Raw genomic sequence first — 72,089 nt, forward strand, 5'->3', positions numbered from 1 at the left:
TCACACTCTTTGAGCCATCATCCAATGCTTAAGTCTCGCAGAAATTAATCAGATTATCCAGCACCAGCGTAGCTTGTGATGCAAATTTTACGTTACGTTCACCCTTAGATCTTGAGATTGACATTCGAGCTAAGCTCAGAGGTGATATAGTTCACAACCAGCACTGGCGTAGCAAGTCAATTTTACTGGATGGTGCCTGGCCTGTGGCATATTTTTGATTTGTTAAACTACGGTTAAATAGAAACTCTGGAGTTGCCATTCAACACAATCCTACGATTACTTCTGGAAAGACAACCATCATCTAAACATATTCTTTAACATCTGGTAAGTTCCTTGAAATTTAACGAAGTTCCCAAAACTTCCAAGAAGTTCATTGAGCTTTTTTGAATCATGATCTCTGACAAACTGCAAAGAAGTTGCCTAAACTGAAGAGAGGATCCCGGAAAATCCCAGAAGTTAGCTGAACTATTTTTTAAATCTTCTTCAAAATTCTCTGCACTTAATTGAAGTTTTATGCAGCTTCTCAAAATGCTACACAATTCCTAAAACTTGTACAAAGTTTGCTATATGTTCCACGTTTGGAATTTTTGAGCTTGTAAATAATTCCCTAAACTATGCCTGTGGGATGCACCCTAACGCATTGCAGATATAATCTGTTCTCCTACGCCTTGTTGTTATGTCAAACATATTAATGAACAGAAGGATGCACACGCTATTTCAAAACCGCCCAAATTTGGTTAGAATCCAACCAGATTGGTTAGAACTGAACCTACCCAAAAATGAGTAAACTATCTTGGGAGTAAAGCTTCCATCCTGGGTTGAAAATCCCGGGATTGTGACATTTTCCGGGATTAGCTAATCCCGGGAAATAAATTTATAAACCCGGGATCGCGTGAATCCCGGGAATTTTTTTATCACTCTTTTACCCCATTAAATCTATCTTGGAATATCTGTAGCAGAATCCAGAACATTCACATCTTATGAAATATATCTCTTCCTTTCGTTTGTCATTCATTCTGATTTATCGAGAGTATGACACACAAACATCACTTTTTGTATATGATCGTTGTACAATAAGCACTCATGAAAAATACGATCTAGCAGTGAAACAAACCGTGAACAGTTTTATTAAATTTTATAATCGCGTATCTAGATGGTACAAAGACGAAAATCAGGTTGAGCGTTGTGAAATCTCCATCATTCATAGGTGATCGAAAAATCATTGAAATGCATTGTTAAGATGGTTGGAAGTACGTAGTACTAGTCTCAACTGATGAAAAAACTCAGTATTTGCAGTTTTTAGAGTCCTTCCTTAGATCAGCGAGCAGAGTCTTGTAAAATGCTTACTCCTTCTGGAGGAACTTTTGTATGTCACCGTTTTCTATCCTGGCTTCCATAGCTCTCCATCGCTGTCATTTGTTACGCACAAACTTTTACCCGTTAGTATGTAATATATGTAACCCTAAAGCACGGCAAAATAGTTTTTACAAATACATTCATGAGAGTAATCAATCATCCACCATAATCATCATGATCTGTACGGTCTATTGTGAAATTTGGCTGACAAACATAAAATCACGTCACATTAGGGAACTTCTTAGATGTCAAGAGACATTCATTTGTTTTCAGAGAACTTCATAGAAGTTCGTGGAACTTCGTAAAACTTCAGGGACCATCATAGATCTTCAGGATACTTCGTAGAATGGAACATCGCATGAATTATTTGAAAGTTCAGCAAGCTGGGCAGAAATTAAGTTGTACTTATCGAAAAATTGAAAGATGTAAGCTATGGAAAACTCTTTGAAGTACTGGGAACTTCGAAGAAGTTGACGGAATATCCCAGGATTTCGTCGAGTATTCTACATACTCAGAGAACTTTATATATGTTTTGAGTTCATGGAACTGAGTTTATGTTGAAGAACTTTTGAAAGTACAAGAATCTTCGTATAACTGATATTGAAGGATTTGCGATGATATCTCTCGATACTATTCAAGACTTTTCAACTTAATCAAGTAATGTTCTGAAGATCTGCAACTGTTCAAAAATTCAAACGACATCTTTTAGACTCTTACAGAGTTTTTAAAAGATATGCAGTTGGTCCAAGATTTAAAGACCTCTGGATATTTTCAAGGCTTCAGGTTGATCAATTACACTAGTTTACAGCATTTTTGAACTCGGTAAGGTGATGATCATTTCCAATGCAAAATCCTACGCTGAATTCAATGCCGTGGTCAGAAAAAATTAAAGTAGAGCCATTTTTGAGATATACAAAAATTTTGATTTTTTGAATTTTGGACAAAAGTACGATTACTAAAATGTCAATATCTTTGGAACTAGCGCACCAATTTTAAATCTTTTTTATGAAAATGAAGCTAAATAAATTTGCTATCGTTCACTAGAATATTATGTCTTAATTAAAAATTTAATTTTGAAGTCATTTAAAAATTAACAGCATTTTTTTTTTTATTTTTCCTGCGAATTTTCCATAAAAATCTTGTTTTAATCAACATTTTTAATGGGATAAAAAGATTCAAAAAATCATTCCATAATTTATTCTTAAAGTCCATTCAAAACTGGAGAAAATGAGCCTTTAATGGATGAAATCGGTTGGAAACTGTCGAAGTTATGAGCATTTTTGAAAAAACACTTAAAAATGTTGCTGAAACACAACAGCTTTAGAGTTTCTTCTCTAGGTGTCGTTGTAAGCATCCAAATCGCATATAAAGTTTTCATGGGAGATTCTTTTCTCTACATATCAATTTGATTAAGGCATATCAGGATTTAAAACCGAATTGATACAAAAGAAATTTATTTAGGTTCTATTAAAAATGATTGAGAATCGAATGACTTTGTCTTCGATGTTTTGAACTTGTTTCTCGAATCAGAAACCAACAATAGTCACCCATCATTGCTTCATCCCAAAACCCTTGGTAACGACGTTCCATCATCTTCATTTGTTGGTGACGTTTGCCGTGCTCATCACTCTCGTCACCAAGATTTTCCGGGAAAAAATCCATGTGAGAATGTAGGAAATGTATCTTCAAAGACATATTCACACCTGTGTTCAGTGAAATAAAAGGATTTGAAATTAATTATATGTAACAAACATAATATTTTTGATTTATACCTATTTTCTCATAATTTTTGAGCAATTCATCGACGGCTTCCTCATAATCTGGGCTTCTGAAATTTCCTAAAAAGGTTGTGACAACACGCTGGAACGATTTCCACGCTTCTTCCTCATCTGGTGTCAAAACTGTATTGAATGCGGAATCATTGAGCAGTTTTTCGATCTGTGGGCCAATAAATACACCTTCCTTTATCTTTGCGTCAGATAAATTTGGAAATACTGATTTCAAGTACTGGAATGCCGGCCCTTCTTTTTGCAACGCTTTGACGAAATTTTTGAATAGCCTAAGTTTTATATGTAGTGGTGGAAGTATTATGCGTTCTTTTACCACAAGAGGATCATTTTTAACGTTGTCTTTACCAATTATGAAATTATCCCGTTTTGGCCAATCTTTTCGGACGTAGTGTTCCTTACGAGCTCGACTGTCCCATTTAAACAAAAAAAAAAACATATATTTTGTGTATCCCTGTTGCAATCCAGTCAACATGGCAACCACTTTAAGATCGGAACAAATTTTCCAATTGTGTTGATTGTAATTTATCAAATTGAGCAATAGAGCCATTGATTCATACGTTTCCTTCATATTAATGGCATGAGCTAATGGAATAGAAGGTTTCTCATTCCCTTGATGCAGTAAAACGGCTTTCAAGCTCAACTTGCTGCTATCGATGAATAAACGCCATTCAGCTGGATCATATGGCTTACCAAACTCTTCAAACAAGCCGTTTACGTCATGGCAAAAACATGCCTTGTCCTTTGTAGAATAATATTTGTCAAATTTCTTGTGACGATTCCTGTGACAAGAAATTTTGACCTCCTTGCCCAGCATGTTGTGTTCTTTCAAGCGTGATGCCAGCAATTCGGATTTCTCCTTCGATAAGTCGAGATCTCGCACCAAATCATTAAATTCGGATTGTGTAAACAGTTTTGGGTTTCTTTCCAATTCCACCTCGAATGTGGAACAGGTTTTGTCATAGAAGCCACTTGTGGATACTCAACTGTTTTGTGACGTCCTTGTTGCTTAACTTTTGTCAAGCAGAAATAACAATCCGTTGCATGACAAAACGGTCGACGCCATATGGTGGGCATGTCAAAGGACAAATAGCGACTGACAGATAACAAATAAGTGAGTTAGTAAGTAAGACATTAACACTTATCAAAAATAGATGAAGTAAGATAATGTCGATCAGGAAAGAACAAAGCACTACCATGCTGTACATAAATTGTTTATATGAAAGTTATTCAAAAGATCAATTTACCTTGCGCCTGACATCCACCTAGCCAAGCACGTTTTGCTAGAATTACATAATACTTTTGGAATCCACGGTTCGTCAAAGTCTCCAGGATCAATTTTAAAATAAAGCCTGTATGCAGTTTGCAACGAAGCAGTGAAATTGACCGATTTTGTAAATATATAGTTGCCACACGCGTAACAAAACTTTTGAGGATCATTTTTACACTTGAATTCCCGTTTTGTCGTATACATCGTTAAGCAATGTTAAAGAATGAAAGCTGTCAAATTGAGTTGGTTGCGTTAGGTTCTCGCCGAGCGGTCTCACAAACACTAGCGTAAATTATATTGTTGAAAATATCCCATTTAATTTTGCGTGACAGCTGGTAGTGTTAGTGAAATGCACCGTATGCGTACACGTCCGCAGAAAGGCTTACTGGAAGTGGTGCATGAACCTAGGAGCGGGACAACGGCCAATCTTGGAACATTCAATTTCCATGATTTTACAAAAAAATTCATAACTTCGACAATTTCCAACCGATTTCATCCATTAAAGGCTCATTTTCTCCAGTTTATAATGGACTTTAAGAATAAATTATGGGTTGATTTTTCGAATCTTTTTATCCCATTAAAAATGTTGATTAAAACAAGATTTTTATGGAAAATTCGCAGGAAAAATTAAAAAAAAATGCTGTAAATTTTTAAATGACTTCAAAATTAAATTTTTAATTATGACATAATATTCAAGTGAACGATATCAAATTTATTTAGCTTCACTTTCATAAAAAAAGATTTAAAATTGGTGCACTAGTCCCAAAGATATTGACATTTTAGTAATCGTACTTTTGTCCAAAATTCAAAAAATCAAAATTTTTATATATCTCAAAAATGACTCTACTTTAATTTTTTCTGACCACGGCATTGAATTCAGCGTAGGATTTTGCATTAGAAACGTTGGTCAACCACTAAAGTTCACACTTTTTATGTTGTTTTGTAAACTAGTGTTATTATTCTTAAGATATTCAACTGTTCATAAAATTCAAATGTCGTCTCTAGATAGTCTTTAAAGATTGCTGGTTGATCAGATATTAGTGAACTCAGGTTGATCAGGAAATCTGAAGATATTAAACTAGTCAAACATTCCATTGGCTCTCTCAAGATGATAGATCGGTTAGGAAGTACATAAAGATCTCCAGCTGATCGAAGATCACAATAAAGTCATCTGGATATTTTTCAAGCCTTCAGGTTGATCAAGTATTGTGAAGATATTCTCCCAAAACTGTAGGTTGATCAGGAACTATTCAAAAGATCTCCAGCTTATCGAATATTTCAGTGAAGTCCTGTGAATATTCAATTGGATCAAGTTAAAATTAAAAAAAAAACATCCATCGGAAGCCTACTTCAGCTTTCGCATGCCTTGAAACAGCTTCACAAATCATGAGTTGTCTTCAAAATGTCTGCATGAAAAAAATACCTTCACAAAATTTTAAATGTCTTCAAAATGAAGATATGTCTTTAAATCTGGTGTCCCTAGTATTGAATGAATCTCCATTTTTTAATCTTTCTTCGAAGGAGATGAAACATACAAATATTAAAACAATTTACTATCTTTGTTCACTTCCCCGGGATACCAAATATATATTTCCCGAATCCCGGGATGGTGGAAACCACCGGAAAATGGAAGCTTTAGTTGGGAGGGACAAGTTGACAAATGGATAACACCGACATGAATTCGATCGACTTTGTCCATTTGTCTCACTTCTCACTCCTAACATAGTTTACACATTTTTGGGTGGGTTCAGCTTTGACCGATCTAGGTGGATGCTACCCAAATTTGGGCAGTTTTGAAATAGCGTGCACTCATCGGCGGGGAAAATGCACGACTGGCATCAATCGGCTCTTTTTCGAAGCTAGCCATTGTTCGTGTAGGTTGTGCCTCCTGCGCGGGGTAATTCTCGTGGAGACTGAAACTCCTCAATTCCACAATGCCAAGCTCATGAGGCTCCAAAAAAGTATCCTGCAATGATCCCGAAACAATAAAGAGGTTCCCTGAAATTAAATATTGTTTGACTTCTACGAAGATGCCAAAACTTAAATAATGTTCCCACTTCTACGTAGTTGTCAGAACTTCTCCAAAGCTCCCTGTGCTTCTACGATTTTTTTCTGAAGCTCTATGAAGTTCCCAGAATTTCTACTGAGTTTCGTTATGTTCTATGATTTTCTCAGAACTTCTTATAAATCCTTGAAGTTTTTGGAAGTTCCCTGAGGTTAAAGAAACATCCTTGAACTCTTGCCAATTGGTAGAGCCTGAAGACGTATTATTATGCTATCGATTTAATGGCGATATAAAGTCTAGAATTTTAAGAAAAGTAGAATAAAAATCAATAAACATTAAAGATAACCTCTAAACTGAAAAAAAAACATCTAAAATTCCTGAAGGGGGCCCAGATAATTCTGGAGGGGGCCTGGCCCCCTTGGCACCCCCGTTGGCTACGCCAATGACAACCAGTCTTCTTCGTTTCAACGGATTGACAGGGTTGAAAATTAAGCTATTAAATTAATTAGATAAATCAGGCGGATAAATTTAATTTACTAGACATCGTTTCAAGTTCCAGATTTCAACTAACACTTGTCTTGCCTTGAGTGATAGTGGATTCCCTTTTTTGGAGTTGATGGATGAACTATCAGTTTACGGGTGTTGAATGTCCAAAGCAACCGTATTTGAATTAAAACCCTTCCTCACGTTTCTCGCATAACTTATCACCAAGCAGTCTTCAACTCATCCGTTCAAATAAAAAGCCTTTTTACGCAGAAAAACATCCATAAACTTGAACCGTGAAAGGCCAAAAGAACACAGACATAATTAGGGTTTTTTTCCCATGTCTTCTGCCCCAGTCCCCTACATTTGTTTCGCCTTTTCTCCATCTTCAACCAACCAGTGAAAGGCGGTGTCATCCGCAATGATAAAAGTCGCTACACGCTCAAGTCTGGTATTACACAATGATTACACATTATTCACTTCGTTTCGACCCTGTTGGGACCACTAACCCCTCTCGTGCCCGGTTTATGTATGGCATACTCTTTGTAGTGGACTGGATAACATTTTGGTGGTTTTGCGAATTGCATTGTTTATTTCCATTGGGAATGGGGCTGCGACGTGACGCGTGCGGTGGGATTTTCATTAATCATTCCTCACAATCAACCCACCGCCTGGCACTCCGAACCGGTAGACCAGAGCGGCAGCGGCGTGGTTCGGTTGGCATAACATCGGGCTCGGGAAAAGTGTGTAGGGCAGCGTGACGCATCGACCGTAATTCGGTTTACGTCGACCATCCGGCAACGTTTGGTGGGTGGTGGCTTAGGCTGATGGGTTAGTGAGGCAGGTGTTATGTAAATTTCTGCAAATTTCACGAAAATTTGCGGAAATTTCGATTCGGTGCTGGGGTTCGGTGAAGTGTTGCCAGTTTCATAGACCATAGCAACGAGAGAGATATAGACAGTATATTAGTATTTTGAGTTTTGCTTTGGTGGGATATGGAAATCAACATCTTTTGATTCCAGGAAGGTTCTGGTAGTCGTTTTACTTTTCCTGGGGATTGAACCATTAATTGAAATCAAGCTGCATCAACATTCACTTGCGTAAGCATGGTCCGCTTAGAATCTGAACGTAAGAAATCAGCTGTATCTCGGAATGGGTTTGACGTAATAATCGACTATCATTGCAGAGTGGTCCAGAATGAGAATTTATATAGCAGGAGAGATGCATTTAGAGCCTGAAATTGAAACATTTGAAAAAAGTTTCTTGTACAAAGTTGTTCCTAACAGTGAAGTCCTCATGTTGATGTTAGTTAATACTGGGGTAGTTCTTAATATGATTTAACTAACACAAATTAACTTTTTTGTTTGCAAAAATAAAGGTATACATTTATTGGCAAAGTTGTTGCTCAGCTGATGGCAAGCATTTTCTACCTTCATAAGAAATTTTTGTTAAAAAGCTTAAAGGCAAAAAATGGTTTTTAGAAGGCATAGGGTAAATTATGGCTTCGGCACCCATTGACTGTTTTCGGCAACCGAAATTGAAACGTTTACTTCACTGTATTATTCCATCAAAACTCTTCGCTCAATGTATCAAGCCGATTCCCTACCTTTTCAGCTTCAATCTGATTACATTTTCACGACTGTGAATTCCTGTTATACCATATTTTTCTTTAAATGAAACATACATACTACAAAATACGGTTGATTTCGAGTTGCCGATAATAGAACAACAGCTGGTTAACACGCAGTTCAAATGGAAAGGGTGCCGAAGAAAAAGAGACTGCCGACAATAGTCACTCTCACCTGAGAAGTTTGGAGCGTTGTAAAAACATGTTCAACCCGTTTTGATCAATTCTGTCGATTGGAATTGGTAGAACAGCAAGCAGCAGATAAATGTCAACAAACAAACCTGTCATGTATGTGTGTGACACTGAGAAATCGCTAATATAAGTTCGGACGCTGCTTAGATTGACGAGAATACGTAAATTCCCCTATTTAAACAAAATGTGCAAATACTTTTGCTTTAATATTTAGACAATTGGTGTCCCCTTTAAAGTTTATGTTCTTAAAATCTCCCCTCTATTGGTGGTTGTGAATATTAGGATGGTCCTCAAAAAAAATCGATGTATTAAACTTACTTTGTAATTTTTTTTTTTGAAAATAAACGCAAATGTTTTCGAGCAAACTTAAAGAAGAGTTAATTCCTCAGTTCGCGTTTGGCTTTCAACGTTAGCAGTTCAGCTCGTGCCGTGATCTGTGTGTGCATTTTGTCTTCCCTTTGTTTGTGCATGCTGGCGTTCCGCCTCCCGGACGAATGTTGTCATTGTCGTGTTTGCGTGTTGAGGTTGTGTATCAGAAATGCAATCGAAGTGTGCCGTGGCTGCTATTAGAGGCGTGGGTTTTCGGTCGCTGGAGTTATTGGTTCTGATTTCGGCGTTGGTCGCGAGTTGATTCGGCCGGTGAGGAGCTGGTGTCACGAGTGATTGGTGATGGAGATTCTCTAGAGTGTAATTCGTGGTTGATGGGGTTTGCTCTGCTGTTGAAGAAGTAGCGGCAGCATATCTATTGGAGCTCTTCGAAATCATCGTGGTGTCATGGATTCCTTTGCAACATATCGGGTGAGATCTATCCTTTATTTTCCTCGTTATCCCATTTTATTGTTAGGCATATTAGGCATCACACTTTACATCCTTACATTATTAGTAGTAAGAGATAAAATATATAGATTAGCTTAATATAACCTTGAAATTTCAGCGTTACATCCACTTGATATTGTGAGTTAAAGAAACATAGAGTTGTATCTTATTATATGTAAAATAATTATTATTTTCATTGCAGAATATCAAATATTTTATCAATAATAAATTTATATTCATTATTTCATATTTAATGTTCTGATATATTTCATTTCCCCATTACATATATTTTCATTATATAAATAAATACTGGGTTGGGTGGGAGCATCAGGGTATCATTTGACCTGGAACTGGACGATGGAGTGGTTTGACAACCGTAGTCTAGGAGGGAATGAACACTATCATTTTCTTTATCCTACCGATTCGATTGTGGTGGTGTGAATTCTACTTCAACAGTTTCAGTGAAATTGATGCGCCCCTCTTTACAAACCACCCTGTAGGAAGCTTAATAAGTATTGCGAATTGTGTTATTCGATTTGTTGGATCGTATCGTTGGAAGGAGATTCTTAAATTCCCGTGGATTTCGTGTAAGTGTCTCTGCTTACGGGTCCGCACCTTTTTGGCCCTTCATACAGCGATATTGTGAATTCAGATCGGTAGCTCAAATTGATCTTGCTATTAAGTGGAGCTGCATACAAGACAAGATCTTTGAAGGAATGGTGGCTACCTTACATACATACATACAACTTGAAGTTCTTCTAAGAGTTAATTTGTAGCAACTTTGTAGACAATATCCAGATTTAGAGTTGACTTGGGTTTGCAGCACTAACTTTCATATATCCAATTTCTCTTGAAAGTCATCTTCTAGAGACTTTTAAAGGTCCTTAAAACACATTTATTGCAAAAACCAACCCCCCAAAAAGTTTAGCATCACCAAAATCTTGAAATCCTGCGAAGTTGTTCAGAGGGCCAAGGGCATCGGAAAAAGTGGACAGTTTGGTTGGGAATTCTGTCACTACTTGGCGCTAGGTGCTAGTGTGCATGAAAATTGAGAATTTTTGGTTTTATTTTATCCCGTATCGCGACGACCTAGAAAGTTCGAGTGTTCAATAATTGTTAAGAAAAATAAGGGCGTCTGGATGTTGGTCAGTGTAATTTGGAATTCTCTCACTACTTGTCGCTAGTGTGTATGAAAAATCTAGAATTTTTAAATTAGTTTATCTCGTAATCCCGACCACCTAGGAAGTTTGAGTCTTCAACAAAGTTGATCAGAAAACTAAAGACGTCTGGAAAGATGGGTATGGGTTGTAATTCTCACACTACGTGTCACTAGTGTGCATAACAAGTTGAGCATTATTATATTGTTTTATCTCGTTATCCCGACAAGCTAGAAAGTTAGAGTCTGCAGCTTAGTTGTTCAAAAAGCCAAGGGCTTTCATAAAGTGGAACATTTGGTTTGGAATTCTATCACTACGTGGCACTAGTGTGCATTTTAAATTTAGAATTTTTGATATTATTGTATCTCGTCATTCCGACCTGATAGGAGGTTCAAGTCTTCAGCAAAGTTGTTTAGATGACCAAGAGCCAGAAAATGGTAAGCATTGTTCAGAATTCTGTCACTACGTGTCGCTAGTGTGTATATAGAATTGAGCATTTTGTAATTGTTTTATCTTGTGATCCCAACCACCTAAAAAGTCTGCGTCTTCAACAGGTTGTCCAGAAGGCCATGACCGAGCGGATAGTGCTTTGTTCGGAAAGAAATTATATCACTAAGTGGCGCTAGTATGCATGCTTAAATAAGACATGTACCGGATCTGAGAAATTTGAAATCACTTGAATATGAAGTGAATCATTCCTGTTAATTTTGGAATCACTTTAAAATAAAGTGGAACTGAAAATTTTGGAACCACTTGAAACCACTTTCCAGTATGCAATCACTTAGAAAACCATAACAAAAATTAGACATTATCGAATATAGGATTCAAAGTCAAGTAGTCGGCTTGCTAGGTTTGTAACTTCTCCAGTAGACAAAAACCGGTTGTTGATAATCCACTGTTTACTCAACATCAAGTTCTCACACATGATAGAAAACCAAGGAAGAGGAGATATGTCTAAAATTATATTTTGGCCTTTTAGCATGTTTTGGAAAACATCATAAACCAATAAATTTCATTGGCAAAAACATAATCTAAAAAACGGTAGAGCATGGGATTCGAACACTAGTCCTTGGCGTGAAAGATTTGTTACTGCCTAACTAGATTAATTCCGAAAGATGACTTGCTTAGGCTTACTACCCAAGTAATAATTTTGGTTTTATGAGGGTTCTGTAGATCAGGATGTAGACTTGTAACATGCTTTAAAACCACTATAAAACTTGCAATGTTACTTAGGTATCTATAATGGCTGGAAAATCATATATTGCGAAAATGCGTTTGGTTCATCATAAAGATGTTTTTAAAAATACTCGAAGCGTCATCTGAATTATGAATTTTACTCCTTTATGACAACCTACAATTTTTCAGTTGAATAAATGTATAGAAATAATGTAGAACATTTCAATAATTGTAAAGCCAAGTTGGAATCTTTTCATGTTTCGATGTAAAACATCACAAGTAAGATGCACATTTATATAACTTTTAAAGATCAAACGCAAAAATTATCATCTTGTATGTGATGAAAAAAATCTGGGAAGTAATTAAAGCATGCGATGTATTTTGTATTTTTGTAGTTAAAACACGCGATGTATTGTGCATCACTTATAATACGTTTAAAAAACATGCTTCTATAATTCTTATTTGAAAATATGTTTTGTGTGTTCGGGTTCGGAAAGTGTTAAATCGGTACTGAAAAGATAAGAATCTCTTCTGAAACTACTGAATCTCTTTATAAATGTTCGGAGTCACTTTGTCAAGTTTTGAACCACTTCGGAAATTATCGAAATAATTTCAAAATTTGCTGAAGAGTTTGAAATCACCTCTGCAAGTACTGGTTCACTTCAAATTGAAATGAATCACTTAAGAAATGTTTGGAATCACTTCAGAAAAGCTCAGAATATCTTCGGAAATTACTGAATTACTTTAGAAATTAAGGAATCACTTTGTAAAATATTTAATCATTCACAAAAAGTTTACTGTTACTTCCGCAAGTAGGTACTGCATCATTATTTTGAAAAGAAATTAATCACTTAAGAAGAGTTAGCGGCGCCGGTGGTGTAGTGGTAAGCGTGATTACCTCCCACCCCAGCAGGCCTGGGTTCAATCCCAGTCGGCGTCGCCGGGATGTTCTGAGGCATAACATCCCTGATCACGCCTTCCTTCGGGGAAGTAAACCCGTTGGTCCCCGGTTCATAAGTTGATGGGTCGATAGGTAGGGTCCAGGTGTGGGAGCTGCCTCCCTGGCGTCGGTAGCATTGGTGCTCAGCACGGAAAACAAGATCGACGGAAAACAAATCAAGGAAAAAAAAAACTTAAGAAGAGTTTGGAATTATTTATCAAAACGGCAGCTCAGATGAAAAATTGATGGGATAAAATCGCCAAAACAGTGTACGCCGCTTGATGGGTCGTATTAAGTGAAAAGCTTGAGAATTCCTTGCGAACCGTTACCAATAACTCGTATTGTGTTTTGTTCTAAAATATAAGGAATAGTTTGCACTTGAGTGAAAACCGTTTTCAAAGCCGTTAATTCAAATCCATCAAATTTTTGTCGAGAGCGACCCAATTCAACTTCTTCGCAACTACATGCTATTAAATGTTGGTTTCGGATTCTGAATGAAAATTGTAATGAGCTAGGTATTTTATTTTGCTGGGTCTCAGTAAAAAACATTCCGAGATTCAGCTAATAAACGAAAGTTTAGCGTACGATTTTAGAAATTTATCCATAAGAATGCATAAAAGGAACTCACTGAGTAACATTAGTTTTTAGCTTACCTAGCTAGACCGCGATGCCAATCTCGGCAATACAAAATAAGTGTGTAGGGCGTTTAATTTTGTAAGATGTTAATTGATTCAACGGAAAATGGTATGTTATGAGCTGTGGCAATATTGCATGAAACCGAATGACGAATCATACAGGGTGTTTGGTTCCGGGTTTTACATATTTTCAGGGTAGATAGGGCTCCTAAAGGAATGAAAAAATCCCCATGAAACATACGGTCGGAAATGACTGATAAGTGAGTTATTCAACATTCGAAGTGGCGGTGAAAGTGCCTGTGGACGCTGAATAGTATCACCTTAAGAACTCAGTATGTTCCATTCCCAGGCTGGAAAGTCAGTAATCCAAAAATCCAGTAAAAATACTAACTCCTGTAAAAAAATCTAAATGTGTATATAGAAGCAGCGGAGCTCCACACTCCTCCAACGAAACAGCACCGCAGCTGAGCTGCGAGTGCTATGAAATAAAAAGGACATCGACTTATTACCACTACCTACTTCTCTCCCTTCCGCTCTCAGAATTCGCTGATTCGGTGTCTCTCGTTGTGTTTTCTGCTGAGACTGAGCAATATTCGATACCGCGAAACATCTTCGCAGTTATGTTTTCTTTCGGCGCAGGAGATGTGCGGTAATCAAAAGTTAAGAATGTAGCTAAACATCTACAATAACATTCTACCAAATTTTCATGTGCGTAGTCCACTGCAACAGCCGAACGTACGAACGAATAGGGTGACTATAGCGCATTTTAAGAAAACGTCACAAGTTTTAATGGCTGTTTTAAATCGAAGAAACCATAAAGCCTACAAGGATACTACCAAAGGCACAAATCTAGGGAACTGCATGGAAAATGTTTTGTAGAACAACTAAATAAACAGAAATGAAAATTTTCAACTTAAAAACACTAAAATGTATGAAATTTCACCAGTTTTTTGGTACTTTCAACATACTTTTCAATTTTAATGTATGATAATTAACTTTAATCGAGTTCTTTTTCAAAGAGCATTGATAGCTAAGACTTTGATCTTTCATTTGGTATGTTGAAATCAGAAAACCACATTAAGATCAAAAAAATATAGCTAACCAAAGTTGGCAATACAAAAAAAACATAAAATGTTGAATAACTCACTTAGCAGTCATTTCCGACCCTATCTTTCATGGGGATTTTTTTATAACTTTAGGAGCCCTATCTACCCTGAAAATATGTAATCTGCGCGAATTTGCCAAAATCCAAAATCTTTAATCTAATGCAGATTTTAATTTAAAGCCAACAGTTAGCCAAATGGTACTCTTGTGTCGCTCAACTGAACTAACCATCTTTGCTGGAATTCTTCCATTTGGTGCCAATTTCGATATTGGAACGAGTCATTCAAGTCGACATTTGATAGCGTCTAACGGTATACCCCGTCACATCTGCAGACGAACTGACGCAATCCATACTGGTACATTGTTTTATAACCTCGCGCAACTGGCTCGTCTATCTGTTCTCTCGATAGTCATAGCGAGCGAGCACGTAATTGGTTGATAGAATAAAACTTTGATAATTTTTCAATACCTAACCATTCATTAACAACTATCTTATTTAAATCAAACAAATCTTACATTCAATCTGAATAAAATGGTGTAATTAAAATTCAATGTCATTCACAAATGACCATGCATTTGAAAACCTGACACACTGAGCACCAATGCTACCAACGTGCCAGGAAGGCAGCTCCCAAACCTGGACCCTACCTATCGACTCATCAACTCATGAACAGGGGACCAACGGCTTTACTTCCCATCCGAAGGAAGGCGTGATCAGAGATGTTATGCCTCAGAACATCCCGGCGGCGCCGACTGGGATTGAACCCAGGCCTTCTGGAGTGAGAGGTAATCACGCTTACCACTACACCACCGGCGCCGTTGCCCTGACACTATTTCGTCACACAGTTTTTGGACGGTTACATTTTATCATAACGCAACAGACAGTTGTGTTTTCCTTATCAGAAGACGATACTTTCCATGTTGAACACAATGTTGATTCATATGTCAGCGAAGAACGGGTTTAACGATCATACGAGGTTTAAGTATCTCTTTGTTTTCCAATTTGAAGGACAACCCTAATATAATATTATCATGCATCATCATTAAGTACTTTACAGCGATTTTGTACAATCATGCAAAATAAAATACTGTGACTTTTCTCAAATCAACCGTTTGGTTTCCAATAAGTAGGTGCTTAGTATAACATTAATTGAAAATTAGAGGGATTCAGTTATTGAATTTCAAAGTCAGAGCAAAACCTCGTATACAGGATCTCCACCTGTTCAGTGTTTTGATAGTAATCACCGTATGTGGTTCCAAAGGTTGTTAAAAATTAATTTGGATTTCCTACATCGAGTTGAATGACCTTCTCCAGCGTTCCAAACAATAGATGGTGGCGCATTACCTCTGACTGCTTTCATGTTGGCCCAATAACACTGAAATCTCTTTGCAGCGGTTTTGAGTCGTTTCGGAGAACCATCTGCCTGACGATCCTTCAGGTGCTTCCGGGAATTACGCATGTATTTTTGAGCCATATGTCGAGGCATAGCACTGATTTTCACTGTTGCAAAATTCCTCAATAATCGCTTATTTTACTTCCAAGAAGTATTTGTTGAACGCGGGTTTGTAATCACACAAGCATTCCTGAGTAATATTGCGCTTATTAGAAATAGTAGGGCGAGTTTCTATCTCTATTATGCACCATAAATGCATTTATATAAACATCCACAGGAATTACTGACTTCACTTAAGCGCCAGGTAGACGTGTCTACCGTGGAGAAAGCACGATTCTCATATGGACCTGTCCCGGCTTAGAGATCTCAGAGTGAGTTCAAAGTGAAATCAAAAGGCAGCAAAGTGGTTTCCAAACTCTGAAAAGTTAAACTTACTAACAGGGGAAAAGCCTCATCACATCGGCAAAAGAGTTTTCCGATGTTGGTTTGCCTCTACTTGCCTACAGGGATACGTACACAAAACGCGAATATTAAAATTAGATGCTTAAAACAAACAACTGTGAAGTAACCTTAGTAGCTACCGCAGAGTAACCCTAGGGTCGATAGCCTTGAAATAAATTGTCGTTGTGTCCGTTTTATAGGTTTTTGTTTAATTAATATAGGGCTAGTAGGGTTGTGAACAATGGTGGGGTTTGTTTGCTAGTCTAACCTGTTTTTTTTATTCCTATGTGGTTTGGCGGTTTGGTGATACGCTAGGTGACGCCGGTGGGTGGTACTTCCCTCTGGTTGCGTACGTCTTCGTCACATGACAACGTCGTGGCATCGATGCGATCACACCACGTGGAGTGCGTCCTAGGTGTATCAGATCGTCGAGCTTAACGTTTGGTGTATGGTGTAGCGAGATACACCACGCTGCTGAGGACGCGCTTCCATTTCCAACCACGCGAGGCTTAGCCCTATAGTTCACCTCAATAGGTGTCCATCGGCCTTCAGGTGGCGTTCGGGTGACGTATGCCTTGAGCAAAATGAGAACAACTAAATATCAATGTTCCGCATTCCAAAAACTTTCTGTGGCGGATCGGGATTCTTTGCTGATCGGGGCATCAGGCGAAGGATTACCAAACCAAATTTTCCTGTCGAATCTGCAAGAACCATCACCACATCTTGGTTTGCTTCAAGTCAGAAAATAATAACACTGTAACGGTCACATCGGTTGCTGGGGCAACCATCCTACAATAGCGGCGCTGGTGGTGTAGTGGTAAGCGTGATTACTTCTCATCCCAGCAGATTTGAGTTCAATCCCAATCGGCGCCGCCGGAATGTTCTGAGGCGTAACATCTCTGATCACGCCTTCCTTCGGAAAGTAAAGCCGTTGGTCCCCGGTTGATGGGTCGATAGGTAGAGTCCAGATGTGGGAGCGCCTCCCTGGCGTCGGTAGCATAGGTGCTCAGCACAGGAATCAAGATCGACGGAAAATATATCAAGGAAAAAAACATTATAAAAACATTATTTATAAGGCAAGCAACATGCTAGGGTTTATTAAAAGGTACACGGCGAATGAGAACAACCCAAATTTGAGTTTAGTTCACTCATAATCGCCAAAAGTGCAGGAACTCAGCGATGAGTAAATTTGTCTCATGGTTTCCTGTGGAAAATCTAAAAATCTGCCAGAAAATGAGGAAGTTGACGAAAATCAGTCTCGGAGTAGTACCACTGAGTGAATCCAATATTTACTTTTCTCAAACTCGGGAATATTTCCCTGGAAAATCCTGGAAAAACATGAGGCAAATTAACTCATCGCTGAGTTCCTGCACTTTTGGCGATTATGAGTGAACTAAACTCAAATTTGAGTTGTTCTCATTCGCCGTGTATAGTTTTCAGTTAAATTACCAATTACACGTAGTGACAGGCTAAGGCTTATCTTTCCTCACATATTATTTTTTCATGGTGAGCATTTTATTATTGCATGCTGCTGAGTGAGTTAAATGTGAATTTTGCAGAAAGAATTACTTTTTATTTTCTAGCTTTAAACAAACATTGACACCGTGATCTGCACACTACGAAAAAGTAGTGTAAATTTCGGTTCCTGAGACCGACACATGTAAACGGCCCTTTTGACATAAGAATCAGCAGAAAGAAACGTTCTCTTCGTCTCGTTGCTAATCTTTCGGTTTGAGAACACATAATTTTACATAAAATGTTTGTTTACGTTCCATGATTTAAGTCCAATATGGATTACGTCTCGTGTAAAAGATGTTATTTCTAAGTGTGTGGAGTTTATAAAAATCATATATGTTTACTTTAAGAATATTAACCTTCGATTGTAAGTTAGACTAAACTTGTGTTTAGTTTGTATTTTGTACGTGTGGGTTCTTTTATATTTTTTTTTTCAAGATGAATAGAAATAAGTTCATGTTTTAGGATCAATTAAATATTTGTATCTTAAATCACATTTCAAACCTTCTTCTCCCTTTTCCCACACACTTAGAAATAACTACTTTTACACGAAACGTAATCCATATTGGACGTTAATTATGGAACGTAAACAAACATTTCATGTAAAATTAAGTGTTCTGAAACTGAAACATAAGCAACTCGACGAAGAGAACGTTTGATTGAATTGATTTTCTCGGTTTCTTTCAACTGATTCTTATGTCAAAAGGGCCGCTTATAGGGTCAATCTCAAGGCACCGAAATTTTCACAATTTTTCGTTGTGTGCATCCAAAATATTTTAATCTCCACTAACCGCGAGACAACCGTGAGTATTCGGTCCAGTTCCTTTAACTTTAACATCACATTAATAATGTATAACGAAAATCAAAACTAGGCTCTGTAAAGTTTATTCGATTGAGCCTGTACAAACAAAGTAATTATTTTAAAAAAAACTTACATTTACATATTCAAATTGCCATTAATATGGAGAAAACTGTTATACTGTAACGCAAAAACAAAAGCGTCACGCAAATACCGTTAAACTGCTGTGGCCAATGGATCATTGAAAATGCTGAGGTTTTGACAGCACCGTACTGTGGCTACCACAGTATTTTACATTGGATCGTCCGTATACAGTAGCGCCAAATGCAAGCCGTGGTGGGTTCAAAACTCAGCCATCTAAAATGATCCATTCAACTGATTTAAATCAGTGAGGCAAAAACTATCTGACTCGGCTATTTAAATCGTTACCATTCGGATTTTACGCATTCAATGTGGATCTCCCTCGGTAGCGAAAATTGTTCGGCTGCCTTTCAGTTTATCCTTCTTTCCTTCTACTGCTGTCAGTTCTGAGTTGACCGGCAGAGTCACTTGGTAGGAAGAATTTACACTCGTTGGGAAATCTGTTTTTTAGGTGAGGATGGCTATCTTGATTCTGTAGTGCTCGCACGAGTGAATGAAATCCCTTGCTTGCTAACAGCTTCAATTAACACGGAAGGGTGCTTCCATCTATTAACGTCCTTTTAAACAAACCACCTTGAGAAGGTGGATATAGTTCATTCAGGACGGTAACACGGAAGGGTGGTTCCTACCGAACGGTATGGAGTTAGCAGATCCTGTATTTTTTACAATGGAGGGACATTGCCGACTACAATCGGCAAACATCTACCAAGCCTTACAGACTCGGTGTTCGGCTAGGTAGTATGTGGTGGTTGTTCAACTCCTAACAATTCCCTACCAATCAAATGCCAAGACAAGATGGGGGGCGGTTTTTAAAATGGCGTTCACTGGACAGAGAGTTCGCATCTTAATCCATGCAATAAGTGTATCTACGAAATGAGCTCAACCAGTAAAAGTTGAAAGTCAATGTTTGTCACTATTTTTAAATCCAATATGGCAGACCGACAATGAAGATGGCGCCCACCTGATCTAAACCAATGTAATATACAGTGGTGGCCTTTAAATTAGCACAATAGGCCGATTTTCATACAAACTAGCCAACTTTGGCATGTTGAAACTATGTTTTGTTATGATCAATTGAGCTGAAATTTTGACAAAGAACTACAGATATGCTGAATTTTGCGTGTACGTAATATCACATTATTGGAAGCGCTTGCTGGAAATTGACGGGCTGGTTAAAAATGGCTAACTACCCGAGTAAAGAATTATACCAGATTGATAACAAGTTCTGATACCCGGTTATCAAATTTCATAACCGAACATGTTATCATTGTGGTTGAATAAACAGCCAACAAAACTTGTTTACAGGATGATATCAGGTTGTTATTTTAGTTTGATTGGGTAATTAACATAATTATAATTCGACATTTTCGAAGTGTAATAGTTTTGACATTTTCAACCATATTGCCAATAAACGATGGCGTGCTTAAAAAAGTTATTTACAATATGGTAAAAAATTTCCGAAATAGTGGACTTTCGAATTATAAATGTGCTAATAAGTTAGCCATTTTCAACCAGCCCGTCAATTTCCGGTAAGCGCTTCCAATAATTTGATATTACGTACACACAAAATTCAGCACATTTGTAGTTCTGTGTCAAAACTTCAGCTAAATTGATCATAACAAAACATAGTTGCAACATGCCAAAGTGGGCTAGTTTGTATGAAAATCGGTCTATCATGCTAATTCAAAGACCCCCACTATATATTTATATAAAAGGGGACCTTTACGGACTGGGCTTGCCGGGAAGAAGCTGAAAATCAATGGCTGCTATTTTGAATTATAAGATGGTGGACCTAGTCTCAACTGTATACTGCAATTGAGCACCCCAAGTAGCATTGTAAGTTTTATCGAGTTTTTAAAAGCATTCTACAAGTCCAAATCATGGTCTACAGAACCTTCATAAAACCCAAATTGTTACTTGGGATGCTTTCAAATTATTTATATTTTACAGATGCTGGTCATATGCTCATGCAATTTATGTTAAATCTAGCATGAGTTTTCCACTTGATTTTTGGAAGTGAAATTACGATTTCACACAAGTTAGTCATGGACTGAATACTTCAGGATTTTTGTGCATCTAATTAAGATCAACTATGTGAATTATTGTTTTATAATTTTTAATAAAAAAAAAATCCTGCCATCACTGACTGCCCACAATCGGTACTACTCAAACTCACTTACCAAGTTCCTGGTGACGGCGTGAGACCGCCTGCATCTTCAACCACTGCAGAGTGTCATTGTTCCGAATAAGCGCGGTTACCGTAACAGACTGGTGATGATGTGATTCCCAAATCGGTTCACCTCGTTTTGCTTTGCGGTGGCATTAATGGCCCGTGGGCTCACCACCAGACTGTAAACCACGACCACCACCGCGTTCCGGTTGACAGCCATTTTCCCACATCCAACCAACAACAGCTACTGCAGTCGAGAAAAGTCCATTGTTTTCGTTCTTTGCGATTTTTGAGTTTAAAGCTTGAGGAAAATGCCACCATCCATCTGATGGTTATGGTTATATATACAAGACGGGGTCGTGACAGGATTTTCAGTTCCGAAGCAAAATCTTACCCGAGAGCAAGTAAATCCCGCATTTCAAAAGTGACTCCGCTGATGGTTTAAGCTAACCACTTCAAGAGGATTGTGTTGTTGTTTGTCCTGTGCAGAAATAGCCTTGAAGTGATTACGTTTCAAAAGAAGAAAAGTGGAACGCATATTTGAGAGCAAAAGCATCCGCGCGGTTGGTGTTTGTTCTGGCGCTGTGAAAAAGGACTTTTTTCTGTGGGTGTGCGATGTGAAAGGAATAAAAAAACACGCTTTGAAGATAGCGATAGACAGCGAAGAAAAAACAGTGATTTAATATTAATAGGGTGTCCTCAAGCAAACAAAAAAAAAACACAGCTGCCCGTGGGAAGATGATTCTATCGCATATAAATGTACTTGGGTTTGCCAGCTCCTGGCTGGTGATGATGCACTGCGTTCTTTACGAAAGGGCGTCCGGTGCCGAGTTGGAAACATTTGATTACTGCATCCGGGCGACTCCGTCCGCAGGATTGCTGCAATGTGCCGGACAGCAGGCACTGGCGTCGTTGCAGTTTCTGGAGGAAGCCAACAATCTGACCCTGGCCAGTGGGGTGCTGATGATCAAGGATGATAGCAATCCAGCAGCAAGGATTTTGCCCAACTTTCTGGACCAGGATCCAATGGATTTTCGGTAGGTTCACGGGAATTGGATTTTTCTTTTGTGTCAATATAGTAACACGGGCAATTTTATCCTTTTCTAGTTCATTTTTTACGATCATTTCTTTTCGGGATTAGGGTTAGTTGAGTCTTCAGTGGAATATCGTGGATGTATAAAGATACAGGATTACTATCAACGGTGTGTATAGGTTAAGTGAAAGTTTAGAATCAGCCTAATGCTAGTGCTAGTGCTGCAAAATCTCGACTATACATGGTGATATTCAAAATTTTGCTTTGGTCACTCATTTGAGCTAACAGTTATTGTCAAGGCAAACCATGTAAATTGTCAGTGACAATGCTGTCAGTGACGAACATGTGCAGATTCTTTAATTAGCTAAACTTGTAACGAAATTGAATGACTTGAGCAAAAAACTTACATGGAGCCGTTAAAGTGAACGTGGATGCACTTGTATGACAAACTATGAGCATGAGCCAAGTACAACTGTAATCTGGGGGATACTGGAATTCTGCCGTATCGTGCTGGAGTCACTACCGGAAGACTTCGAGATCGGAGAACCTCCACTCAAGACGATCAAACTGTGATGCAAAATTTGAAATTTTCGCTCCACAATACTTAAACGATTCCCAATCGGATCCTGACTAACCTCTCAAAATTTGAACCCATTTGGTGAGAAACTGAGATGGCACAAACCATTTGAAGTTTGTATGGGAATTTCTATGGTAAAAACAAGATTTTTGTTCATGTCTATCTAATAATTCACCACATAGGTCTGCTTCAAAAACTTTCATTTGTACTTGTAGGAAATTTTCCCAGCTACAACTCTGCTCAAGACCACTTTTTGATTAAATACAAGGATCGAAAGTTATCAATGGTTCAATGCGCTGATGTCTTATGATCATGCTCAATCAACTGCTCAGCAGCCAACATTGATGTTTCTGAGGCGTTGAATAGGACACACAAATCATGGCTACTATGTCACACTGCAAAATACAGCGTAACCTACAGAGCAGCTGCTTGATCATGTCATTAATGATTAATAATTTTTTCCTGACTCGTTTTACATAGAAACGATCTTCAGCAAAGTTGTAGCTGAGAAAATTTTCTATAAGAATGGCTATTGAACTGTTTCGCAACTCAATATGGAAAAAGACTAGAAGGCAATGAACAAAAAGTTGAGATTTCCCATAGTAATTTACATGTAAACTTCAAATGGCTTGTGCGAAGTCTATTTCTAACCAAATGAGTCGTAGCTTTGGGAGGCTAATCAGGACCCGATTTGAAAACCATTTAAGTACTGTGGAGTGAAAAGTCAAATTTTGCATCAGTCTACTGTTCAAGGATCTGGGGCGAAAGGTTTTGGTGTTTCAGAACAGTTTTATCGAAGTTGGGAAGGGGGTGGCATCGTTCCGGAAGCTAATTGAAAAAATGACCATGAAGGGACTGCTACTGGTGATAATGCCAATTCAGAATGTGATTAGGGAGATTCGTGACCGAGCTGAAATCACAGTCGAAGGAGGTTAAGTGGAATTGTAAGATGTTGATTGGTCAGCTGTTGGGCTTGAAGGTGAGCTCCTGAAAGTCGACATCGGTGAGTTGGTTGAGGGATAGGTTGAGCTCTCGGACACGACCCTGGTAACCCACACAGATAAAAATTCTGAATGTTAATTGTGATGTAAACATTCATTCACGTAAACTTAAATTTAATTTCACACAACCGAGCAACTTGTAAACAATATTGTTTACAAAGATGGGCTTTTGTATACAATATTTGCTACATTGCATGAATTGTGCTAGAACTTTACATGATATATAATGTAAACTTATATGAAATATGACGCTCCATTTGTGTGCATCATATTGAACAGAAATTTACACTACTTTTCGAACTGTGCAGTACTTGAAATAGAATATTAATAGGCTTGGCGGAGAAGAAGTCCCGGCGAAGTGTAAAGGAACCGGTGTTTTCCATGGTGCCCAGCGATTTGAGCAGTTCGGTAAGCATAATCCTCGTAGAACTGATTCAATCGCAGTTCTTCAAACTCTATAAGGTACGAATTTATTATGGAATCCGAGCCGTATAAAAGGTCGTAAGGGGATCGGTGTCCATACAAAGGCCACCATCTGGCCGTAGTAGTTTTATCAGTGATCGTTTACCATGTTTGATTCCGTAACGCTTCACCACTTCGTTGATCAGCCAATCGACATTCAGTTCCATGATTCGTTCCTCGTCGTAACTGACATCGATGAATTCGCCTTCGAAGATCACTCGGACCATGTTCGGAGTTGAAATCTTCACCGGTGTTTGGTTTCCTATCATCGACAGCGCCTCAGCTTTACAGGTGTTCTCTGGCCAGCATTGCTTTTCACCAGACACATCATACTTCTCTCCATTTGTCCGATCATTGAACTTGCTAACCGAGTGGACATATTAAACCTGGAAGGTTCCGGTTGAAACTCCCTTCTAGAAAGCTGGCGATGCATCTTTGACTGAGTCGATGGCTTTTGGGAGCAGTCTTGTAACCGGTCAAGGTAGTCGACACATTTTCTGTGATAATCGACTGCCTTTGCTTCCGACACTTGCAAAACAAACTATCAAATTACAGTACCAAAGTAAAATGTCATATGACAGGCTCTATCATACGACACTGTCACCAAAGACTGTCACGAATGTATGTATTTTAGGTTTTGCTTATAATAAGAGCTGCTGATGTTGTGCTTGTAGGAGTTCTGAAAATAACAAGCAACGATGTCCTAGTAATAACATTTCTGATCAGCAATGGTTTAATTTACACCAAATCAAGAAATTAGAACGAAATAATTACACATGTCATACGATAGTTATTTGATAATTTTCTTTTCGATCGAAAATTGTACTACCGTTTGAGTTGTGTAAGAGAGACGACGGTAGAGAATGAGAGTACAAATACACTGGAGTCGCTTTTTACGCGAGTGATACGTCCCGCGTAAAAAAAAACCGCGTAAATTCCGGAATCCGCGTAAAAAATAACCGCGTAAAAAAAGACCGTGTAAGAAAAAACCGCGTAAAAAGCGATATACCGCGTCAATTCTGAAATCCGCGTAAAAAAAACCAAAATCCGCGTAAAAAAAACCGCGTAAATTCCGGAATCCGCGTAAAAAAAACCGCGTAAATTCCGAAATCCGCGTAAAAAAAACCGCGTAAAAAAAATCGGTAAAAAAAACCGCGTAAAAAGCGACTCCAGTGTACAAACAGACTGCCTCGCACGACAACGAAGCGAGTTAGTAAAAAGCGTCAACAGTTTCAACCCCTGTTCGGGAGAAACTAGAATCTCCTCCCGGAAGCGTTCATCAGAATCTGAAGAGCATCTGGACCAGTTTCCTCTGATGTTGCACACTTGCTTCATCTACTTACCACCGTCTCGTGTGGTTCATCTGAGTCCTCAGCATACTCCAATCCAGTAGAAGTTATTGTCCTGTAGGAAATTGGAAGTGCCTCCAGTGGAGAACGTTCTCGCTCGAAGCTTCGATTCGGTGGCCGAGGCCGAGACCGTTGCCTATTAGGTTCAGTGCAGTCCTTTTCCGAGAGAATTTGGGAGCAACGAACCGAGAGTAACGTTAGGATCTGGGATAGAATTTCACTGCTTGTTGTTTTGTTTCTTCAAAACAAGATATGTGAACTGTCAAATTAACCGGATTGTCAAACATACCGTTATGCAAACAAAAAATCAGTCTGATTAAAGAGACTGAATTGGTCACAGGTCTTCTGCTCGATTGGAATAACTTTTCCTATGACACATAATCGATTGTTCCAATTTTGGACAAGTCGTCTCTTTATAAATTCAGCCTTTTTAAGTCTGATGACACTCTCGGCACTGCCGGCACAGATGCGTCTCACGTGAGGTACACTGAGAAAAAAGTTTGCGCAAAATAAGTGTGTAGAGCAACTCGGGGGCAACTTAACAGCTCTAGTATATTGCCAGTGTACCCCGACAATTTGGTGCTGGTGGTTCTGTTAAACTCACAAACTTCAGAAGTGTTATCTGAAAAGAGAAAATATGGAAATGATGTACAGTAAACAAAATTTGAAGTTTAAAATTTTTGTTATTGTCACGCGCTCATCAAACCGCACGCGCAACGTTAGCGATATAGAACTCCAGTGATGCTAGCTAAAAATTTCGCTTTATTTCTCAGTAGTCTGCACAATACATGAAACTTTGTTTTGTGTGTGTACCGTATGTATCTGAGCAGTATAGAACCAAAAGCATAAACATATGATTTTTAAAACGAAAATATATGATTGTCATCGAATTAATTGGAACAAATGAGAATTGAACAAGGATACTTTCAGTGTTTTCAACGCTATTGCTATTATCGTCGATGATGAACAAAGAAAGAATGATTTTTCAGCCAAGCAAGAGTGTACTAATTATACGCAGCTAGTACTGCATAATGTTCAATTTTATGTACTAGAATAAAAGAGAACAAGGTTAGTACAACCATAGAGGTAACTCTAAGACTAGTAGGTACCAAAGAAACGTGCTCAACTTTTTGGCTCAGTTCTGGTACTCTCTTCGGTCCCAAGCTAATCGATGCACCCCTCGAAACATAGGAAATTCCACTAATCCCTTATTTTATCTGTCAAACTTTCATAGCGAATCAAAACAAAAACTGTAGTACTAGAATTTCGACTGGAATGGGGTACGTTAATCGATTTGCTTGGGACCAATAGGCTAGTCAAGCAGTGAGCCAATTTAAAATCATCAGTTGCCACCGGTTGGTACTACCAACAATCAATACAAAACTATCGATTATAAATTGGCTCACTACTTGACTAGCCTATTGGTCCCAAGCAAATCGATTAACGTACACCGTTTCAGTCGAAATTCTAGTACTATAATATGTTTGTTTTGATTCGCCATTAAAGTTTGACAGATAAAATTAGGGATTCATGGATTTTCCTATGTTTCGAGGGGTGCATCGATTAGTTTGGGACCGAAGATATAACCAGAGCTGAGCCAAAAAGTTGAGTTTCTTTGGGACCTTCTGGTCTTAGAGTTACCTCTATGGCACAACGGTGTACTTTGTACGTATGTAGAAGGTCTTGCATTTAAGCTTAATATGTGTATCAATTTGACTTAATTTTAAAACCCTTGCTACAGCGGATCTGTGCAAAAATCATCAGGTCAAAAAAATGTAGGCTGATTATATTTTTTTTCCTTGATTTGTTTTCCGTCGATCTTGTTTTCCGTGCTGAGCACCAATGCTACCGATGCCTGGAAGGCAGCTCCCATACCTGGACCTTATCTATCGACCCATCAACTCATGAACCGGGGCCCATCGGCTTTACTTCCCTTCCGAAGGAAGGCGTGATCAGAGATGTTATGCCTCAGAACATCCCGGCCGCCCCTGCTGGGGTGAGAGGCAATCACGCTTACCACTACATCACCGGCGCCGCTAGGCTGATTATATTCAAGAGCAAAAGAAACCAATAAACAAAATAAAATGAACTTCCATCAATCGGTTTCAATTTGTTTGAATTATTTCATTTCACCACGAAAATAATTTGTTCGCTCTTATCATATAGCATTCATGCTTGTTGTTTGACATCCACACATGGAAACACAAAAGTTGGATTCCCTTCGAGGAATGCCATTGCGGCGCTGAAGGACAATCCCGTTGTTTATGTTGTGTGGTGACATCTACTATTTGCAAGTGGGTACGTAAAACTAAGGTTATCTGTCACCTTGCCGGGGACTTGTCAACAATAGAATCTATTGTATTTTATTGATATATCATTGTAAATGTAAGCACTTCTCCTGGTAAATTTGCTAATTCATGGTCCCAGAAGTAACGAAAGTTTTGCTTTTCAGGCCACAACTGCAGATTGCTTTCCAGACAAGAAACTTTCTGGATAATTTCGACTTCTTTTTTATTTTACATTTTTCCGGAGTTCTCTTCCGGTCAACTGAGGTATCAAATTTCTGCCCAGGAATTTGATCAAAAACTGCCAGAAACGGGTGGACCGGGATTTTCGTTTCGAGCGTGCAGGATCGAATCGTAATGTGATTGCACCGGTAAAGCCGTGATATAAACAAATGAACCAGAGCTGCCAGGTGGTTTTATAAAAAATCTGTATCCACTCTATTAAAAAATCTGTATTTTCTGTATTGACGATTTTTTTCTTAATTAATCATGTTTTGTTGTTTTACAAATACAGTGCATACAAAATAACCATAAAAAGTGCTTAACCACCTATTCGGGCTATCGTACTAACCATACGGGATATAATTGCGCCATTTGTGATATCGTCCGTACTTATTTATAAGAGGGATAAGAAGCCGTTTGAAAATGTATGGAGATTTTAGTTTCTATTCATTATCTTCCTGATAAGCAGTTTTAAATGCAAAAAAGTGCACGAGTTCATTACTATTTGATATTTTTAATATAGATGAATACAATTAATTACATCATTTGTGTGGTAGTTACACCGAAAAGTCGAGAGATGTCGCCCCGCCAGTGCTGGTAAAATCATTTTTGCAGTATGGAGAATATCAGAAAATCCGCAATTTCTTACGAAATACATTTTCAATGCGAAACTACCGTGACGGGCGTGACTGCGTTTTCCGTTGGAGGGAGTGAGAGAAGCATAAAAGAAACAGCAACGCCTCGAGCAGATCCCACTGCAAAAAATATGGTTTTTAGCACAACAATTAATTTTGGAGAGAAGGGGGGATAAAATCGAGCAAATTATTTTGTTTTTATAAATTTTGAATTTTTTTTTCTCAAGCATTTTATAAAAATCTGTATAAATCTATATTGTAATTTAAAAATCTGTGATAAATCTGTATTCTGTATCGGGTCTGTATTAAGATTAAAAAATCTGTATAATACAGATAAATCTGTATAAATGGCAGCGCTGAAATGAACTTATCCTGACAACCAATGCCTACTGTGATTCTATACACTAGCACGCACTTGGGGCAAGACAGCTTTCGATCATTGAGTATAATCGGAGTTAATTTTGATCTAACTCTGAGTAACTTGCATTGTTCAACAACATTTACACATAGCAACCTGGTTGTTTGGTTGAAACCGATGCTGTCAAGGAAAGATAAATCAGTTACAACATTTCAAAGGGTCGAAATTGCATTTATAAATTTGTAATACGTAGTTCAACATTTTAAGCGGTGCCCTATCAAACTTGCTTAACCAACAAGATATTTTGGCAATGGAAAGGCAATTGCACTTTCGTATAGCACGCTGCAAAACATTAGCAATCACGTAACTCGAATTCTGATGGACAATCACAAGAAGGATTCAGGACAGTCCCAGATGGATTCTGGACAATCCCTAGAAGGCTTCGGACAATCTCTGGAAGGATTCCAGTAAATCAAAAAGTGCATGATAGACCGCCCACTGTTGCTACTCTGTTATTGCCAGACCAACTGTAGTTACACAGAGAACCAATAGACGATGCTTGGGACTAGCAATCATCCTCATTGTGTAAAAACTGGTTATCTCAGACTAGGCAATACCAGCGCCAGCCGCGCCTGAACACAGGTCAAGAAAGGAAGGGGTAGGAATGTGTTGACGTGACACTCGCTTTGATGGAAGCCGAGAAAACCTCTGCACTTCCACGAGAAATCACTGGGATATTGGGTAATAGGGTTGGGTTTGCAGCGGGGTTCGTTTTGGTAAACGATAAGCTGAATTGATGCCCTAACAATCATATAACGCGAAGGAGCTTGGGATTGACCCCCAGTCTTCTGCTCAGTAAGCAAAACCGTTTGCTCTAAGGCCACCGAGCCCCTCATATCACATTATAGCGTTACTCAAGTTTTTATAATTGAATAGCCCGGCACCGACGACAACGAAAAGTTTTACAAAATACACGATAAACAAGCGATCTTACCGTACATTTTTAATATGAAAGGACCTGGGACCACGTTTTTCTACTCAGTAAGCAAGCCACTGCAACCGACAATCTTTGAAATCTTAAAACTAAAAGCTACGAAAGAGTACTTAGGCCTTCATTAAGATCCACTTTCACGCGACGTTCAATGTTTCGATTTTCTCTTTACGCATGGTTCATGCAATCATAACAAGCTATGACCAACGTGACGATTGCTTAAGACCTGGTTAAACAAGCTATTCAAATGAAATTACGTTCTCGAATTTCACTTGGTATGTACAACAGAAATACGCGATAATTCATATATTTTCAGCGGTTGATGATTAATTTTAAATATACTAACGGTAATGCCTACGGCGACTACGATGGCGATTACTACAACGACAACAGCGAATTTGTAACTTACCATTTGTCTAGGATATGACACCTTTGCCCGGCACCTCCACTGGTTCTTCATGTCCGCTATCTGTCACTGTTTTCAAAAATATCTAATAGCAATTACTTTTCTTGTAATACTTCCTGCATTGCCATGGTCATCTGGGAGGAGGGTCTTGGGCGTATCCAGCAAGGCAGTGATGCCGTTTATTATATTCTGTGTCATACTTGTCAAAGTGTGCCCTAGCGTCCGATCAGTGTACCGTAGAGTGTTGCACAGTGTGCAGAGTTGATTTCGCCTAGCGTTAATCACAATTTAGCTTTGACTTAATTTTAACTGAACAAGAAATTCCAAAAAGTCTCAAGTTTATAGGAGTTCCAAGAACATTCATTTTTTTTAATGTTACAAGAACTTCCAAGAAGTTCCCCTCCGGAAATAACTTTAACTTAACTTTTTCTATACTTTAACATATGTTTAACTTAACTTTAACAAAACTTTATCTGATGAACTTAAAATAACTTAAAGTTTAACATAACTTCAAATTATCTTTTACTTTTACTTAACTTTATCGAAACTTTAACACATCATACACTTTAATACAACATTAACTTTAACGAAACCTTCACTATACTTTAACTTCAGTTATACTTAATTTTAACTGAACTTGATATTATCTTTAACTTATTTTTGTCTAAAATTTTACTTAGTATCGTAGCTATAACTTAACTCTAATTAAACATTAATTTTATTTTATTAATTTTAAGCTAACTTTGAATTAATTTAACCTTAACAAGAACTTCCCAGAAGCTCCAAAAACTTCCGAGAGCGGATGTTTTCCTGAAGTTATCTGCAAGTTTCACTGATGTTCCCTGGAAATATCTTGAATATCACTTGTATTAAACATTTTGTCAAATTTATCTTTACTTAAGCTAAAGTTTATCATAAATTAATCTTTAGTTTTAGATAACTTGAACTTAACCTCAACATTTCTTAAACTTAATTTTAACTAATTAACCAAAATAAATTTTTCTCAACTTCATCTGAAATTAACATAACTTCCACTAACCTTTACCTTAACTTTAAAACAACTTTAACATTGCTTAAAAGGAAGTTTACCTTCCCGAAAATAAAAATGTAGTTTCGGTACGTTTTTATTTTTCTAAAAATATTGGTTAAAAATATAAAAAGTCCAAGAAAATCTGTTTCTTCCTAAGATTCTTAACAAAAATTTCATGTAATCATATTTTTTCTATATCATCATGAAAAAAAATATTGGACTCTCAGCAAAACCGAAAAGTCTATGTTTTGTGGTTTTATGAGTCTAACTTCATGCCATAATGACTTATAAAAAATGTTTTTTCACGTGAATTTTTTTTTGAAAAATTAGAAAATATGTGATTTTGTTAGATTTTTGTGATTTTGTTAGATTTTTGATACCTTTTCCCAATATTTAAAAAAAAATCATAACTTAATTATTTTTTTCGGAGCGGGGAACTTCCTATAAAATATATCTTTAACTTTACTTTAACAACACTTTGTCTTTACGTTCTCTAAACATTACCTAAACTTTAACTTTGCACTTGAAATGCACTTGAAATGCACTTGATTTTATCTTTAACTTAACCATACGGCAACATTTTTTTAACTAATTTACTAAACTTTACTTTCAATAAAATTTTACACAACTAAAACTTAACAAACTAAAGTTTTTAGATCCAGCTACGAATTCTCATTCAGGATTCAGATCCAAGAAGTTCCCAAGATCTTCCACGAAGCAATTACCTTTGTTGTAATACTTCCAGCATTACCATGGTCATCTGGGAGGAGGGCAGGGATCGGGTGCTACTCATTTTTTTGCGAGTAAAACATACGCTGTTGCGAGACTGCACTTTCATTTCCAAAGAGACGTGAAAGAGCATTTTAAATCGTGCAGCACATTTCATTCTTCTTGTGTTGGAGAGCTGCCGCTCCAACGGTGTTAAGTCTCTTTCTCTCTCTCTCTCTTTGTTTTTCCGACAGTGTACTTTCTCTATAACTGTAGCGTTGCAGGATAGCTAGCATCAGTGCTGTTAATTTTCATATCATTCGATTGAAGATGAACCAATACAACTATTAAATCGATTCAGAGAGAAAAATTCTCTCGTGCCCATCATTTGAAGTTCGAAGCTCATTGTCACTGTCAATTGAGTCCCCCACTATCATTTGATATACGACAGTGGAGTGTAGAAGAAACCCAGCAAAATGGTCCGAACAGACAAGTCGGCCCGATGTCGGATCAATTTAAGGCTAATTTAGGGTCAATGTCGATCCAATGTCGTGTTGTTGGCGGGTCAGTTTGGGGTTTATGTCGGGTCAATGTCAGGTCAACATCGGGTTGGGGTTTGAAAGAAGTCAGGTTGGTGTCGGGTTGGCTTAGATTTTTCGCCGGAATGTCGACCAGAGCTAACCCCCTTGTGAAGAAAATTACACATCGATCTTAACACCATCTCTTTAGGAAAAGCATCAAAATTTGCATTTTCCTACGCTTCTGAATACCATACAGTCACTGCAACATATATTATATGAGTGTAAAAATATTCTGCAGCCAGCCTAAAATAGGCAGCCATTCTTGTAAATCTCTAAGCCACGTCTCTCCCGATTGAAAAGTGCTACTCCCGTCATAACACCGTGCACTACTCGATTGTGCTATACGCAAGTAGCACCTGAGCTGTCCAACTACTCTTTCCTAAATATGAAATCTCTCTCTCCTTAGTCTCTTTCTCCTTCCAAATATAAGGGACGCGCTTCCTTATTTTAGAGTAGCACCAGTGTTTTTTGCACCACTCTGAGTTTTTAGTCGACGGCAAAAAAAAGGAATCTATGGGCAATTTTGTGATACAGATTTCCACAATCAACCGGGAATGCACGAATTTCACCAAACCCAACTGCGAAACTCGTTTAGAAGCACTTTTGGTACATTTTCGTTCTAAAACACTTATTTTTTTCAAAAATCTTCTGTTGCTTGAAACATCACAAAAAGGGGATTTATAACGGAGGGACTCTGAACTATCCTAGGGGTGATTCCAGACAGTTATCAGAAAACATTTCATACACTCTCAGTATGGCTTCCGGACAACATCAGAGGGGACTTTGGGAAAACCCAACAGGGATTATGGACAGTCAAAGGACGATTTCAGTAAATTTGAGGGGCATTCATGACAGTCCAGAGAGCATTCCGTATAATACCAGGCAGATTCCAGACAATCTCAGGGAGGACTACAGTCATCCCAAATGGAGTATTCTGATAAAATTGTTGAGTGAAGTTCAGTTCACTGTGTTCAGTTCAAAGTGACATGACAAAAAAGAGATGAAGGAATTCCTGCATCCCTTCGACGATCGCTCATGTAAGTGTCGGAATAGAATAAACTATGAAGTTGGCTAAAACAAATCTAATTTGACTTAGAATGAACAGCTACATAAAAGACCGAAGATGTTCCATTGATGCTAAATGTGGATCATCACAACAACAACAGGCGATGAAAATTTAACCCGTTTCTGATAAAAAAATTTCAACTGTCTTTTTCTAAGAGTATTAGAAAAAACAACGGAAGTTTCTAGTGACAGTTGGCCATTACTCTGACTTTTTCTAGCGAAATTTTTTCCGGAGATTTATATCAATCTTCCATTATGGAAGCTTGTACATTTAATTTTGCTAGTCACTGTACACTTCAATTATATAATAAGTAATATTGAGTTTCCTCATACCAGAAACTAATTACACAGAACAAGAAGCCTCTTAAATTGATTTTGAGAGGTTGGGTATTGATTGTCATGAGTTAAAATAATCTTCTCATAATTTTAGGTCAAATGCCTACTTCTTTGGACTTGAAATCACATCACCACATCACGAAAACCTTCGAAGATTATCAATCCCTAGAAAGCAAAAGAGGCCCTTGACCTGTATAAAATCAATGTAACTTGGATTTTTTTTAAATGAAAACTTAATATTCTTTGGTACAAGCAATGTAAATATTTACCTTATTTGACAAAACCCAGGTAATCATGACAGCAGTAGGTCTCTTTTCTTCATTCAAATTGTTTTCAATAATCAAACGTCATGATTATCTGGGTTTTGTCAAATAAGGTAAATATTTACATTCCTTGTACCAAAGAATTGCCGTTTCATGGACATCATGCTATATTAAAGTTGATAATGTGACGCCAAATGCTAAATTTTCTCTTAATTGAAAATAATTAAGCAAAACCTTCCGTCAGACGGTGGTTGTTTCCAAAACTTCTTGTGATGAAAAATACGAGACTACTTTGTTTTTGTTGTTTTTGAGTAAATATGAGCAACTCAAATTTACTCGCAGCAAACATATTTACTCTGAGTACAGCTGTCTTGCCAAGGGCGTAGCCAGGTTTCGAGTTAGGGAGGGGCGAACATAAAAAATTTACTATAGGAAATTTGGCCGAATGCCATTCCACCGAACGCCATTTCACCGAAATATTTTGTGTTGCTGAGTTTAGGGGGGGCTCTGGCTACGCCTATGTGTCTTGCCCCTTAAGCACACAGTTTGATTCAATACAATTTTGAAATTTTTACTCAACAAATTTCTTAATGGCAGCGTTTTTAGTGTGTCCGGATTTTTGTCGTGCTCAACATTTAGTAGCTCGAGGTGCATCGTTGAACATGCAACAGCATGGCAACAGAGCCAGTGATAAAGGTGTTGCATGAAGAGGTGGTAAAAATGGACGTGGTGACCAGCGTTGCCAGTATTCCAGATTTATCTGGATTTTCCACATTTTTAGTCATCTTGCCAGCAGTGTTGCCAGAATGTTTTAAAGCTTATCGGTATCGAAGGTTTTAAAAAATCGGTATTTATCGGTATTTACTATTTTAAATAATTTTAAATTTATGCCGCTTTTGAAAGCGAAAATTTTTATCTTTTGGATGGAAAATTTCGGAAAAAAAAAACTCCGGGGAATGAATGAATAAGCTTCTGGAGGAAGCTGAAAACAACATCCAGAGAAAGAAGAAAGAAGCTCTCCTGGAGGAAATATGAGGAAAGTTCTGAGAGAAGTAGGAAAATCACCCGCGAAACTTCCAAGACATAAATTGAGAAACTTCTGGCGAAAATTTAAAGAAACATTCAGAAAAAAATTCGGATTTCACATTCAAAGGAAGGCAGAAAAGTTTCGGAAATCGGAAATAAATTCCAGAAGTAGCCATTTACAGAAGTCAAAAAAACCAACTGGACAAAATTCCAAAACTAAACGAAAGAAATTTCTGGGAGAAGTTTAATTGAACTTCCTGAAGAAGACGGAAGAAATTTCCTACGGTAGATTGGAAAAAAAAAATCGGGAGGAAGTCGGAAGCCAGAAAGCTAACGGAACAGTCGAAAGACACTAGGACATAATTCCGGAAGAAAGAGCTCTTGGGGGATGTTCTAATGATGCAGAAAATTTTCCAAATGGTCATAAAACATCCCTGAAGACTCCGTAATGTCCATGAAGTTTTTGGAACATTCCTGAAATGTACTAGGAATATTCCATGTTTTCTTGGGCTGTTTTGGAGTACTCTGATCATCTTTGAAATACTTGGAACTTTCTTGATTATAATGAGACTACCGGAATATCTTTAATCAACTTTAAAGGTCTCTAGACTTTCTTGAAGATTAAGAAATTTCTTAAGCGCTCTCACAATTTTCTTGAAATTATTGTAACATCAGTTTTGAAGTTCTCTGATCTTCCCGATTTTCTAATTTTTAAAAGTAATCATAATAAACTAGTGTCCTTGTAACTTCCCTTACGTTTCATAAATTTGCATGAGCCCCTCGGAACATTGCTGAAGTTTTCGGAAATTGCCTGAGTTTCTCTGAACTCCTTTAAAAACTTCAGCGATTTCCTTGAAATTTATTGATCTGTCCTGATGTTCTCCGAGCTTCATAAAGTTCTCACAATTCTCCTGAAACGAATGCAACTGTCTTGAAAACCATTAAGTTTTTCAGAAGTTCTTTGGACTTGTGCAGTATCCAAAATATTTATGATTTTTCCTTAAGTTCACTGGAGTTCGCTGGACCGGGTTTTAGAATTTTAACAGAAGTTATTGAAACATTCTTCAATTTATCGAAACTTACTCAAAAGTCTTTTCAGAACTTCTTAAAAGTTCCTGCAGTTAGTGTGGATCCGCAATCAAAACCTGGAAGCATCTCTGAAGTTCTGGGAAAGTTGAAAAAACTTACGGGAAAAGATGGAAGAATCATTCGAGCGAAGGTTGAAGAAACTTCCAAGGGTAGCCGAAATAAGTTTCCGAGATGAATCGTAAAATAATTTACGATGTAAGCTAGACAAAAATTCATAGAGTTAAATAATATTTAAAAAGTATTTCCCGATTCCCCCGAAATTACCAGAAATAGCCATGTTTATCGATTCATGGGTAGCCAAAAATGGTGAGGAAATTGAAACATTAATCGCAATTTGCGATTCACAAGAGACATTTTTAAAGATGATTTTTTTTAAAAGCTGAAAAAATTTTAGGTGCTCAAAAAGATACAACTCTCTCACAATAAATTTCTTCGAAATTCGAGCGCAGGCTGGCAATAATCATTTTGATTATTTGATAAAATCGGTATGAATCGGTATAAAACCTCAAATATCGGTATTCTGAGGAACCTTATCTGTATATCGGTATCTAGTTCGGAAATCGGTATATATGGCAACGCTGCTTGCCAGATACACAGACAGATCGCGTATATTTCCAGATTTTTTAAATATGTTCCAGACTTTCCCAGATTTTTTTAAACATGTTGCTTCAAAAATATGCAATTGATTTACGATCTAATAAAAAAAATAGAAAGCCAAACTTGCTACTTTTATTATTCAAGTCCATCAACGTTGGACATTATTGGAACTTTAATGTAATTCTGAAAATAGTTCACAGTGAAGTGTAAGGCGCATTCCTTGTGAAATCAAATGAGAATGTCATGCTATTTCTGAGTAGGGTTCCATCCATCTTTGTGGGCTTCGTGGTCGTGCGACATCACCCGTCGTTCAGGCGTATTGTGACTACCACGAAGTGAGGATTCTATTCCAGCTCCAGCCGGTGCAAATTTTGACTACCTGAAAATTTCCCTACTGGTCTACTGGGTGTAATGTGTTGTCCGTTGTCTAGTGTAAAATATTCAGTATGTGCAACCTCTGGTTGAAGACGGTGTCAATTGTCTTGTCAACTCTGATGACAGTTGTATGAAGATTTTGTGGATAAAGGAAATACAATCCAGAAGAGAAATCATAAAAAAATTTATGATGAAACTTAAGGAGTATGCTGATATGAATCGTGAGAATAATTTCAATGGAATTCTGTCCAATGTTTCTATCGAGATTCATTTTAATAAAATTTTAAGACTTTTTCTGGGAAACTTTCAAAACCATTTTGGCAAAGTACTTGAGTAATTAGGAAATACTGAGAGGATTTCAAAACAATTCTAACCTTACCTACAAAGCAGTTCAAAGGGAATTATCGGATAAGTCTGAGAAGAGCGTGATGGTTATTCTGAATAGTGTACCAAGGAAATTATTATAAATTTTTGTCCAGAATTTCATAGAGAAAAATAGACACAAAATTCTGCCAATTCTTGGGAATTATTACCAGTTTGAGGGAATCGTGGAATTAGAGAGTGATTTATAAGAGATTACAAGAGGTAATGCTAAGAAATCTCATAATGTTGCTGGAAAAGCTTGGATATTATCAAGATTATTTTAGGGGAATATAGAAAAAAAAGTTTGATGAAATTCTAGGATGATTCAAATGGAACTAAAGAAAAGGGTGAACATTTCCTGTGAAGAATTCTAAACAAATTCAGACTCACAAAACATTTCAAGATCTGGGACCCAGGAAAAATATAAACCCCGGAACATAGAATCATTTCAAGATCCTGAGACTTCAAAATGAAGCTATCAGACTTTTATTTTAGTAGTATAATAAAATTTTCCTTTGGCATAAAATTATTCCCAATGGTCATGCGAAGTGGAGTGGAGTTACCCTTAGTTTGCGGAAACTGTGTGTGAGTGCCACGATGTTAGACTTTGATTCCCTCTTGGCCTACTGGGTGTTGTGTGTTGTATAATGTCAATAATTAAATTGTAAATCTGATCAACCTCAGGGTAATTTTAAGGTAAATTTAGAACTAATAAAAACTTTAAATTCTGGTACTGCATCAAATCGTAAGGATTACATCGATTATAAGTTTTAAAAAATCCATGCCATCAAATTTGCTTGATTCTTTGTTTCTCATTCTTTTTAAAAAAGTTACAGTTTAAAAAACAACTCTAAACATATTTTCTGCAGTATTTTACCCACATTCGACTCCATTTTTGAAATGCTGTGTAATGGACATTTAAACTTTTTGGGCACACTGTGTCAATTCTTTTGCACTTTTGAATGATTACAGCAATGCTAACAAGATATTTGCTTTATATAAATTAAGTAAACATGTAATTCATAACCATTCTAGTACTTTAAATAAATTCCACATGATCATACTGACCGATTTTTACAGGACATTTACCCAACACTTTGATTTCAATAGCATTATGTTAAAAACTGGATTTTTTTTAAGTATTCCAGATTTTTCCAGATTTTATATTTTAACTGGTCCAGATTTTCCTAAAAATGACCTGGCAACGCTGGTGGTGACCCAGGGGCAAGAGACCGAAAACGAAGTCCAAAAGCCTGAAACTCAACTGAACTACTAAACTGAGTACAGCCCAACTGAAGTAAACAGCATGTTAACGTTGAACGCATTTAAAATAATAAAAAAATAGTAGTGCCGTATATCTCTCAGAGACATTGAGTCTACCAAATAAACATAATAGGAAACAATCAATGTATTATTTTTGGCCTTTTGGTTAGTTAAGTGTTGAATATGGCTTTGCTTCTGTTTGGATCTTCAGATTCGCAATTCTCCTGGAATTATAGTCAACATTTATATGGAGGTCTTGTAATATTTTTTCAATGGAATTGTGGGTAATTCCGATGGGTTTCATTAGAGAAGTCTTGTAGAATATATCTGCAATGGAAACTCTGAGGATTATTTTAAACTCCTTGAAATTTAAATATCAAAACTAACCATCAGTATCCCAAGCTGATTTTCCGGACATTTCTAAAATATCCTGAACCCAAATCGAAAGAAGTAAACTCTTCAGCCGCAGTGAATAAAATCACTCAATTCCACGTTCACCGTATCTACCCAGTGCAGCACTTTACCAATTAATTCGAAAGCTATCCAAATTGATTTTCACTAATTCAATTGAGAACAATAACATCGACCGCACGGACAGCAAGCGTTCAAACTGTTTCCTCTTTCGTTGACCATCTCTGGAGTCGAACAAAAAAAAAATACAACAACCAAGCGAAGACGTGCGACCGCAAATCCCAACTTCGTAGATATGTAGGATCCAACCCACTAACTACTGTAAACAAACAATCGTGCAACCAACCAACCAACCAACCAGCATAGAAAGAGCAACCTCAAGTGGAGTAGAGTGGTAGCGGATTCTTGCGCGTTTCCATCCATGAGCCACGAGCCAATTTAATGAGTGAAGCTTCCGTGCTGAATTCCAACTACCCGTTTGTACCATTTAATTTGTATGGTCTTCGGGGAAGTAATTCGGTGGTGGAGGCGATTCTGGATGGGTATTAGAGGAGGAAGAGCTTGCAATTTTGAGTTAGCACACTTTTCAGTGCTTCTTTTTTTTTGTTCAATAAAAGTTTGAAACGAGACAGCAGACAGAGAGAGAGAGGGATGAGATGGAAGCTCGTTGAGGTACATGAAATGGCAATTATCTACTTACAAGCCAAAATACTGATTGGTTTTTTTTAGCGAAAATTGAATGATGAGCCTACAGCAGTCCAGCTAAAATTCTCGTGAATATCAATTTAATGGGATGTTTAGCTTTGAATAACCTACATTCTCTTAGAATTGGGAGAACGATTTTAAAAAGGAAAAAGACTATTTTTTTTTTGCTCGGAACACTTGAGGCTATAAATGCGCATATAATTATAGCTCGATTTTGAAACGCGTCGGAATTTCCTAATAAGCCAATGGATCATTATAGGAATACTGGAGATTTTAAAAAGCTATCATGGCAGTGAGTGGGGGAAAACCTGACGCGTGATTGTTCGAGCTGTACATCCAATAGCGCTTTGTTTGCCTAGAAATTGGAATCCGAACGAATCAACATTACGATAGGTCAAGTTTGGCGGTTCAATTAACGGCTATTATTCTCTCGCACCTAGCACTGTTGTAGCTTTTCATAATATGCATTCATTATTCAAAATTATGTCACATAATTTTGTTCCATTAACACGTCCGATTCCCATTGCCATGCAATGACAATTATTCCATTACCGTAAACCTTTTAATGATTGCGCACACACAACCACACACAGCATCCGACATCATTGTCACCCCCAATTTGACTTGCCTCCCGCGCCCGTTTATGACAAAACCGACTAACAATTGCCCCCCATTTCCACTTCATTTCTGTCAGAGGGATTTTGGAGAACGCCGGCGCAGTCATTTCCCAGCGGCAGCTCATGTGGGACATGGGTATCATCTATCCAGGGTTGAAGCTCAAAATCGGTCCCACCCTGGGAGCGACCGGAGTGCTGGAGTTTGTGATGGATCCAACCGGCGGGCACAACGACGAGCGTACCTTCTTCGAGGAGAAATCAACAGGTAAGCTTTTGGTGCTGGAACGAATGTGGATGATGGGTAGCACGTAGTGCAAGTAGAGCTTTTGGTTGAATGAAGCGAAAAGCTACCCAAGCTGGGCGTTTGATGCAAGAGAGGGAGAAAGAGAAAGACTTTCGCTCGACGGTGAAAGCTTCCTGCGAAAAAGTTTCGAGGTTGCAACTGGTATCGTTGATCGGTGTGACTTTGGTCACGTTTCCAAGGTATCTTTTAGCATGATTTTAAAGGCTTGAAAGAATTTCATCCTCTAGTCATTGGGTCACATTATTTGGATTTATTTAGATAGTGTTATTAATATCGTATTTTATCTTTATTTCAAAGACTTTCAGCCATTCTTAAAAACTAAAATAATCTTATTTATAGTGAAATGGGAGCCATTATTTCATTGATGGTTCAATTATTCGAAGATGATGCTGCAGCCAGGGCCCCACAAAGTCACTTTCAATCGAAATTCATCAAGTGACGATGAAGCTGTAAACCAGCACTTTCAATTAAAAGGCATTCTGTCTTCTCTTCGAGCAGATCCCCGTCAACATCAAAAGAAACACTTTCGATCAGTTTTCATGCTGTTTGTTTTGGCTTGACTCCTGTTCATTTCTTCTATCATTGTCAAATGAACTTACTTACTAATCAATGTCAACACATCTCTGACGAAGTGAAGACCCAGAGTGTTAAACTTTTTTTTTAACAAGTGAGTGTTGTGATCATTCCCGAAAGGAGTATTGTTTGTTTCATTGGAAACAAAATGCACCGAAACCATTGCAAAAATCGTTGCCATAGGAGTTTGGAACCGGTTGATACGAGGTAAGAATTAGAATCATGATGAAAATTAAGACACGGTATTTGAAAATGTGTTCTGTTTCAGGCTAGCGAAGAACTCCAAAAAGGGAAAAGTGGTAGGATCTGGGCCTGTGCGATAAGTATTCATCGTATACTCATTAATGAGTAAAGTCTGTTGTACTCATTTCATGAGTTAAGCCACTTTTCTTAAAAATGGGTCTTTTTTTATTCTTTAATGGGTACTTTTATGTTAGCGTGTATGTATTCAATGTGTTTTTATGCAGCTGACCGTGCTGCCAGTTTTAGGATTATAATCATAGTTTCGTTAATTGACGTTTCGTATCTCGTGAAATGTGCACGTATACAACAATTCTTTCCCTTTCGAAAGTTAACAAATTCTATATTAAAAAATTGACCATTGTCAAACATTTCAAGATTCAATTTATACAATTCCTTAGTCGTAGTAATAATCTCCGAGCTTTTTTTTCTTTTTTAGCCCTCTTTGACCTTCTTGGTTCCTCCTCCATTGTTCCCAGCTGCTTCCTTTTTCTTCCCCCCTTCGGGGCCCTAACCTCGGCGGATCTGTCGTCTCCTGCTCTTCTATCACTAGTTTCCTCTATCGTAGTCCTCTTGGTACCGTCACTACCAAGTTTGGGAAGTCCCAGACAACCTCCCGGTACGGCCTAAGCTGAGAACGGTGCGCCATCGAGCTTACGCTTCCAATTTGTACCTGAGTCACTATCCTCTTCCTCCGACTCGTTTGTGCGCATCCGCTCGAGCAGCTCCGTGATGTGCCACTATAGAATCCACGAGATTCACTGCGTCTCTGTGAAGGTTTTTCAGTTTAAAACATTTCTTCTTTATTTATTTATTTATTTATTTATTTAATTATTTTAATTTACTTGTCATCGTATAATAAAAACACACAGACAGAATGTGTCTATGTGTTTTTGTCTAGTTAAAGAACTAATCCTATTTTTAAACATGATTTTCGAAATATTAAAATCATAATCTTCACGCGATTCGTTGAAACGACGGCAGCAAACATCCAGTGGATTGTTTTGACCGTAGACTGTACGATGCTGAGGAATACGGAGAAGGTCATTTTGTCGCGTCTGCCTAGCCGGTGCATTGAATTGGATTTTCCCTAGAAGTTCAGCACAATCTACATTGTTGTCCAGAAAGTCGAATATGAACAGCCGTTGCAGAAGAATCCTTCTATCAGCCAATGTTGAAAGACGAATTAAAGCACAGCGATCCTCGTACGGCAGAAGAACAACCGGATCGTTCCATGGTAACAGTCGTAGAGCGTAGCGGACAAAGTTACGTTGAATCTTTACAATGCGAAAGCAAAGCGTGACGTGATACGGTGCCCATACTAGAACGCCATATTCCAGTATGCTACGCACTAGCGAACAATACAATGTTTTTAGACAGTATACATCCTCAAATGGCTGCGTGTTGCGCTTGATGAACCCTAGTATCGCATATGCTTTGGCGGTGGTTGTTGCAATGTGCTCGGTGAATTTCAGCTTACTGTCCAGTATTAATCCAAGATCCGTGATTGATGACACACGGTTGACTCTTGAAGCGTTCATCTTATAATCGAAAATGGCAGTTGTCCTAGATCGGTTGAACGAGATGATGTTACATTTACGAATATTCACTTCCATTCCGTTTAATGAGCACCATTCAAGAAGCGAGTCGATATCAATCTGAAGAGCGCAACAATCGACCATGGAGGTTATCAGGCGGAAGAATTTCAAGTCATCAGCGAACATGTACTTCGGTGATCTGATGAGTCCGCACAGATCGTTAACAAACAGCACGAAAAGTAATGGTCCCAAATGACTTCCTTGGGGAACCCCGGAAGTAATTGAGAACGTTTCAGATGAGGTTCCACCGAGGCGTACAAAAGCCCAACGCTCAGACAAGTACGATTCAATCCATTGAGTAAGCCACAGAAGGAATCCCATGCGTTTGAGTTTTTCCACTGCCAGTGCATGCGGCACTTTGTCGAATGCTTTAGAAAAGTCGACATAAACTGCATCGACCTGTTGTCGCTTTTCAAGGCTGTCCACAAGAGAAGAAACGCAGCACATCAGGTTGGTTGTTGTTGACCGCTTCCTGACAAATCCATGCTGACTCTCTGATATCACATGTTGAACGTTACGATACAAAGAACCATGGACAAGACTCTTCAAGATTTTAGGAAAGTAACTCAAAATCGAAATTGCACGATAATTTTCGACGTCATTAACATTACCACTTTTATGAATGGGAGTGATGGCTGCAGTTTTCCATTTGTTGGGAAATATGCCCTCCGAAAGAGATCTGTTGAAGAGTATACTCACAGGCAAAGCGATTGACTCCGCACACCGATTGATGAAGAAAGGTGACAGACGATCTGGACCTGCTCCTTTCGAAGTGTCGATAGAAACCAGCTTAGCAAAAACATCTTGCCGAGAGAAGTTGTAGACGGTCACGTTCAAGTCGTAGTGTGGCAAATTGCTCAAGTACGATTCAGTCAAAGGTGGTCGGTTATTACTTTGCACACTTCGAAAGAGGGCTACACAATGGTGAGTGACAATCTGGAAGGAGCGATATACCTAGCTCCGGTCCTCACAAGTTCCTACCTCAAGCCTCCACGAGTCATATGATTACAAAAGACTGCCAGGTGACACAGCTGGTTGGCGTAGCCTGGGCAATGTTGTCAATCCGACAATAGCAGAGTGAGGAGGTGCGACGCGAACACTGGCGCGGTAACCATAGCACGGTGATAGAGGAAATGCTTCGCCAACCCGAGCGTCTGTTCACCATGGAGGTGCGGCTCAAACAGCGTCTGACTGGCATCCAGCGGCTGAATAAGAAATGCTCTTCCCCAGAAGCTACACCTAAGATGGCAGCCCCATGACGGCGGATAGGAGACCTTAGGCCACCTACTGTCTCTGAAACCTTTACAATTGTTACAGAAACCAACAGAGAAAGACATCGAACTGATTTAACGGCAATGACTTTTAGCGCAAAACAACGGACACGAATTGGATCATGGAATGTATTGACGTTAGCCCAGCAGGGTAAACTGGCACAACTCGCCAACGAGGCGCGACGTATGAAGCTAGAAATCCTGGGACTGAGTGAAGCTCGTTGGCCAAACTTTGGAGAACACAAATTGCCGTCGGGACAGGTACTACTATACTCCGGTATTCGAGGTGAAAACGCTCCCCGCCATCGTGAAGTTGGTCTCTTACTTAGCGTCCAGGCAAGTGCTGCGCTCATCAAGTGGGAGCCTGTTAATGAGAGGATAATCGTTTCCAGATTTAGAACACGGGTTCGTAACCTTACCATAATCCAATGTTATGCGCCAACCGATGCTGCCGAGCTATAGGACAAGGAGAATTTTTAAAAGTCAACTGAATGCCGTCGTGGATAAGGTTCCAAAGGGTGACATCAAGATCTACACTGGCGACTTCAATGCGAAGATCGGCTCCGACAACACGGACTATGAGCGTGTCATGGGACACCATGGTCTCGGCGAAATGAGCGAGAACGGTGAGCTGTTTGCAGAATTTTGTGGCAATAACGACATGGTGATCGGGGGCTCGCTCTTCCCCCATCGGCCAGTGCACAAAGTCACGTGGGTTTCCCGTGATGGACATACCGAGAATCAGATCGACCACATCTGCATCACCCGAAAATGGAGACGGAGCCTTCTTGATGTCCGGAATAAACGCAGTGCCGACATCGCGTCTGACCATCACCTTCTAATCGGTGAAATCCGCCTACGCATGGCGCGGATCCAGCGACGGGAGGAGAGACTCGGGCGGCGGTTCAACACACGCCGACTTGAAGATCCAGCGGTAAAAAGGTCTTTTGTTCATGAACTTCAGACTCGAGCTGCGGACGTTCCAGAAGGTGGCAGCGTAGAAGAACAATGGACGGCCATCAAGAATGCCTTTATAGAAACAAGCGAGAACAACTTGGGTGAGCTGCGCACCCAGAGGAAAGAGTGGATCACAGATGAAACCTGGCGGAAGATTTAGGAGCGTAGAGAAGCAAAAGCCGCGATAGAGCGGGCGAGAACCAGAGGAGCCAAGAACGAAGCCCGTCAACGGTACTCGGCTCTAGAGAAGGAAGTCAAGCGCTCTTGCAGACGGGACAAGCGAGCGTGGGTGAACTCTCTGGCCGACGAAGGGGAGAAAGCCGCAAACACTGGCGGCAAATACGCCTCCTCTACGATATCTCACGACGCCTGAGTGGAGCAAGGATGAACCGGAGGATGCCAGTGAAGGACACGACTGGACAATTGCTTACCGACGCCATTGACCAGCTGAAACGCTGGTTTGAGCACTTCGAACAACTTCTTCAAGTTTCGACGGCCAACCAGCCATCAACATCTCGGCATGATCCGCCTAGGGTGCGGCGCATCACTCGCGTCAATTCCGAGGCCCCATCACTGCAGGAGATTGAAGCAGCTATCCGAAGCATGAAATCCAACAAGGCTCCAGGGGTCGATCGCATATCAGCAGAGATGCTCAAAGCTGACCCCATGCTATCCGCACAAATGTTGCATCAACTATTCTGTAATATCTGGGACACCGCGACTTTTCCAGCCGACTGGATGCAGGGCATCTTAGTGAAGGTCCCAAAGAAGGGGGATCTGACTGTGTGCGACAATTGGTGAGGCATCATGTTACTGTGTATTGTTCTCAAAGTTCTGTGCAAAGTTATCCTGAATCGGATACAGGAGAAGATCGACGCGACTCTCCGACGGCAGCAGGCAGGATTCCGTGCCGGAAGATCTTGTGTGGACCATATTGTCACGCTCCGCATCATCCTGGAGCAGGTCAATGAATTCCAAGAGTCCCTTTATTTGGCATTCATTGACTACGAAAAAGCTTTCGACCGTCTCAATCACGAGAATCTGTGGGGCGCCCTGAGACGCAAGGGAGTCCCGGATAAAATCGCCAACCTCATCGAATCGCAGTATGAGGCTTTCACGTGCAGAGTTCTGCATAACGGAGCCTTGTCCGACCCTATCCGGGTAGTCGCTGGTGTGAGACAAGGATGTATACTATCACCGCTACTGTTTCTCATCGTAATCGACGAGATCATGGTAGGTGCAATATACCGTGTACCGAACCGTGGGTTGCTTTGGCAGCTTATCACCATGGAGCATCTCAACGACTTCGATTTGGCTGATGATGTTGCTCTACTAGCACAACGGCGCTCTGATATGCAGAGTAAGCTCAATGACCTAGCCGAACGCTCCTCTGCGGTGGGTCTCACCATCAACGTCAACAAGACCAAATCGTTGGATATCAACACGGGCAACCCTTCCAACTTTACGGTAGCGTGGCAAGCAGTGGAGAAGGTTGAAAGTTTCCAATATCTTGGCAGCCAAATAGCGTCGGACGGCGGGACCAAGAGCGACATAGGTGCACGAATCAAGAAGGCTAGGGCTGCCTTTGCGAGTTTACGAAACGTATGGAGATCCAAGCAGATAAGTCAACGCACCAAAATCCGAATTTTCAACTCGAACGTGAAATCTGTGTTGTTATACGCCAGCGAGACGTGGTGTGTATCAGCGGAGAACACTCAAAAGCTGCAGGTGTCCATCAACCGATGCCTGCGGTATATAATTCGTACCTGGTGGCCTCACAACTGGATCTCGAATGCCGAGCTCCATCGTCGATGTCATCAGAAGCCGATAGCAACAGAAATTCGAGAGCGAAAGGGGAGGTGGGTCGGCCACACACTTCGACGGGGCGGAAACGAAATCTGCAAGCAAGCGCTGGATTGGAATCCAGCAGGACATCGCAGCAGAGGCAGACCCAGGGGCTCATGGCGGCGGAGCCTCAATAAGGAAATTAAGCAAGTCGATAGAAATCTGACCTGGGCCCAGGTCAAGGCAAAAGCGAGCAGCCGCCCAGGATGGAAGTCTTTCACGTTGGCCCTTTGCAACGCTGGTGGTGCACAGGACCCTTAAGTAAGTAAGTACACTTCGAAAGAACGCCGAGAACAGATTTGCAGATTCTGATGGAGATTCAGTTGCCTCACCTTGGTAACGAAGAAGTCAAGGCATTCCGTTGGATCGCTTACGGGTCTTCACATATTGCCAGAATTGTTGGGGGTCCTGTTTCAAACTTGCTTCAGTACGATGAATGTAGCAGCGAAAGCATTGTGCATGCAAAGAGTTATATTCGCTCTCTAAGTCACGCAGCTCAGCCTTATGCTGTTCATTCCTAGACCGAAAGTAACGCTTCCTTGCCCTGCGTAGACGATTTCGCAGCCGTTGCAGTTCATTGTTCCACCATGGTTGTTTCTTCCTGTGGGTGTCGATCCGTTGTTTTAGAGGCACAACTTCGTTGATGATTCCATAAAGCTTGTCGTAGAGTATCGATACCGCTTGGTCGACACTGCAACCAATAAGAAGATTCACCCATCCGACGTCCGAAATCATTGAGCTCAAAACTGCAAAATCACATCGCTTGAAGTCAAAATCTAACGGATCAGTTGCTCGGGAAATTTCACATTCGCTTGCAGTTTCAATCACAAGCACGAATGGTTTATGATGTTCATCAACACGCAGTAGCGGTGACGGGGGCTCCACAAGCTCGAGTACATTGATATCAGTAGAGAAAACCAAATCTAGTATCGTTCCATTCGCATTACCATAATGATTCAACTGATGCAGACCATTAGCGATGAACGATTCAACCACAGTGAACTCCTGCTCAGAAGACGTATTTGTAGGTAGCAAACATCGCAATTCATCATCATGGTCCCAATTCAAGAAGGGTAGATTGTAGTCACCAACAAAAATAACCAAACCACGATCACCCGCTTGATCCATCAGTCTTTGAACACATGAACAGTGCTGTTCATACAATGCATAGTCGCTGTTGGGAGGGAGATAAATACAACAGACGAAGAGTTCAAATGTAGGCAGCTTGATCCGAACGATTATTTGCTCCAGACACTCGGTACCAGCAAACGAAACAGCGGCACTGTTCAATGCATTACGGACGCCGACCAAAACACCACCACCTCGTCGAAATTGGCATGTTGTGGCGTTGCGATCACAGCGATAGATTGTATAGTTGTGTGATAATTCAGAATTTGAAATATCAGCACCGAACCAGGTTTCGGTGAAAGCTATCACATCGTAGTCAGATTGGGATAGTGCTGGCAGTATTTGGTTTGTTTTGGTGCGTAACCCACGTACATTCTGGTAGTACAGCGTGGACATACAATGTATATTGTTAGTGAATTGCTGCTGTCTATCAGTGGAGTCTGGATATAAAGGAGTGGTTGTGTTTCGGGACTGTGTTGTTGTGGTTATTGCCATATCAGTTGAACAGCTGATCATCTGTGAGGCTGCACCGATATCTAGGGCGCCCAGTGAACTACTGTGTTGTGGGTTCGAAGTTAAAAATAGGCCAATCCGACGATGATTGCTTGGAATCGAATGGACGAAATACTATTCCTTGTTGTCACGTCGATCCAAAGAGGGCTTGTTCCTGCAGCTGCAAACTAATTCCGACTTTGAAGGAAACAAAAGTAAGTTCGTTAAGATTTTTGCCTTTGGGAACTAACTTAGTTACTTCAATGTCATCATCAATGTCGGGATTATCCTTGACGAGCTTTTCAATTTGAGTTGCTGATGCTGAAGGGTCAAAACCGAACAAGTACAGCCAAAACTTCTGTGACCCTTCATCCCGCAGAAATGGCATATTATCTCTGAATAATCCGGCCGCTGTCCCTGTCTAAATTTTTGTCCATATCGGAATTCACCAGACCCCGTTGTTGTGTTTCTTCCGTCACTCCTTTGTGGTGTCGTTTGGTAAGGCGTGTACCCTAGACGGTTTTTTACCGGTCCCCTGTTGTTGCCTTTGTACATAGCCTTTACCAATGGCTCCTAACAGTCCTTCACCTTATGACCGTCTGCTGTTCCGGCATTTGCTCTAGCCACCTCCCACGTGGCTATCAATTTCTCAGCTTTTTTCAAAATCAGTTTTTCCTCACTTAATAGCTTTTGTCTTAGACCTTTGTCCCTCATTCCCGCTATAATGCGGTCCAAAATGGCCACTTCCTTAAAATTGTTAAAGCCGCAAAATTCAGCTTGAAGCTTGAGAGATAAAACAAAATCTTCCATAGTCTCATCTGTGTTTTGCACCCTCGTGCTAAATTTGTAGCGCTGGACCAAATCTGGATCTATTTTGTCAAGACGACTTTTGAGCTTGGAAATCAAGTCATTAAAAGTCGCCTCCTCAAAATTACCCGCGGGATAAAGTAGCTTGATCTCTTCAAACATGACTGGCCCACTTAACGTGATGAAGCAAGCCATCTTGTTCTCATCTTTCACTTTATTTACCCGGAAAAAATATGTCAGCCGAGTGAACCAATCGCTGAAGGAAGCACCACGACGATATGGTTCAATCGTGAAAGTCACGAAGAACTCATGATTTATGGCAATATTCGAGGAGTTTTTAGATTAGAACAAAATTTCAGGCACCAATCATACGAATCCAAAATGTCCCCGCTAACCTTCAGCTGACCTCCACGTTCCGAGTATGCCACCAACGGAACGGGTTTGCAGAACTTCCTGCTGAGCACAAGTGGAGCTTTTTCACCACTAAAAGCCGTTGCTTCCTCCTTGATTAATTTAGCGGCCTCCGTAATTTGCCCTCCGAATAATCACCCTCTGTGATATGAACCCTAGGGATAAACTAATCGGCAGCCGCCCGGAGCACTTTTCGCTGGACGGTTTTCCACCCTGCCGTCGATACCCGGAAAGTTTCTCAATATTAACTATCATCTAAAAACCCCAACTTAAAACCTTCAATGTTGTCAAAATGTTTTGCGTATCATGTTTTATCGACTTCTTCAGGAGCGATTTATGCGGTTGTTATATAGTTTTATGGTAGTCATCAAAAGATTGTTAAAACTTTCTGACCTGGAGGAGGTTTTAAGTTTTCATTTTTAACAACCACGTGTAGAGTGTGATAAAAGTGACATAAAACCTATGCTCCTTAGGTAGTTCGCATATCAAGTTTTAATGATTGCATTAAAACTGGGCCAATTGGCCATGACATGGCTGTATAGCGGTTCTCAGGAGGTTGTTAAAGCAATGTGGTTGTCAGTGAAGGATTTATGATTTGGTTATATAATCTGCTATAAAACTTCAATAAAACAAAATTTGTTGCTTGGGAAATATTTTGTTTATTGTTGCCATACATCAACAGGCTGGCTGTAGCCCAAATGATGTTAATAATAATAATCATAATAATAATAATAGTAAAATTACATGTCAAATAATCACAGAAAGAAAAACAAAGCAACATGGTCAGAATGTAAAAAAAACATAAATTGAAATACACTAATTTTCTCTGTCAGTCACTGCGGCCGACGAAAACAGATGAGAATCTCCGACGAAGCGCATCACGTGTGAGGTGAAAGTCGAATACAGATGCGACTCTATTGAACACACGCTGTAGTCCGCAAATCGCACCATATGCCCCGTAGTTCGTGCGACGCAGTGGCAGTCTCAGCATGAGGTTGTTACGGAGTGGTCGGGGTTGCACGTTTTGGTCAATTTGCCTTAGGATAGCCTCACAATCTATTCGTCCCTGTAGAGTGTCGGCGATAATCAAAGCTCTGTTGGTGTCCCTTCTAATCCGGAGAGGTTCAAGGTTTATCAGTTGGCAGCGACTCTCGTAGCTGGGCAGCCGAAGCGGATCTCTCCAGGGCAGTCTACGAAGCGCAAAACGAAGAAAGCGACGTTGAACAGATTCGATTCTCTCGGCACCATTGTTGTAATTCGGATTCCAAACCGCAGAACAATACTCAAGCGTCGATCGTACGAGGGAGCAGTAAAGAGATTTTAAGCAGTAGACATCGGTGAAATTCTTAGCTATCCTGAAGATGAATCCTAAAGTCCTAGACGACTTATTGATGACATAAGAAATGTGTTGCCTGAATGTTAGCTGTGAATCCAACACCACACCCAGGTCTTTCACCTGATTCACGCGTTCGAGTGTCGTTCCAAGCAGGTCATAGCTGAATACAATCGGTTGCTTTTTTCGTGAGAACGTTATGGCAGAGCACTTTGCTGGGTTCACTACCATTCGATTTAAAGTACACCAACTGGCGAAGACATTAAGCTGATGTTGAAGATTGTGGCAGTCAGTGATCGAGCAAATTCGTAAAAATATTTTGAGGTCGTCTGCATATGCTAATCGAGGTCCTTCGATAACCAGGTTCACGTCGTTGAAGAAGAGTAGAAAAATCAACGGTCCCAGATGGCTTCCCTGCGGTATACCTGATGTGGCAAAGAAGCTAGCTGATTTGCAATCTCCTATAGCAACCATAAGATGGCGACCAGTAAGATACGAACGGAACCAACTCAAGAGATTACCGCTCACCCCAAGCCTGTCAAGTTTAGCAATCGCAATGTCATGATTCAACTTATCGAATGCCGCGGATAGATCGGTATATATAACGTCCGTCTGTACCCGTTCAGTCATACTATCGGTAATGTAGGATTTGAGGCATAGCAGATTGGTGGTTGTAGAGCGACCGCCAGTAAACCCGTGTTGATCAGCACTCAGATACTGCTTGCTGTGAGAGAGCAACGGTTCCATAATAACAAGCTCGAATAGTTTCGAAACAGCACTCAGCGATGTAATTCCACGATAGTTATCCACGGCTCGTTTGCTTCCCTTTTTGTGGACAGGAAACATGTGTGCACATTTCCAGAAGGATGGAAATATACCACTGGAAAGAGACATCCGGAATAGACGGTGAAGTGGAGTTAACAAGCAAGCAATATGTTTTCTTCAAAAACACGGACGGAACTCCATCGGGTCCAGGGTTGAAGGACGATTTGAGCTGCGTTGCAGCGTTAGAAATCATCTCAACGTTGACATCAATTGCACTCAGCGTTTGACCATTTAGTGGGATGTTCCTGGCTGCGAGGGAAACATGCGGATTTCGGGTGTAGTTTAAGGTTACGCTGAATACCTCGTTGAAATCGCAGAAAGCATCGACGACTGGCTCGCTGATACTCGTGATTAAGCCTCACGTAGTGATGTTTCAGAGGAAGCGTGCGATACTTCGTAAATCTTCTCAATGCTGCTCTCTTGGTTGACTTCAACCTACGCAGCTCAATCGTCTGCCAGGGAGGGTGAGAGTCTTTGCGTTGAATTCTTTTCGGGACGTGTCTGTCAATGACATATGCCAAGACATGAGAAAAAGTTTGCGCAGCGACCTCAACGTCGTCATGATCGAGAATGTTCTCCCAGTCCATGTTTGACAATACATCTACAATGCTTCGATGGTCGGCCTTTCGAAAGTCATTAGAAACCGCAGCAGGAAGACTATCGAAATCACGAACGAGATTGTCCTCAACAGTGACAATCAGAGGAGGGTGGTGCGGAACAAGCTTAACTAGTGGACAAGGTGCTGTGGAAATGAACGGAGCATTGTCCTGAGTGCTCACGAAGCAGAGGTCCAAACTACGGTTGTTCTCGTTGACTACGTAGTTAATTTGAGAAAGCGTTGCTACGCTATAGTTATCGAGAAGGCCGATAGCTCCTGCATGAAATACAGAACGTTCTGGATCTGGATAGAGGAAGCCGCTATGGGATGGTCTCCACGAAACGCCTGCTAGGTTAAAGTCCCCAAAAATGAATAGCTCATCAATTGGAGTCGCTCTTTCCATTACTGTGAAGACTGATTGACAGTGAGTCTCGATGAGTTCAAGATCACGAACTCGATCTGGAGGCATGTACAATGCGCACAAAAATAATATGCGATCGCCCAGTTTAATGGCTGTCCAAACCTGTTCCACACTGTTCCATGATTCATTTTCGATTGCTCTCGCCTCCAATCCGGAACGGACAGCCACAAGAACGCCACCACCAGTAGATTTTCGGCTGTTGTTTGGATTCCGATCGCAACGAAAAACCTCATAATCGGATCCGAACACCTGGCTGGAAAGCGTTCGCGAATCGAGCCACGTCTCACAATCACATCATAGCAACGATTCGATACAGCAAGCCGGTAGTCGTCAACATCAGAATTCATTCCGCCGGCGTTTTGGAAGAAAATCACGATGTCCTGCTTGTGGCTTACAATCGAACGTCTGTTCTCCCTGGAAATCACGGAAGCATCAGGCAGCGAATGAACATTAACAATACCATGCAGATACTCGCCAGTGACTGGGTTGGAAGACCCCCTCTCCACATCCGACTACAGGTCCGGAACGACTATGGTGAGTGGCGGCAGCAAATGACTGGACTGAGACGGAGGGATCAGGGGCTTCCACGAGGCTTTCTACGGCGCGTTCCGGGCTCCGAGGTACGAGAGTTGATTCGGCGGCATTCAAGGTGCTGACATTTGGATCGGCATCAGACATCGTATTTGCGCTATTAATTATGTACTCGCCTGTTCTAGCAAGTTGGAAGACCCCCAATCCACATCTATAGTCAGGGCCAGGACGACTATGATGAACGCTGACAGGAATTAGCACGACTGAGTTAGAGGAACCGGGGGCTTCCATAAAGCTTTCCACGATGCGTCCCGGTTGCAAAGCAGATTGGTTCATCCAGAGTTCAGAAGACATCGAGCTTACTAGTCGTTTTCAGAAGGCGAGGTTGGATCGGATGGTTTCGTTAAGTATTCGCTGCTGGAAGCGGAAGGTGGCTCAGAAAAAGAAGGTTTTGGAACGTATCGATACTTGCCTGTAAGTACAGGCTGGAAGACTTCGTCACCGATTCCAAAACCAGGGCCAGGACGACTTCTGATGATTAGATCTACAAACAGCTCGACTGGTTCGGAGGGATCAGAGGCTTCCGAAGCGCTGTGTTGTAGCGTCGCATATCCGCCCAACAGCACGTTAGTAATTGAAAAGGAAGTATCCTGGAACTGGTGTCACTGTGCTGGACCAATACGGGTGATTTTGGTCACCTTCTTTGACCGGGAATCATCGAACTCACGGAACTGAATGCCCTCCGGCCACGAATCGCAGGAAAGTGCAACATCCCGTTTGTTTTGGTTGACGCCGACTTTGAAGGAAATGTAGTTTAACGTTGACGGATCTTTTCCTCTGGGAACCAACTTGGCAACCCGAGGTTTCTCGTCTGTTTCCAGACACAAACACTTAGAGACAAGAGATGAAATTTCATCGTTCGTAGTAGTGGGATGAAACGCCGATAAGTACACCCACACCAGATCATCGTTCAGGTCCACGGTTCTGACCGAGTCGATAGGTGCTTTCTTACCACACAGTATGGGCTTGTCTTCAGTGCTAGATGAAGTATGGCGACGTTTCGGAGTGCCACGACCGGAATCAAAGCGGTCAGTTTTAGGCCAACGTGGAGTTGAGCCGACTAGGATCTTCGATTCCACTTTGGCTGCAAGAGCAATAACAGCCGAATTCAATTTCTCGATGTCCTCTTTCATCGAATCAACCGCGTTTGGAGCCACAGAAGTCTGATTGACGTCACTGCTCACGATATTACGGAAGTGGCCGTTTGAAAAAAGCGCCGCACAGTGATCGCACATCCAGAAGACATTCTTCTCGTACAATCCAAGTTGATCGAGAAGTTCGAGATCAACTTTGGCACAAATCACGTGAAATGTGTCACCACAAAAACCGCGAAAAACAATACGTTCGGAATCCGAAATGGTTTTTTGGCACTTCTTGCAAGCCATGATCACAAAAAATGCGACGCAAACTTTATACACGCAACAAAGACTACCACGTAACGAAAAACTATAGCAAATTTCCGATGCGCGAAACGAGGCAATCAGACGTAGAAACACTATTCAATACACAAAAGTACGGTACACTGATCCAAAACATCCGCAATACTTCGAATGATTATTGCATTGCTCGAGCCCTTTAACAATATGCATTCAAATTTCAGATGATTTTCTTATGGTTGAATTCGTCGTCAGATGATGAACATCCATATGATTGTCATCCAAATATAGGATGATTTTCGTTTGAAAATTAGCTATAAAACATACGGCACTCAGAGGACAAACATTTAAGAATAGTGTGACATGCAAGTGCTTTTCATTAGATTTATAATTTGATAATTTACAATTCCATACTGAATAGCCATTATAAGCCATTTCAATTATGCATACAAAAAATTTTCGTGGTGGAGAAAACCTCCTTCACCACGAATTAACCAAACATTGGTTTTCATCCTTTATCTATGTTCGTAACAGCTCTGATAGCGATGCATATGCTTCCATCTCGTTTGTCAGCTCAGATCAGCAAATGACGTTCGATAGAATTATTTACATCATCGTTTTGAATGATTTGCGTTATGGGGATGAACCAATACCATATGCATTTCCATTTAGTATGACAGTCATTCTGCAGAGAGCATTACGCATTTCAACTGAAGGCCCTATCCCTTCTCATAACAAGTTTCATCTTGTATTAGAGAGGAAAATCATCTGATTTCAAAACAACCGTCATCCGGTTGCAGCTATCATTCGAAAAAGCGATGTCGGTGTTTTGTTTTGAATGGTCTGAGGTTTCATTCGATCAGAGGATGATGTTTGTGTACAGTGTAGCAGAGTGTAATGCAACAAGAGATACTGACAATTTGGTACGCTAAGTACGGTAGCAGTACTGCAGCGACAGATACAAAACAAAAAATGTAAATAAAATGAAGATTGACACCACTGTACCACGGGACGACACTTTTAATCTACAATTTCTCACTTATCCACAAAGCTACACGAAATCCTACACTTCACAGAGGTACACCAAACGAACTCGCACTCTATAACACAAAACACTACTAAAACAGTTCAAATTTACACGGGTAAAACGACGATTTGTCACCAGCGGGTTTACGTTTTCAACTATTTCAGTGAAGCTCTATAAACATCCGTAGTGCGTAGTTCTACGTCATACTGCGGTCGTGTCTAGGACACAGCTCTTCAATTTTTTGACTCAGCTCTGGTACTCTCTTCGGTCCCAAGCTAATCGATGCACCCCTCGAAACATAGGAAAATCCACGAGCCCCTCATTTTATATGTCAAACTGTCATAGCGAATCTAAACAAACATAGTGAGTACTAGAATTTTGACTGGAATGGGGCATGTTAATCGATTTGCTTGGGACCAATAGGCTAGTCAAGTAGTGAGCCAATTTAAAATCGTTAGTTTCTAATGGTTGGTACAACAGTACTGCTTTGTATGTTTGTCAATAGTTTGAAATATACTATGTAAAAAAATCATGTCACCCCTGGTCACTACCCGAATCTTGTCACTATTAACACTCGGAACACGATGCCAACGGTAAAATGTGTAATGGAAAATTAGCAATGTTTGAAAAATAATTGTTCAGCAATTTATCGATATGTTTCAAATATTTTTATTCCAATTAATCTGTAAAATATGAAGTTCCAAATGAGGCAAATAGAGTTGAAACTCCTCAATAAACGGTTAAGCTATGATGTTTCAAACATTTCAAGTTTGTGGTTACACGTTACCGGAGCAATCGTGGATCTGAGATGGGACCCATCGCTAAAAATCTGCTATTTATCAATTTTATATGGATGAACGCGTCATTGGGATGGTACTAATGGATATTTTGGTCGCTATTGAAAATTTAGTCGATTGATAAATTTATGTATGGGACCAAATTAGGGGCATTTAGGCCGACATTACATCCATTTCCCCTTTATGTGCTGATACGTGATCGATACATAAATATCATGATAAAATTGACGTGCTTTTTTGAGCATTGTAGGCATTGATTATCATCATATGAAAGAGTTCGAATTTAAAGCAAAATCTTTCATACATTCCAATCAACGCGTAATGATGCAGTCTTAAATCATGGAAAACTGATCTGCTTAAGCTCCAACTTCCGTGTCTTCCAAGGCTAAACTTTCTTGGACCCATAAAAAAAATAACTCTGAAAGCTTCCATCTCTTGCATTCAACTTCACCACCATAAAAATTTCACCACATACAACTTTCCTCATCACTTCTCTCTGCCTTTCTTTCTTTCTTTATAGCACGCATCTTAACGCGCAACTTCGTAGTCCCATTCCTGCTCGGTCTAAAGTTCAACCTCGCCACGCTTTTGCCGCTGATCTTCGGTGGTCTGATACTGCTGAGCAAAAAAGCTCTCATCTTGGGCAAAATTGCTCTCTTCGTATCGGGCCTGTTCGGCTACGGTAGCATCTTTTCGTCCGGACTCGGTTATGGCTTGTATCCACCTGGCCTGGGAGGAATTGGTAACGGATTTGGTGGTGGATTCCCCGCCCGTCCGTTCCGATATGGCGATGGGTTGAGTGATAAACCGGACTGGGAGAGTCCTCACCAGCAACATCAGCAGCAGCAACATCACCATCATCACAATCGGCCGCAAAGTGATTCATTGAGTCCGAGTTACTATGGGGCATCGTCTTCGCAGGCGGATGAAGGGGCAAGCGGGACGTTCTATAAGAAGAAGGATAAGTATTTGAACTTGGATGAAAGACTGGAAGCGCAATCATCAACATTGGTGGATAAATTTTACGAATTTGAGAAACAGCAGATGTTGAAGGATCGATCGTCAAGATTGTTTGAGAGGAAGTATTACGACGCGGAACAGGGAAAGGAGAAGGATGCTGCGAGTGGTGGGAGCAGCGGAAGCGCGGTGAAAGGAGATGGGTACACCTTTGTGACGGGGGATGCAGGTGAGAGGAACGAACGTTCGCTGCCCATGACGAGTGGCTACAGGAGTTTTGCTTGGAGTGACAGCTGAGGGAGCGAAGCTGAGTGATATGCAAATCAAAATTATGCCAAATATTTATTACCAAACGATATCATTAGTTGTAAGATTGATGTAAGGTATCTAAGATGATTGATGATGAATTTCGAATAAAATTGTATCTACCTTTTGAATTATTCGATTACGACTAAACGGCTCATCACCCCGATCATCAGGTAACTAAGTCATTGAACGGATCAAGTTCTTTGGTCGCACCGATCGAAACCAAAAGTAGGACTCCCTTCTCCCTTTCTCCAAGAAGCAGCAAACCATGTGTAGTCTAATCACTCACCTGGATAATTAATTCAACTTGCGCGTGTGCTTGCTTTCCGTCTTCTTCGCTCGGCTGTATCGGTACGAACATCTCATTTGTTTACATTTCTCCCCTAGTGGCGGTACCTATTATCTTCCTCCAATCCAAATAATTTGAGTGAGTCATACTAGTAGGTACCTAATGTACTTGGGCTATCACGAGCGCACCATCTCTCTCCGTTGTTGGTTTCGATTTCTAAAGCGCCATCTATCTATACTCATTCGCATTTGCACCAGTGATGCCACATTTGCCATCTGCATTTTGAGCTCCGCCTGAATAAATCTGACATCTGTATAGATCGATATATTTTCTACAAAAAATCTGCAATCTGTATACAGTAAAATCTGTATAATTCCAGAAAAATCTGTGTATGTGGCATCACTGATTTGCGCACACAGAACCAAGTGAACTGATTCGCCAGAAAGGGAACCGTCGCCGTTGTCGACGATTTTCCGTCTGGTGATTTCGAGGTCGAATCACTCTCGTTTGCGATCGAGGCTTTTCTTCATCAAGCTAATGAGCTTTACTCTTTTTTCCTTTTCCTATATTTTGGGCAAACATTTTGTCATCTTTTTCGGAAATTCAGATGACGGTAATTATACGAGTTACTAGATCAAGACCAACCGTTGAAAGGTTGCATTTTAACTCTATAAAAGATGAATGTCAGGGCAAAGTTTTCCATATTCGATTGACAGGTTGGTTCGGGAAAACATGTAAGCTTCATCATGAAGTTTTCGTTCGCTATTTTGGTTCTCGCCGTGGCAAGTTCGGTTCAGTTGTCGCATTCTATGGTTATCCAGGACTCCAGTGAAATAGCAGAAAATCGAACAAGTTCCACCCCAAGTTCAACGGCGGTGCTAGTGACCAGTTTTCGGAACTGCTTTACCGATATCGGATTTTTCGAGTGTGTCAAGAACGTTCTAGTGCGAACTTTGAACAATGCAATCAACAGCAATGCAATGGTGCGAGTGACTCGGTATGTAATGATCACGAAGAATCCAGAATTCAGTGTAACCGAAGCGGACGAACGAACTCCCGTCGATTGGCATACGATCATTTCGAAGATACGAGATTTCATCGATTCTCGGTCGATTCAGTTGAGTATGGTGGCTCCGGATGGTCGATCCCTGATGTCATTGGGCTCGGAAGGTCGTGGCAAGAAGCACAAACACAAACAACAAGGCGGAATGTACATGATGGGTGGAATGGCCTTTATGGCAATGATGGCTCAGCTGGTGCTAGGGAAGGTGGCCCTCCTGGCGGCAGTGGCGCTTATCATGGCCAAGATTGCACTGGTGTTCTCCACGCTGGTAAATAACCTTGGTTATCTTTTTCACTCGATAAAAGCATCGCAGGGTCATCGATACTGGTGGTAACAAGTGGGTGGAAACGGGCAGAAGGAATGACAAGAGCTCTTTGGAATTTTCTTTGCAGAACGGGTTCAAGAAGGCGGCAGCTGCCAGCGGAGGTGGGGCAGAACATGTGGTTTATGAACATTCCGGGCACGGATCCGGTAGTACTGGAGGAGGAAGTGGCTGGCAGCGAAGTATCGAACCCAAGCGACAGACGACCGGTGATGGAGGACAGTGGGATGATGACCTAGACGTTCCTTACAGAAGAAGACGGCCAGACTACGACTACCGAGATCCGCTGGATGGAGCTTGAGCGGGGCTAGAGGGTAGTGATAGAATTTGAAATGCATTGGATCTAGTGTAAATATGTTTGAAATTAAATATTAAGCATTACTTCAGGAGTTCCTCAGGATTAAGCAGTGGGTATTTTACTAAATTATTGTATTTATCAAGATTACAAAACGTGATTAATAAACATCGGTAACAAATCAGTGTTTAACATATTGAATAGATGAATTCGCATTTCTTAGTGTCGTACAGAATTCGTCTCAATTTCACTCGATCCATAGCGGCACGTTGTCAGTCTGCGAATGCTCCGCAGATCGCCTTCCACCTGGTCGATCAACCTTGCCCGCTGCACGCCTCTTCATCTCATTCCAGTCGATTCGTTATCGAGAACCACTGCCATCCGACATTCTAAAAACATGCCCAGGCCACCGTAGCCGCCCGATTTTTGCATTCACCTTCTCCACGTTCCATCTTCCATCCGCGCCGCACATGCAACACTATCCATTCAAAAACACTCCATGGTCCTCCATGAGCATAATCCAGGTCTCGTGGCCGTAGAGGACCACCAGTCTAATAAGCGTCTTGTAGATAGTCAACTTCGTGCGACGGTGAGCTTTATTCGACCCGAGCGTCCTTTGAAGTCCAAAGTAAGTACGATTCTCTGCCACAATGACTCTTTAGATTTCTCTGCTGGTGTCATTATCGACGGTCACCAGTGAGCTAATATTCACGATCTCGTCGACGACCTCGATTTCATCACCGTCAATCCGAATGAGAGGCTAACAAAGACTTGTTTCAATTGACGCAACGAATGACTAGAAAACTCCTTCTTTCGATTTTTCCACTTTCACTTCAATTCGAATTGTCAGGTGTCGCCGCGTCGTCAAGCATCATATCGGTTGGCGATAGAGATGGCATACGGATTATATGTAGTAATAAATTGTTATTTATAATAAACGAAAATTAAATTAGCGAGGCCATCCTGAAGTCCAGGATGGTGGCCATCGGGTTCAGAAAATGCCTCAAATACCTTACAATATGGTTTTTTTTCGGAACTGGGACGACGCGTAGATGTCAAAAATCGATATCCGGTGCCATTTTGGAATCCAAGAGGGAGGCCATCGGGTTTCAGAAAAAAAAAAGTTTCAAATACCATAACATATGGGTATTTTCGGAACGGAGACGATGCTTAGATGCCTAAATTCGTTTTTTTTTTTCCTTTGGTTTGTTTTTTCCGTCGATCTTGTTTTCCGTGCTGAGCACCAATGCTACCAACGTGCCAGGAAGGCAGCTCCCACACCTGAACCCTACCTATCGACCCATCAACTCATGAACCGGGGACCAACGGCTTTACTTCCCATCCGAAGGAAGGCGTGATCAGAGATGTTATGCCTCAGAACATCCCGGCGGCGCCGACTGGGATTGAACCCAGGCCTGTTGGGCTGAGAGGTAATCACGCTTACCACTACACCACCGGCGCCGTTAAACCTAAATTCGTTATCAGACATCATTTTGGAATCCAAGGTGGCAGCCATCGGTTTTCAGAAAAAGTGTAAAATATTATTCAAAATGGGTATTTTCAGAAAGGGGGTGACGCTTAGATGCTGAAAATCGATATTCAACGCAATTTTCGAATACAAGATGGTGACCATCGGGATTCAAAAAAGTGTCAAATACTCTAACATAGGGCTATTTTCGGAACGAGGACAACGCGTAGATGCCAAAAGTCGATATTCAACACCATTTTGGAATCCAATATGGCAGCCATCGGGTTTCAGAAAAGTGTCAAATCCCCTATGATATGGGTATTTTCGAAACTGGACCGACGCGTAGATGTCGAAAATCGATATCCTATGCCATTTTGGGATCCAAGAAGGAGGCCATCGGGTTTCAGAAAAAGTTTCAAATACCATAACATATCGGTATTTTCGGAACGGGGACGACACGTAGATGCCGACATTCGTTATCCAACACCATTTTGGAATCCAAGATGGCGGCCATCGGGTTTCAGAAAAAAGTGTAAAATATTATTCAAAATGGGTATTTTCAGAAAGGGGGTAGGGGTTAGATGCTGAAAATCGATATTTGACGTAATTTTCGAATCCAAGATTTTGACCATCCGGATTAAACAAAGCATAAATTACCCTACAATATGGGTATTTTCGGGAAGGGCACGATGCGTAGTTCTGAAAATCGATATCCGATGCTATTTTGGAATCCAAGATGGCGGCCATCGGATTTCACAAAGTGTCAACTACCCTACAATATGAGTATTTTCGGAACCGCCACGACGCGTAGATGCCAAAGATCGATATTCGACGCCATATTGGAATCCAATATGGGGTTTCACAAAAGTATCAAATACCCTAAGATCTGGGTATTTTCGGAACGGGGAAAACATGTAGAAGCTGAAAATCGTTATTCGAAGCCATTTGTAGGGTATTTGACACTACTTCTGAAATCTGAAGTCTGAAATCTGAATCGGACATCAATTTTCGGCCTCTAGATGTCACCCCGATTCCAAAAATACTTACATTGATTGGTATTTAACAGTATTTCAAACTTTTTCTGTGCCAAAGCCACAATCTTAGATTTAAAAAAATGCATCTAACATTGGTTTCTAGCCTCTAGACGTTAATAGGATTTCAAAAACACTCATATTGATAATTGACAGTATTTCCCACTTTTCTGGAACCAGAAGTTGTCACCTTACTACTACTTTTTAACAAATTTATGGTGGCCCTGAAAAGGACCGTTTTGTCGTGATGGTTGAGTGCTAGGCATAAATGGCCCACAGCGACTCACAAAGAGCTACTGAATTCGATCAGTAGCGGTGCGGCTTCTTCCTCCTTCTTCGGCGAATGGACGCTCATGTGGGCTGCTGCTCACTGCTTGCGGGCGGCCTTTCGTACCAGTCAAAGAAGCCAAACATCTCTTAGAAGACTGGTTACTTCGACAACACATAAAACTGTCTACACTGTGTATGGAAGAGAATGACTTTACATTCAGAGGTGACTATTATAAACAAACGAAGGGAGCACCGATGGGTAACCCTTTATCTCCTTTCTTGTGTGAACTGTCCATGGCTAAACTAGAGTGTCAGGAACACTGATCTGATTACCTTCGATGGTTGAAGGCTGTATGGTTGATTATCCCGGAAACTCGTAGAGTCATACACACAGGGTGGATTTGGCGGTGTAAATGCTATCCCGTGGTCCTTGTTTTAGGGATCTGCTTGTTGGTTGGGTAGAATATCCACCAGACACAAAAACTTCTTTCTTCTTCTTAAAATCACACACGCCACGTGCAAAGACAACGGACTCACAAAATATATTTTATTACAAAAAACTAACATCTATACAATCAGTACACAAATTACACTGCGGATCATCCCGTTCTTCTATCTCGTTTGGTTATCGAACTAACGTTAAATATCCTAAGCTACTGGTGATAGCATGCGGTGTTTTTCATCGGCTGTTATCGACAGAAAGATCCTATCTTATCATTCAGTGAGAAATCCTACCTAAATATTCACCACTGCAGCTTAAAGCCGGTAGCGGAGCTTTGAAGTGAAGATATCTTGTATTCCCAACGCGATATTTGCATTATCAAAAAACGAACGCCGAAACAATGAAGACAGCTATTCTATCTTGATGATGACTAAAGGGTTGCAGTCAATGTTGCTGGCTCTCTAAACAGAGAGAGTGAAGAGCTTTGAGTGGGTTGGTTTATTTCCTTTAAATTCCGTTATAATTGCTTATATTTTGACATATACGCGTATTTTGCCTACTACTTGCAGACTTTATCAGTGCCAAGTACTTAACACCACTTACTTGGCACTGATGAAGTCTGCAAGTAGTAGACGAAATGCGCGTATCTGTCAAAAGATAAGCAATTATAACGGAATTTAAAGGAAATAAACCAACCCACTCAAAGCTCTTCACTCTCCCTGTGTAGAGAGCCAGCAACAGTGACTGCAACCCTAAAGTCATCATCAAGATATGATCAAGATGTTTAGTTCAGATTGACGGTGACGAAATCGAGGTGGTCGATGAGTTCGTGTATTTGGGCTCACTGGTGACCGCCGAAAATGACACAAGCAGAGAAATTCAAAGACGCATTATGCCAGGGAATCGTGCCTACTTTGCACTCTGGTGGAGGTCCTCTACGCCCACGAGACCTGGACTATGCTCGTGGAGAACCAACGCGCCCTTGGTTTCTCCGAACGGAAGGTGTTGCGTACCATCTACGGTGGAGTGCAGATGGATGACGGTACGTGGAGGAGCTGCTGGGAGAACCATCCATCGTCCACATTGCAAAAATTGGGCGACTACGGTGAGCTGGGCACGTCATAAGAATGACGCACGGCGACCCATTGAAAATGGTTCTCAAAAGTGACCCAACAGGAACAAGAAGAACAGGCGCGCAGCGGGCAAGGTGGATAGACCAAAAAGAAGGCGACCTGTGGACCCTTCGCAGACTACGAGGCTAGTGAAGTGTGGCTATGGATCGAGTAGAGTGGAGACGACTTCTTCGGACAGCAGAGGACAACAAGGCCTTAGCCTGATTGGAAAGCAAGTCGGATGAGATCCTTTCCAATTGTTTGTTTAAATTGAATTCAATATTTACCAAATAACTTCTCAAAAAATTAATTGCGGAGCTCGGCTAGCTTATAGAGGCAGTCTTTGGCTAAAATTGTTTGTTGGAAAGTGGTTCGGTGGTCTAGTGGCAACCGTTTTTGCTTATTGAGCAGAACATTTAGTGTTCAATCTCAAGCTGCTTCATATTATAGAGTTTCAGGGTGAATAAAATTTATTCTTAATACGAAATAAAGTGTATTAGAATTCAGTTGGAGAAGCTCCTTCACATTATAGAGATATACTTTACATCAGCTTTCTATCATAATATGAAGCGTAAAAAAAAATCGGTTGGAGGGCCAGGTACGTAAAAGAAGTAATATTTGAGTTTAAGGCAAGACGTGTTGATTGGAAATCCATACCAAATCCTTCTCAAGAGCAGTTGGTGTAGCCGTCGGTCATGTCGCCGCCGGGATCGAAACTAAGTAAAAACAAGTTGACCGGTAGCTTGATCGTTGTTTATTGTTGTTTATTGTTTATTGTTTATTGAAAAATTCAACTGACAATTATTGTCTAAATGAATAAAACTTAAACTAAATAGTTACGGTCAACGGTACGGAAAAGGCCAAGTAGCCGATGACGAAACACGTCAGCTGATACATTGAAGTCGAACATATATAAAAAGTTGTTGAATTGCCGGCTGATTGCTCGAATTGGCTCGTGTTGTGTATAATTCCGGCTCCATGGTTCTAAAAACAGAAAGTCGCGTTGACGAAGAGACCTCTCAGGGGCATACATATTTAGCTGTGACAGCAGTGTTGGACAGTCAATGTCACCCGTAAGCAGCTTTCCAGCGAACATAGCTTGAGCGACCGTCCGTCTCACCTCTAATGGCTCGATTCCCAGGAGACGACAACGCTCCTCGTACCGTGGCAAGTTTGTTGGGTCACGCCAGTTGAAGAAACGAAGAGCATATCTCACAAACTTGCGTTGAACGGATTCAATTCTAGTGATCCAGCTAGCATGGAAAGAGCACCAAACAACTAAACTTGACTCCAATAAGGATCGCACAAGCGAGCATTAGAGTGACCTGAGGCATAGCAGGTCACGGAACTCGTCGGCAATTTTGAAAATAAAGCCCAATTGTCGATTAGCTCTGGAGATGATGTCATTGTAGTGGATTCTGAAAGTGAGTCTGCAGTCCAAGGTAACGCCAAGATCCTTTATGTGCTCTACACGAGCAAGACGGAGTAAGTAGAGAACATAGTCAAACATGATTGGTTCGATTTTTCGGTAATTGGAAATTATGTTACATTTTTCGATGGTTAGAATCATCAAATTTCTTGAGCACCAGTCAGCAAAAATACCTAACATATTCTGGAGATCCCAGCAATCCGAGAGGCTTTTAATAATTTTTTAGATTTTCGTATCGTTTGCATAGAAAACACGGCATCCATCGTAATTGTTTTGTGATATAAATAAGGAGCTCGGTGCCCTTGTGGCAACCCATTTTGCTTACTGAGCAGAAGTTCGTGGGTTCAAACCCAAGCTTCTTTGCCAAAACGAATGCTACTGCAATCCCAACTCTTATATTTAGCATCCCAGTGATTTCTAGTGAAAGTGCAGAGGTGTTCTCGGCTTTCATTGGAGTGAGTATTATGTTAACATATTCCTACCCATTTCTTTCTGGACCAGCATTCGAACGTAGCCAGCACTGGTATTGCCAGTTTTAGATCACCAGTATTTACACATTGAGGATGATTGCTAGTCCCAAGCAACGTCTTTTGGTTCTCTGTGTAATTACAACTGATATGGCAATAACGAAGTTGCATCCAAGGGAGGCCAATCATGCTCATGCTCATGTTCAAGATTTCAAGAACATTTAGCAGAAGTGACAAAAGCTACTAAGGACATGGAAAAACATTAACATTTCAAAGTTAAAGTTGTTGAAGATGTATTTACTGACACACATCATCTGACAAAGGAGGACATAACAATTGTTCGTCATATTGCAAACCGTTGGAAACCAAGGTTGCAAATACTCATTTCAGCTAAAACAATGATTTTTGTTAATTTTGAAATAATTAGATGCCATGATCACATTTTGAATTGGTAGGATACAAGAAGAGGTTGCAAAGAATGTGTTTGACATATTAAACCTGTTTATTTCACTTCATGAGAGTCATAATCAGCGATTTTTCACACACTCATTCACTCACTCACTCACTCACTCAGTGATCAGCAAATCGCTGATTGTGACTCATAGAAAGCAAAATTTACAAGTTTTATGTTTCAAACGCATACTTTGTAACCTCTTCTTGCAAGTTACAAGTAAAACATGCCATCAAACCATCTTTTGGTTTTATTATTCCGAAAAACATTATTTTAGCTGAAATGAGTATTTGCAACCTTGTTGGAAACTTGAGGTAGCTGAGAACTTAGAAATTTACAAACAAAGACTGGAAAATTTACTAAATAACGACCAAGGAAGTGGATATTCCTGCACACCAAAAAATTCTGAATTCAGCTTGCAAGAAATGTTGCAAACAAAAGTGGACAGTTATATACAATATATGGAATATTTCATGACATGTCTCATAAATTTACGCGATCTATGATCTAAACTTGTATGATATATGACACTCCATTTATAGTAACGGAAATTTACACTACTTTGTTTTAGCTGTGTGGCTTTTTAGAATATAACTTGCACCGCGGAGACAACCAGCCCAAACGACAAGTTACGTATCTCAATAAGCAAAACACGCGTGCCTGTACTTTGTTTCTACTGACTACCTACATAACAAACATTCCTTATGACAAACACCATACCTGAAAACATATACACGTTTGTAAGGAATGGAAGTAATGCTTTTTCTTTAAGTCTATGACTACTGACGAATTTTGCAAGTAGTAAACGAAATACGTATCTGTTATTGTATTTTCCTATTCTTTGAATCGATTATGTATGTGTTATTGTCTTCTTTTACTTTGATAATATTGTACCTACTTTTTCTTTTATTATGGGTGTGAGTTTTTTCGTATGCGTATGTGCCTGGTTCATAAGGCTGATAGGTTTTTGGTACAATTTTTTCGTCTTTAATTTTATATAAATTCAGTATTTTGTCGTTATTTTTATCTCTTGATCTAGCTACTTCATCAAAGGTTGCATTCTCGTTATGCTCTCCTATATAGATATTCTTTGGAGTATTTTTAATAAAAGAGTGAATTGAATTATTGTATTTATGAGCAGCTTCTTGAATGAGGTTGGGAACAGTAATATCTGGGTTTAATGCTTTTACACATCTGGCTATCTCTCTAATGGTAGAGTGACATCTTTCAACTTGGCCGTTAGTTTCTGATCGATTAACAGGTGTCTTAAAAATCTCAATGCCTAGGTTGCGTATTAATTGTTCTATTACATTGGACACAAATGAGCTTTCATTGTCGATGATAATTTTAGCAGGTAAGTCCCAATCATATAATAGTTGTAATAACACGTTTTTAACGTCTGAAATTGCTTTAGATTTTATTGTTCTTATCTTGAGATACTTGGAAAATTTATCAAGAGATGATATAAAAAGGTAATGAGCGTTATATAGGAATATGTCAAGGTGTATTATTTCGCCAGGATATTTTGGAATGGGAATTTTTACGGGAATATATTTCTGGGGATGTCGTTCATATTTTTCCATTTTACAAATTTCACATGTTCTTATGTATTTCTGAATGAGCATGTGCATTCCTGGGAAAACATATTTTTTATTAGTTGTAATGAGTTTTCTTTTGCATTTCGGTGTGCAAAGTTGTGTATTTCCTTAATTTCTTCGAGTTGACGTTCTTCTTCTTCAATGTCTTCAACTCTTGACTGGGAAAATCTAGCTTTAATAATTCTGGGATTGTAGTTTGTTCTATAAATTTCTTGTATTATACCCATGGTGGGCTCATCAGTCATTATTTCAGAAATCGCTGTAATTTATTTTTTAGATATTCGACAGTGAATTCTGGTTCGATAAAAATGTGTCTATTATATCTGTCAAAAGGGACATTATGTTCATATGATGAGCTAGGTCCAATCTGAAAGATTAATTGATTACGAAAGACATTAATAGGGGCTTCGGTAGACGGTATAAATGAGCTGTCATCATCATCTGCTGAATGTTGTGTGGGTGTTAATGAATTGATTTGAATGCGTGAAAGCGCATCAGCTACTACGTTGGATTTCCCAGGTTTATAGAACATCTCATAATCGTGTTCTTCAAGGAAGGATTTCCAGCGTTTTAGCTTTGCGTTGTTGTTCTTTGGTGACAACGTGAATGTGAGTGGGAGATGATCCGTGAAAATTTTTAGTTTTGCGCCGTAAATTAAATTTCTTAATGTGTGGAGGGCCCATACAACTGCAAGCATTTCCTCCTCGTTTGTTGCGTAATTTTCTTCGGTCCTGGAAAGAGTGAGAGAAATAAATGTGATTGGACGTTCACCGTCATGGAACTGTTGCGACAAAACAGCTCCTAGAGCTTTATCCGAGGCATCTGTTGTGAGGATGAACGGCTTATCAAAATCTGGAAAGGCTAGAATATCGTTTGAGGATAAAATTTCTTTAAGTATATTAAATGAAGCAATTGCATGTTCGTCTAACTGTATCGTTGTATTTTTGATTGGTTTTTCGATATTTGGCGGTGGCCATCCTCCCCTCTTAAAAGTTTTGTAAGGGGTTTGGCAATTTTAGCATACTCCTTCACAAAACGACGATAATAACCAGAGAGTCCTAGAAAGGCTCTTTTAGGTCTTTCAAATTCTTTGGTTGAGGATATTTACGAATACACTCTACTTTTTTCATGTTCGGCTTCAAGCCATCTTCTGAGACGATGAAACCAAGAAATTCTACGTCTTTTCTTAAAAATTCAGATTTATCGGGCTGAATTTTAAAATTTGCTTTTGTAAGCGTTTCAAAAACAGTCTTCAAATTTTTCATATGCTCTTCAAATGTTCTTCCAAAAATGATAATATCATCGATGTAGACATGGCATATTTTTCCAAGATGTTCTCTAAGGATATCATCCATTAATCTTTGAAAGATTGCCGGAGCATTTTTCAATCCAAATGGTAATCGTACAAATTCGTATTTACCATTATTAATTGAAAATGCTGTTTTTTCTATATCCTTTTCCAATGTTGCCAAGACGGTGGAGGTATCTGGAATGGGATACCTATCACTGATTGTTTTAGAACTTAATTTTCTGTAGTCAATCACCATTCTATATTTCTTTTCATTAGAAGCGTCCATCTTCTTTGGAACTATCCATACTGGAGAATTGTATGGAGATCTTGATTTTCTAATAATTCCATCATTCAATAATTTTGCAACTTGTTTATTTACTTCTGGTTTCATATCTTGCGGGTAGGGGTATGATTTGCTGTAGATAGCAACATCGTCGGTAGTTCTAATATCTGCCTTGACTTGGGTAGTAAAAGGTAATTTCTCGTCGGGAGGTTGGAACAAATCCTGAAATTCTTTGAGAAGTTTATCGAGTTGTGATTTTTGGTAGTTTTCCAAATGTTCGTTACGAATATGAATTTTGTTAACTTCCTGTAATTTGTACTGGAGTAAGGGGATAGCAAATTTGTTTTCTATAATTAGTTGTTCGTTCGGAGTATCAATGACGGCTTTCAGTTGTTTTAAAGTATCATGCCCAATGATTGCGTCGAATGACTTCAGCTTATCCATGTGAAAAAAATTTACCTCCAATTCAGAATAAGGTCTGAATAATTTAGCTTTTGAAAATGTGTTTATCTGGATATCTCCTCCAACGGAAGAAACTGAGAATGGTTTTTTCACGTTGTGAGAAATTATTGCGTATTTAGGGTGAATGAAATTTTTGTTCGACCCTGTATCTACTAGAATCTTGAGAGGTTCTTCTACTTTACCATAATAAAGGAAGTACGGTAAAGTGGAATTTATTCTAAAAAATTGAGTTCGGCTTGTTCTGCAAATTCTACAGGCCTTTCTCGTTCTTGTGCTTCTATTTGCATAATGTATCTTTCGTATGAGCTTGATTCTTCTGGGAAGTATTCCTCATCGTCTGTTGGGTTATAATCAAGCTGTTCGGTAATTTCCAGGTCATGCTGTGGATCTTCATATTTTTGAGTTTCAACATTGAAAAGTCTAGGCCTCTTCATTGGTTGTCCTTGAGGAGCTCTTGTAGGCCTATTTTGATAATTTATTTGTCTAGACCTAATAGACTGATCTACGTCCATAGGGACGGGTTTGTCTAATGGTTTTTGAAAGGGGTTTCTTTGTGGGAAGTTAGAGTTATTAAATGGAGAATTGTTGAATGGTGTAAATCGTTGGTGTGGTACGGGAGGTGGGAAATTTCTGGAATGATATTGATGTCCGAATGGTGCATATTTTGGCACGGGTTGAGGAATGTGAGGTTTAAATGGAATTCTTGGCATTTGCATTAATTTTGGTGGTAGCTTTGGTGGAAATGGAATTTGGTTGCGAGGTCCGGGGAAGCTTTCCGTAAATTTTGGTTTGGTTAAATGCTTTCTAAACTCCATGTTTTGGAACGTTATACAATACGCGTAGGCGGTTGCTAACGAATCCACATTTGCATTTTTCAAAAATTTGCCTACTTCACCATCGAGTCCTCTTACGAAGGCATCAATAGCTTTTCTAGTGTATAGCTGTAGGACTGTTTTTGCTGCTTCAGGATGACTAAATTGATCATCCGTTGCAACGCAATTAGAGATTAGTGATAAGATTTTATTAATTTCGGCGTAGAAGTCTTCGAGAGTTCGATCTCTTTGACAACTATTAGACAATTGATAGTCTAATGTTCCCAGGTCTCTTTTTTTCCATAGTATGTTGTAAGTATCTTTTTTATCAAATTCCAGTTTATGTTCACGTTCGACGTTACTAAAGCGTCGTTCGCTTCTCCCCTAATCT

At 39.9% G+C, this 72,089-nt stretch overlaps 1 protein-coding gene across 1 annotated transcript; it reads left to right on the forward strand.

The window, feature by feature from the left end:
- Window positions 1-21,746: 21,746 nt before the first annotated feature.
- Osi10a (Osiris 10a) lies at window positions 21,747-60,588 on the forward strand. The gene is given in 5 exon segments (XM_065232708.1): window positions 21,747-22,045; window positions 40,834-41,021; window positions 57,871-58,613; window positions 59,598-60,233; window positions 60,358-60,588. Coding segments are annotated over 5 exon segments (2,097 nt in total).
- The last annotated feature ends 11,501 nt before the right edge of the window (window positions 60,589-72,089 follow it).

The sequence above is a fragment of the Ochlerotatus camptorhynchus genome, unplaced genomic scaffold, assembly GCF_037179485.1.
Source record: "Ochlerotatus camptorhynchus isolate MF236.1 unplaced genomic scaffold, CSIRO-AGI_Acam_v1.1 ptg000371l, whole genome shotgun sequence".
In the NCBI taxonomy this organism is placed as follows: Eukaryota; Metazoa; Arthropoda; class Insecta; order Diptera; family Culicidae; genus Ochlerotatus; species Ochlerotatus camptorhynchus.